This window comes from Musa acuminata, chromosome BXJ1-1 (assembly GCF_036884655.1).
Source record: "Musa acuminata AAA Group cultivar baxijiao chromosome BXJ1-1, Cavendish_Baxijiao_AAA, whole genome shotgun sequence".
NCBI classification, from domain to species: domain Eukaryota; kingdom Viridiplantae; phylum Streptophyta; class Magnoliopsida; order Zingiberales; family Musaceae; genus Musa; species Musa acuminata.
The window spans coordinates 22,822,594-22,894,682 of record NC_088327.1 but is presented as its reverse complement, the minus strand read 5'-3'; the positions used below and the strand labels follow the sequence as shown (position 1 = coordinate 22,894,682).

The window sequence follows — 72,089 nt, the reverse complement described above, 5'->3', positions numbered from 1 at the left end:
TCACAGTTCATAATGAATTTTAATATGAACAAGCTTGATGTGACTCTCCCAGAGCTCCTCAATATGTTGAGGGAGATAGAGAGTACTATTAAGAAAGAGAAGCCAGTTCTCTATACTGGTGAGACCAGAAAGAAAAGGAAAGCAGAAAGGTCCCTTAAGAAGGGAAAGGGCAAGGGCAAACTAGGTAAAGCAAAGGTTGCTAAGAAAGACCCAGCAAAGGACAAAGGTCAGTGCTTCCACTATGGAAAAGATGGGCACTGGAAGAGGAACTACAAAGAGTACCTTGCAGAAAGGGCGAAATAGAAGCTTGAAGAAGCTTCAGGTACATTCATGATCAATCTCCAATTGTCAGATTTTTGTGATAGTGCATTGGTATTGGATACCAGTATTGCTTATTACATCTATAATTTATTGTAAATTCTAGCAAAGCCGAGGGGTGATTGACGAGAGGAATATTGCATAAAAGTTTGTTTATGCAAGATACTACTCCACATATCATGAATGTAAGTGTCTAAGAGGAAACGAGATGAGGTGAACAGTACATACCTATGGCATTATAGGCTAGGTCATATCCATGAGGGAATGATTCAAAAGTTTCTAAATGATGGATATCTAGATTCATTCGACTATGTGTCATATGCAACTTGCGAGCCTTGCCTTCGTGGAAAACTAACCAACTCTCCATTTAGTGGAACTGAAGAGAGAGCCACTAAGCTGTTGGAACTCATACATAGTGATGTATGTGGACCTATATCAACTCATGCCATTGGTGGTTACTCCTATTTCATTACCTTTACTGATGATTTCTCAAGATATGGATTTGTGTACTTAATGAAGTACAAGTCCGAGGTCTTTGAGAAATTCAGAGAGTATAAGAATGAGATGGAGAACCAGACTGGAAAGAGTATCAAAACTCTTCGATCAGATCGAGGAGGTGAGTACTTAAGTACATAGTTTACTCAGTTCCTCAAGGACCATAGGATATTATCCCAATGGACACCTCCTTATACACCTCAGCTCAATGGTGTCTCTGGAAGGAGGAATCATACGCTATTAGACATGGTACGGTCCATGATGAGTTTTGCTGACCTACCCATTTTATTCTAGGGATATGCCCTAGAGACCGCAGCTTACCTTCTGAACAGAGTTCCAACTAAGTCGGTAGTGTCTACACCATATGAGATATGGAAAGGGAAGAAGCCTGATCTTAAGGTTGTTAAGATTTGGGGCTGCCCTGCCCACATTAAAAGACACAACCCCGATAAGTTAGAATCAAGGACAAAGCGATGCAAATTTGTGGGATACCCCAAGGAAACTTGTGGGTATTATTTCTATCATCTCGAGGACCAAAAGGTCTTTGTAGCTAAGAGAGCAGTGTTTCTTGAGAATGAACACATTCTTAGCGAAGATAGTGGGAGCATGATAGAGTTGAGCGAGGTTGGAGAACCAAGCTCAAGCACCACTCTACAGCCCGAGTCTGTTCAGGTACCTAATACACAAGTTTCAACTTTACGTAGGTCTAATAGAGTATCCCATCCTCTTGAGAGATATGTGGCACATATTAGAGGAGAGGATATTGAGGATATTGATCCTCAGACCTACGAGGAGGCTATTATGAGTATATACTCCGGGAAGTGGCAAGAAGCCATGAATTCTGAGATGGATTCTATGTACTCCAATAAGGTTTGGAACCTAGTTGATGCGCCCGAAGGTATTGTACCCATCGGTTGCAAGTGGATCTTTAAGAAAAAAATCGGAGTAGATGGAAAGGTAGAGACCTATAAAGCAAGACTAGTGGCTAAGGGGTATCGTCAAAGGCAAGGTGTTGACTATGACGAAACCTTCTCACCCGTAGCAATGCTAAAATCCATCAGAATTCTATTGGCTATTGCAGCACACTATGATTATGAGATCTGGCAGATGGATGTGAAAACCGCATTCCTCAATGGGAACCTCAAGGAGGAGGTGTATATGATGCAACCTAAGGGATTCGTGTCTAAGAACTGCCCAGATAAGGTGTGTAGGTTGCTTAGATCCATTTATGGACTAAAGCAAGCTTCCCGAAGTTGGAACATAAGATTTGATGAGGCAATCAGATCTTATAACTTCGTTAAGAACGAAGATGAGCCTTGTGTGTACAGGAAGGTAAGTGGGAGTGTTATCACATTTTTGGTGTTATATGTGGATGACATCCTGATCATTGGGAATGACGTAGGAATGCTATCCATAGTAAAGGCTTAGTTATCTAGACATTTCTCCATGAAGGACTTAGGGGAAGCATCCTATACCTTGGGGATTAGAATCTATAGAGATAGATCCAAGAGGATGCTTGGCTTATCCCAGTCCAGGTACATAGAAACTATTGTCAAATGGTTTGGCATGGAAAATTCCAAGAGAGGTCTCATACCGATGAGACATGGGATATCGCTTTCTATGAGTATGTCCCCAAAGACTCCAAAAGAAATGGCGAACATGGATATGATACCTTATGCCTCAGCAATAGGGTCTATCATGTGTGTCATGCTATGTACTAGGCCTGATATAGCGCATGCTCTGAGTGTCACGAGCTGGTATTAGGCGGATCTAGGCTTGGAGCACTGGAAAGCAGTCAAGTGTATCCTTAAGTAATTGAGAAGGATTAAGGATCTTTTACTAGTATATGGAGGTAGTAGCCTTAAGGTTAAAGGCTACACAGGCTCAAGTTTTTAGTCTGATGTCGATGATAGCAAGTTGAATTCAGGGTATGTGTACACCTTAAATGGAGGAGCAGTGTGCTGGAAGAGTTCCAAGCAAGATACTACTGCTGACTCGACCACAGAGGCGGAGTATATTGCTGCATCAGATGCAGCAAAGGAGGGAGTCTGGTTGAAGATGTTCATCACAGATTTGGGAGTCGTTTCGGATAGCGAGAAGTCGACTTCCTTATATTGCGACAACTATGGGGCGATTACTCAAATAAGGGAACCCGGGTCTCATCAGAAGTGTTCTGAGGAGGTTCCAGCTTATTAGAGAGATCGTAACCCGAGGAGATGTAGCAGTGGAAAGAGTTCCATCCGAAGATAATATTGTAGATCCACTGACAAAGTCGTTGTCTCATTTTGTTTTTGAGCGTCACAGGGGTCTGATAGAGATCAGACACATAGGTGATTGGCTTTAGGTCAAATGGGAGATTGCTAGTCATAGGTGCCCAACAAGCCAATCACGTGAGTGATGGCACGTGTGACTTGATACAAAATCTTTTTGCTTATTATATTTTGACGTATATCACTTTATAACTATTACATATATGCATATATTGCTAGTCATAGGTGCCCAGCAAGCCAATCACGTGAGTGATGGCACGTGTGACTTGATACATAATCTTTTTGCTTATTATATTTTGGCGTATATCACTTTATAACTATTGCATAAATGCATATATATATTGTGATGTCCTTGGATTTGTGCAATGGGAATCGGATCGTGATGAGATCACGATAATGAGATTGATTCACCTTTAAACACATATCCTAAATAATCCCGGTCATAGGTTACTCGAGAGGGACATCGTGATAACCGGATAGACTGGTGTGCTGTATACCCGTCCATATGATGGATGCAGCTGGTCTCATAGCTGCTCGTGTAGGGACACTAGGGATACAGTACAGGTGCTCATTGGAGAATGAGTTCACTGATTGATCCGCTTACGGAATGCTGGATGGCTGATGATGCCTTATTGTCAGACAACAATTCCGTAGTCCTAGTGGTGTATCTGGTCCTTAGACTTGAGACACCAAGGATGTCCTGTATGAGTGCTCCACTCTTTGATACCAGACTTATAGGTTTGGCTGTCCCCAGATCTAGTATAACTGGTCATTGGGAGTGGTAGTCGACCTTACGAGGGCTATTGAGTGTCAATAGAGGATCATCCACTCTCGGCGTCATGAGAGGAATATCCCATGTGTTCTTGCTCAGACAAATCCCTGGCCAGGGTCATTCGGGTTGAGAGAGAAAGAGTTCTCCGGGAGAATCCGATTAGAGCGAGACTCGAGTAGAAACCGTATGGGTTTGACAGCACCATGCTCGATATACGGTCTCTGGGATATTAGATGGATGAGGGACTATAGGTACATGGTAACTGAGGACAGACAGGTCCAATGGATTGGATTCCCCTGTATCGTCTGGGGACTACGGCGTAGTGGCCTAGTACATCCGTAGTCGATGAGTCGAGTGAATTATTACAGAGATAATAATTCACTGAGTTAGAAGGAGTTCTGATAGGTATGACTCACGGCCAGCTCGATATTGGGCCTAGAGGGTCACACACATATGGTAGGCATTGCGATGAGTAGAGGTTCGGATATGAGATATCCGACAGAGCCCTTGTCTTATTGGATGCAGATCCAATACCCACTAGGGAAGGACCCATTAGGGTTAGACACGGGATCTCTATAAATAGGAGGGATTCACAGCCTCATAGGCTAGAGTCTTTGCTTGCATTTCCTATTCTCCTCTCCCTCTCCACCTCAGAGCAGGCCTGGAGTTTTGAGGAGCGTCGTCGCAACCCTACTGTGTGGATCACCGCCAGAGAGGAGGACGCTTAACCTCCTTCACCCTCTCCTAAGGATCTGCAAGGAAACAAGGAAATACGATCTCCCTAGATAACACAATCTCTATACGCAGTTTTGTGTTTTGCGGATTTTTGCGCACCAATCTTCGCATGACGATGAACATCTTTTTGGGAATCGGGGATTTTGTTTTTCTTGTTCTTCCGCTGCGCATATGATGTCGCCCCCCAATGATTTCCCAACAGTGGTATCAGAGCCAGGTTGTTCGTGCGAATGATTGGTTTTGAACTGCGTGTGTTGTGTTTAGGAAGAATATTGACGTCAAAATCGTTGACGCAAAAGTGAGGAAGGGCAGCAATAGTTGCTGCCCTCGATCTGCATGCCTGCAGCCACCTGCAGCGGCAGCCGCAGCCGCAGCCAGGCAGCATAGCGCCGGCGCATGCGCAAGCGCTGTGCCTACAGTAGCCGGCCGGCGGTCTGCTTGTAGCAGGCTTGCTGCTGGCGGGGCTGGCAGCCCACGGGCAGAGGCGCCGCAGGGCAGCGACGCCTGCTGCTGCTGCTCCCGCGGGCGAAACCCCCCCCCCACAAGGGCGACCGCCCGGCAGTACAGCACCGCCTGCGGAGGCAGCGACGCCCGAAGGGGGAGCCCACCTGCAGCGGCAGCGCCCTCGCCCCGCCGCACAGGCCGCCGCCAACAGGGTGGCGGCGGCGGCAGCGGCAGTAGAAAGAGGGAATTAGGGTTTTGGGCAAAAAGACAGTTTTGCCCCTGTGAATTTGAGAAATTTCAGTTTCTGTCTTTTGTCAAAATTATGAAAATACCCTTAGGAATTGAGAAATTCCCTATATATCCCTGATTTCAGAAAATATTAATTAATTAAAAGGTTTAGTTGATTATTATTTTTATTATTATCTAGTAGTCCTACATGATGATGATTATTTATACATGTGATGTATGATGTGTGGACGGATGATCGTGCACCGTGTGATGTGTGTACTTGTGATTATTATTATTATTGAGGTCTGCGAACCTCCATTATATTTCTCGATTATTGTCGGGCCTGCGTGTCTATGATTAAGTTGTAATCACATGAGGAGGCGCAGCGGGAGCGTGGATGCGATAGCGGGACCCACGAGACGGACGATCGTGATGCATGGAGATGCATCAAGATGTCGACGGAACCGACGAGGACGAGATGGACGATCACAGGGCATGGAGATGCACCGTTGCACACATAGATCTTGATGTGAGTGATTAGGCCTACTGGCTCGGGCCTAATCATATTAGGTTGTGGTCCATGATCATCTGGTGTGATTGCTTATACACATACTAGATATGTATATATATTTGCATGCGATGTAGATATATATTAAATATGTATATGTGTGACATGTCATATTAGGAGACCAAATCATAGAAACATCTCTCGATAATATTAAGTCGGTAAACGTGAGGCAATTAGATTGACCCACGTGGCCTTCCATCGTTATGAGTAGGAACCGATTCCCGATATAGGTTGAGTTGGTCGAGTCCCTCGAGACTCACCTATATCGCGATTCGCTATCTTGCTTACGACATAGAGATGTCACCGGTGACCTGAGGGCATGGTATGCTTGGTCGAGTCCCTCGAGGGTATATCATCAAATCAGACTCATCTTGTAACGAAGGTGTTGACTTAACCGAGCATCATGGTTGGTCGAGTCTCTCGAGGCCATGGTGATTCGGAGGCCGAACAGGACGGGAATCACAAGGAGTTGTGATCGGCAAGAGTTGCCTACCTTTTAGGCTTAGTGTGATTGATCGAGTCCCTCGAGGTTACACTAAGACGCTGATTGGATCCTGATCCCCACTAGAAGTCTGCCGGAGACTTCCGTTTCTCGTGCTGAGGGTGTCGCGTGACTCGATAGTAAAATAGTGGGAGCATATTAAGATAGAAGTCCATATCTTGATAGTTTATTTCTTGCAAAATCTGCATGTTATTCATTTCTGCTACATCTTTATTTTCAGAAAATGTCGCTTTCAAATCCCTTACGTGGCATACTTGATGTCAACCGCCTCACTGGTCCAAATTATACGGATTGACTCCGTAACTTGAGAATTGTTCTCACAACGGAGAAAATCGTGTACGTCCTTGATACAGTGATGCCTACGCCCGAAGAAGGGGCAAGCGAGGATGAGATCGCTCGCTACGTGAAGTACATTGATGACTCCACTCTTGCTCAGTGCTATATGTTGGGCTCTATGACTCCAGAGTTACAGAGACAACATGAAAAGATGGATGCCAGATCCATTCTCCTACATGTCCGCAAATTGTTTGAGGAACAGGGAAGGACTCAACGATATAAGATATCGAAGAGCCTTTTCCGCACTAGGATAACTGAGGGGACACCGGTTCAGAACCATATCCTAAAGATGATTGAGTGGATAGAGAAACTCACAGGTCTAGGAATGGTCCTAGAGGATAACTTGTGTGTGGACATTGTGCTTCAATCCCTACCAGATTCCTTTTCACAGTTCATAATGAATTTTAATATGAACAAGCTTGAGGTGACTCTCCCAGAGCTCCTCAATATGTTGAGGGAGGCAGAGAGTACTATTAAGAAAGAGAAGCTAGTTCTCTACACTGGTGAGACCAGAAAGAAAAGGAAAGCAGAAAGGTCCCTTAAGAAGGGAAAGGGCAAGGGCAAACAAGGTAAAGCAAAGTTTGCTAAGAAAGACCCAACAAAGGACAAAGGCCAGTGCTTCCACTATGGTAAAGATGGGCACTGGAAGAGAAACTGCAAATAGTACCTTGCAGAAAGGGCGAAACAAAAGCTTGATGAAGCTTCAAGTACATTCATGATCAGTCTCCATTTGTCAGAATCTTATGATAACACATGGGTATTGGATACCGGTAGTGCTTATCATATATGCAATTCGTTGCAGGTTCTGACAAGGCCTAGGAGACTTGAAAGAGGCGAGATGAACCTCAAGATGGGTAATGGAGCAAAAGTTGCTGTAGTAGCTGTTGGCGAGGTCGCCTTACATCTGCCTAGTGGAGCTTTTATTGCATTAGATGCATGTTATTTTGTTCCTTCTATTATCAAAAACATTATCTCCATTTCATGTTTAACAGTTAGTGGATATAAATTTGTTTTTGAGAACAATGGTTGTTCGATATTATTAGATGATAAGATCATCACGAAAGGAACATTGCATAATGGTTTATTTATGTTAGACACCACTCCACATATCATGAATGTAAATGTGTCCAAAAGGAAACGAGATGAGTTGAACAGTGCATACCTGTGGCATTGTAGGCTAGGTCACATCCATGAAAGAAGGATTCAAAAGTTGCTAAATGATGGATATCTAGATCCATTCGACTATATGTCTTATGCAACTTGTGAGCCTTGCATTCGTGGAAAATTGACCAACTCTCCATTTAGTGGAACTGGAGAGAGAGCCATTGAGTTGTTAGAACTCATACATAGTGATGTATGTGGATCCATGTAAACTCATGCATTGGAGGTTACTCCTACTTCATTACATTTACTGATGATTTCTCAAGGTATGGATATGTGTACTTAATGAAGTAAAAGTCCGAGGCCTTTGAGAAATTCAGAGAGTATAAGAATGAGGTGGAGAACCAGACTGGAAAGAGTATCAAAACTCTTCGATCAGATCGAGGAGGTGAGTACTTAAGTACAGAGTTTACTCAGTTCCTCAAGGACCATGGGATATTATCCCAATGGACACCTCCTTACACACCTCAGCTCAATGGTGTCTCTGAAAGGAGAAATCATACGTTATTAGATATGGTACGGTCCATGATGAGTTTCGCTGACCTACTTCTAGGGATATGCCCTAGAGACCACAGCTTACCTACTGAACAGAGTTCCAACTAAGTCGGTAGTGTCTACACCATATGAGATATGGAAAGGGAAGAAGCCTGATCTTAAGGTTGTTAAGATTTGGGGCTGCCCAGCCCACGTTAAAAGACACAACCCCGATAAGTTAGAATCAAGGACAGAGCGATGCATATATGTGGGATACCCCAAGGAAACTTGTGGGTATTACTTCTATCATCTCGAGGACCAAAAGGTCTTTGTAGCTAAGAGAGCAGTGTTCCTTGAGAAAGAACACATTCTTGGCGGAGACAGTGGGAGAATGATAGAGTTGAGCGAAGTTAGAGAACCAAGCTCAAGCACCACTCTACAGCCTGAGTCTGTTCAGGTACCTAATACACAAGTTTCAAACTTTACGCAGGTCTGATAGAGTATCTCATCCTCCTGAGAGATATGTGGGACATATTAGAGGAGAGGATGCTGAGGATCTTGATCCTCAGACCTACGAAGAGGCTATTATGAGTATAGACTCCGGGAAGTGGCAAGAAGCCATGAATTCTGAGATGGATTCTATGTACTCCAATAAGGTTTGGAACCTAGTTGATGCGCCCGAAGGTATTGTACCCATCGGTTGCAAATGGATCTTTAAGAAAAAGATCGGAGTAGATGGAAAGGTAGAGAGACCTATAAAGCAAGACTAGTGGCTAAAGGGTATCGTCAAAGACAAGGTGTTGACTACGACGAAACCTTCTCACCCGTAGCAATGCTAAAATCCATCAGAATTCTATTGGCTATTGCAGCACACTATGATTATGAGATCTGGCAGATAGATGCGAAAACTGCATTCCTCAATGGGAACCTCGAGGAGGAGGTGTATATGATGCAACCTAAGGGATTCGTGTCCAAGAACTGCCCAGATAAAGTGTGTAGGTTGCTTAAATCCATTTATGGACTAAAGCAAGCTTCCCGAAGTTGGAACATAAGATTTGATGAGTCAATCAGATCTTATGACTTCGTTAAGAACGAAGATGAGCCTTGTGTGTACAGGAAGGTAAGTGGGAGCGCTATCACTTTTTTGGTGTTATATGTGGATGACATCCTCATCATTGGGAATGACGTAGGAATGCTATCCACTGTAAAGACTTGGTTATCTAAACACTTCTCCATAAAGGACTTAGGGGAAGCATCCTATATCTTGGGGATTAGAATCTATAGAGATAGATCTAAGAGGATGCTTGGCTTGTCCCAGTCCAGGTACATAGAAACCATTGTCAAAAGGTTTGACATGGAAAACTACCAGAAGAAAGGGCAAACATGAATATAATACCTTATGCCTCAACAATAGGGTCTATCATGTATGTCATGCTATGTACTAGGCCTGATATAGCGCATGCTATGAGTGTCACGAGCAGGTATCAGGCGGATCCAGGCTTGGAGCACTGGAAAGTAGTAAAGTGTATCCTTAAGTACTTGAGAAGGACTAAGGATCTATTACTAGTATATGGAGGTAATAGCCTTAAGGTTGAAGGCTTCACTGACTCAAGTTTTCAGTCTGATGTCGATGATAGCAAGTCGAATTCAGGGTATGTGTACACCTTGAATGGAGGAGCAGTGTGCTGGAAGAGTTCCAAGCAAGATACCACTACTGACTCGACCACAGAGGCGGAGAACATTGCTGCATCGGATGCAGCAAAGGAGGGAGTCTGGGTGAAGAAGTTCATCACAGATTTGGGAGTCGATACAGATAGCGAGAAGTCAACTTCCTTATATTGCGACAACTATGGGGTGATTACTCAAATAAGGGAACCCGGGTCTCATCAGAAGTGTTCTGAGGAGGTTCCAGCTTATAAGAGAGATCGTAACCCGAGGAGATGTAGCAGTGGAAAGAGTTCCATCCGAAGATAACATTGCAGATCCAATAACAAAGCCGTTGTCTCAGATTGTCTTTGAGCGTCACAGGGGTCTGATGGGGATCAGACACATAGGTGATTGGCTTTAGGTCAAGTGGGAGATTACTAGTCATAGGTGCCCAGCAAGCCAATCACGTGAGTGATGGCACGTGTGACTTGATACATAATCTTTTTGCTTATTATATTTTGGCATATATCACTTTATAACTATTGCATAAATGCATATATATATTGTGATGTCCTTGGATTTGTGCAATGGGAATCGGATCGTGATGAGATCACGATAATGAGATCGATTCACCTTTAAACACATATCCTAAATAATCCCGGTCATAGGTTACTCGAGAGGGACATCGTGATAACCGGATAGACTGGTGTGCTGTATACCCGTCCATATGATGGATGAAGCTGGTCTCACAGCTGCTCATGTAGGGACACTAGGGATACAGTACAGGTGCTCATTGGAGAATGAGTTCACTGATTGATCCGCTTACGGAATGCTGGATGGTTGATGATGCCTTATTGTCAAACAGCGATTCCGTAGTCCTAGTGGTGTATCTGGTCCTTAGACTTGAGACACCAAGGATGTCTTGTATGAGTGCTCCACTCTTTGATACCAGACTTATAGGTTTGGCTGTCCCCAGATCTAGTACAACTGGTCATTGAGAGTGGTAGTCGACCTTACGAGGGCTATTGAGTGTCAATAGAGGATCATCCACTCTCGGCGTCATGAGAGGAATATCCCATGTGTTCTTGCTCAGACAAATCCCTGGCCAGGGTCATTCGGGTTGAGAGAGAAAGAGTTCTCTGGGAGAATCCGATTAGAGCGAGACTCGAGTAGAAACCGTATGGGTCTGACAGCACCATGCTCGATATACGGTCTCTAGGATATTAGATGGATGAGGGACTATAGGTACATGGTAACTGAGGACAGACAGGTCCAATGAATTGGATTCCCCTGTATCGTCTGGGGACTACGGCGTAGTGGCCTAGTACGTCCGTAGTCGATGAGTCGAGTGAATTATTACAGAGATAATAATTCACTGAGTTAGAAGGAGTTCTGACAGGTATGACTCATGGCCAGCTTGATATTGTGCCTAGAGGGTCACACACATATGGTAGGCATTGCGATGAGTAGAGGTTCGGATATGAGATATCCGACGGAGCCCTTGTCTTATTGGATGCAGATCCAATACCCACTAGGGAAGGACCCATTAGGGTTAGACACGGGATCTCTATAAATAGGAGGGATTCACAGCCTCATAGGCTAGAGTCTTTGCTTGCCTTTCCTATTCTCCTCTCCCTCTCCACCTCGGAGCAGGCCTGGAGTTTTGAGGAGCGTCGTCGCAACCCTACTATGTGGATCACCGCTAGAGAGGAGGACGCTTGACCTCCTTCACCCTCTCCTAAGGATCTGCAAGGAAACAGGGATATACGATCTCCCTAGGTAACACAATCTCTATACGCAGTTTTGTGTTTTGCGGATTTTTACGCACCAATCTTCGCACGACGACGAACATCTTTTTGGGAATCGGGGATTTTGTTTTTCTTGTTCTTCCGCTGCGCATATGATGTCGCCCCCGAATGATTTCCCAACATATATATATTGTGATGTCCTTGGATTTGTGCAATGGGAATCGGATCATGATGAGATCATGATAATGAGATCGATTCACCTTTAAACACATATCCTAAATAATCCCAGTCATAGGTTACTCGAGAGGGACATCGTGATAACCGGATAGACTGGTGTGCTGTATACCCGTCCATATGATGGATGAAGCTGGTCTCATAGCTGCTCGTGTAGGGACACTAGGGATACAGTACAGGTGCTCATTGGAGAATGAGTTCACTGATTGATCCGCTTACGGAATGCTGGATGGTTGATGATGCCTTATTGTCAGACAGCGATTCCGTAGTCCTAGTGGTGTATCTGGTCCTTAGACTTGAGACACCAAGGATGTCTTGTATGAGTGCTCCACTCTTTGATACCAGACTTATAGGTTTGGCTGTCCCCAGATCTAGTACAACTGGTCATTGGGAGTGGTAGTCGACCTTACGAGGGCTATTGAGTGTCAATAGAGGATCATCCACTCTCGGCGTCATGAGAGGAATATCCCATGTGTTCTTGCTCAGACAAATCCCTGGCCAGGGTCATTCGGGTTGAGAGAGAAAGAGTTCTCCGGGAGAATCCGATTAGAGCGAGACTCGAGTAGAAACCGTATGGGTCTGACAGCACCATGCTCGATATACGGTCTCTAGGATATTAGATGGATGAGGGACTATAGGTACATGGTAACTGAGGACAGACAGGTCCAATGAATTGGATTCCCCTGTATCGTCTGGGGACTACGGCGTAGTGGCCTAGTACGTCCGTAGTCGATGAGTCGAGTGAATTATTACAGAGATAATAATTCACTGAGTTAGAAGGAGTTCTGACAGGTATGACTCATGGCCAGCTTGATATTGGGCCTAGAGGGTCACACACATATGGTAGGCATTGCGATGAGTAGAGGTTCGGATATGAGATATCCGACGGAGCCCTTGTCTTATTGGATGCAGATCCAATACCCACTAGGGAAGGACCCATTAGGGTTAGACACGGGATCTCTATAAATAGGAGGGATTCACAGCCTCATAGGCTAGAGTCTTTGCTTGCCTTTCCTATTCTCCTCTCCCTCTCCACCTCGGAGCAGGCCTGGAGTTTTGAGGAGCGTCGTCGCAACCCTACTATGTGGATCACCGCTAGAGAGGAGGACGCTTGACCTCCTTCACCCTCTCCTAAGGATCTGCAAGGAAACAGGGATATACGATCTCCCTAGGTAACACAATCTCTATACGCAGTTTTGTGTTTTGCGGATTTTTACGCACCAATCTTCGTACGACGACGAACATCTTTTTGGGAATCGGGGATTTTGTTTTTCTTGTTCTTCCGCTGCGCATATGATGTCGCCCCCCAATGATTTCCCAACATATATATATTGTGATGTCCTTGGATTTGTGCAATGGGAATCGGATCATGATGAGATCATGATAATGAGATCGATTCACCTTTAAACACATATCCTAAATAATCCCGGTCATAGGTTACTCGAGAGGGACATCGTGATAACCGAACAGACTGGTGTGCTGTATACTCGTCCATATGATGGATGCAACTGGTCTCATAGCTGCTCGTGTAGGGACACTAGGGATACAATACAGGTGCTCATTGGAGAATGAGTTCACTGATTGATCCGCTTACGGAATGCTGGATGGTTGATGATGCCTTATTGTCAGATAGCGATTCCGTAGTCCTAGTGGTGTATCTGGTCCTTAAACTTGAGACACCAAGGATGTCCAGTATGAGTGCTCCACTCTTTGATACCAGACTTATAGGTTTGGCTGTCCCAGATCTAATACAGCTGGTCATTGGGAGTGGTAGTCGACCTTACGAGGGCTATTAAGTGTCGATAGAGGATCGTCCACTCTCGGCGTCATGCGAGGAATATCCCATGTGTTCTTGCTCAGACAAATCCCTGGTCAGGGTCATTCGGGTTGAGAGAGAAAGGTTTCTCCGGGAGAATCCGATTAAAGCGAGACTCGAGTAGAAACCGTATGGGTCTGACAGCACCATGCTCGATATACGGTCTCTGGGATATTAGATGGATGAGGGACTATAGGTACATGGTAACTGAGGACAGACAGGTCCAATGAATTGGATTCCCCTGTATTGTTTGGGGACTACGGCATAGTGGCCTAGTACGTCCGTAGTCGATGAGTCAAGTGAATTATTACAGAGATAATAATTCACTGAGTTAGAAGGAGTTCTGACAGGTATGACTCACGACCAGCTCGATATTGGAACTAGAGGGTCACACACATATGGTAGGTATTGCGATGAGTAGAGGTTCTGATATAAGATATCCGACAGAGCCCTTGTCTTATTGGATGCAGATCCAATACCCACTAAGGGAGGACCCATTAGGGTTTGACAGGGGACCTCTATAAATACGAGGGATTCAGAGCCTCATAGGCTAGAGCCTTTGCTTGCTTTTCCTATTCTCCTCTCCCCCTCCACTTCAGAGCAGGCCTAGAGTTTTGAGGAGCGTCGTCGCAACCCTGCTGTGTGGATCACCGCTAGAGAGGAGGACGCTTGACCTCCTTCACCCTCCCCTAAGGATCTGCAAGGCAACAGGGATATACGGTCTCCCTAGGTAACACAATCTACTCTATACGCAATTTTAAGTTTCGTGGATTTTGTGCACCAATCTTCGCACGACGACGAACATCTCTTTGGGAATCGGGGATTTTGTTTTCTTATTCTTCCGCTACGCATATGATGTCGCCCCCAAGATTTCCCAACATGAAGGCCAACCACCCTTTTACATTTTCACTCATTTTGACGGGCTTAGGAGACAACCCTTACAAACTTTTCTCTCCTCTCTTGAAAGATCAAAACTTGGAAGAAATGAGGGAGGAGAACTTCTAGCCTTTACAACACTTTTGAGCTCTAAAAATCATAGAGTAAGATTGGATTTTCAGTGCATTTGGTTGCCCTTTCATGCAAGAAAGGGTGGGGTTTATATAGGCCCCAAACTGGTTTAAATTTGGACCTCAAAAGTGTCTTTTCCCGGATTTTCATGGTCCTGGCGGTACTACCTCTTGACTGGGGCAGTACAACCGCTTGGCGGCTCGGAGACTGAGCCTCTGGGTACTGCCACCGCTTGACAGGGGTGGTTGCACCGCCCAGTCTCGCTCGGAGACTGATCTCAGGCGGTGCCACCACTTGACTAGGGCGGTTGTACCGCCTAGTCTCGCTCGGAGATTGAGCCCAAGCGGTGCCACCGCCTAACCTTGGTGGTTGCACCACCCAGCTTTCCTAGGAGACCATCTCCTGGGCGGTGCCACCGCCGACCCTAGCCGTGCCACTGCCTAGTAGGAATTCTGGTCCGAATGGGTTGATCTATTCGGTCCAATTTGGGTCTATCAAGGGCCCAATTGCCCTTAGATTAAGTTAATGGGATCACCTCCCATTCCTAACTTAATCTACATGCTAACTATAATATTTCTTAAGACATTTACTGCAACTTGCTTCGGTGCATCAATCGCTTCTTCCGGCGAGCTTCCGGTGAGCTTCCGGCGAACATCCGACGAACCTTCAGCGATGCTCCGGTGGACTTCCGGCAAACTCCTGGGCTTGCGATGATTCACTTGGCGAGTTCCGATGAGCTTCTTTGGCAAGCTCCTGGACTTTTCAGATTTGTTCCCACATTACCTCCAACGACCATCCGGACTTCCGTCGAACTCTCGAACCCCCAACGTGATCATAGTCTTGACTCTAGCACAACTCCTACTGCATATCTTACTTCCATCGTAGTTAATCCTGCACATTTAAAACAAAACTTCGATCGAGACAATTAATCCTAAGCAATTAACCAAGTTGTCTGGCATGTCATTGGTCCCTCGACGCTTCGTTTGATTCTTCGGCGCATCGTCCTCTCCTGCGGCCTATTGCCCAATCGACCAGTTGACTCCGCAACTCCGATATACTTGGCACAATACCCGCTCTTCTTGGCTCGATGCCTGAGTCAATGGCCCGAAGCCTTCTATCGATACGTCGACCGATCCACTGGCCCGACGTCTAATCTTTTGACATGTTCCTCCGGCACTGCATGATTTTTCCTGCTTTAATTGTCTCATCCTGATCGAAGCATCCTGCGTCACTCAAAACGCAGATTAAATCATAAACATATATCAAGTGGTTTCATCATCAAAATACGAGATTCAACAATCTCCCCCTTTTTTATGATGATAACCACTTGATGACGGAGTTAACCTTAACTCCTAGAGTTTAGACAAACTCCCCCTATCAATATGTCATATTGATAGATACTCTTGGATTCAAAAATCCAAGCAACATGTCGTCATAAACTTATGCATAACATATCATGTCATCAACATACTTCTCCCCCTTTGTCATCAACAAAAAGGAGAAGTACAACTTTTCTTGTGTTTGGAATATAAGTTTAACTCATTGCATGAAAAATATAATATCAAGTTTTATCATTATGCAGTTTTGAAGCTAGAAAATTTAGCAAGTGTTACATCATACTTAGAACATTCAAGCTATTAAGTTTTAGATATGCAAGTTTTATAGCATACAAGATAGCACTTTTGGTAATGTTTAAGATAGCAAGTTCTACATCATGTAAGCTAGCAATGTTACAACATTTTAGAACTTGCAAGCTAGCAATTTAGAGATGTTCAAGAAAGCAACTCTTGCTTCTTGAAATATGCAAGTTTTACAATATACAAGCTAGCAAATTCAAAGATATTCAAGTTGGCATATTTGTTTTTCTTGAGATAGGCACGATAGCACATTTTTGCATTTTCTTGAGATTTCAAGCTAGCAATTCTCAGTGGTGTTCAAGATAGCAATTTCTTCTCTTTTGAGAAGTGCAATTTTTGCTTTCTTCTTGAATTGTGCAAGCTAGCTATCTCCCCCTTAGTCATCGTCAAAAAGAAGGGAAGACCCTTTCTAAAGAAGGGAAGACCCTTTATGTCAATTTCTAATTCATGACAAAGGTGAGTAATCATTCTTATTTCAAAATTCCATAATTGAGATAAACCTTGAATTCAAATTAAGGCAATTTTAATCATGATTCAATACATCACATACATCATAATAAAAAGCATAAGTATTGCATGCATCATTTTAGTAACAAATCGTAGCATTTCATCACATGGCAAGATATCAGCAAGTAAAATTACGATGCAAGTTCTTGATATCTTAACATGATACAAACATGGCATATGGCAATCATAGCATTTTGATTATCAATTTACCATATATTTCGATGCAAGCTTCTTTTGATATCTTAACATAATTCAAATTCAAATATGACACTTATAGCATCAATTCATATATTTCTCATTCAAATATGGCACTCGTAGTATCAATTCATATATTTCTCCCCCTTTTGTCATGCACAAACTTCTAAATAGGATGTTTGATGTAATGCTTATGTATGTCCGTGTCTTTTGGTATGTTCATGCTCTGCACAGCATGTAGAGGGACGACCGAAGGCTTAATAGTCCCATTTTAGTTAGGTTGGTGGCCGCTTTAGGCTTGTAAATAAAGGTTGTGTCATGTGGACACGTGCGAGAGATTTTCGGTCTGTAATGGATAATTTTACCCTTTGTTGTGCAACTGTTCAGAGCTTGTAAAGTCTGTTTGTAATTTGCATTATCTATGAAGTGTTTTCGGATATGTTTGCTTGTGGATCCCGAGTGAGGCGTTTTCTCTATCCCGTTCTCTCTTTTGTGGGTCTTAAGGGACCATGGGAGGCTTCGGGGAGGCTGACCTTTGCAGACGGACACGCAAGGGTGCCGCACGACTTAGGCAAAACCTGCTAAGTTTGTGACAGATGGTATCAGAGCGGGACAAGCACTCATAGAAACACTTAGCATGCAAACGTGGGGGACCTAGTAGGGCTGCGTTGAGGGCAGTCAGCACACGCGCGACCGTTTGGAGGAAAATGGTCATGGAGATGTAGGGAAAAGGAGTCGCTCAAAAGAGCGGGCATCTGAGATTGGCATTCAGAGGAATGGCCAACCCTTCGCGCAAGAGGCACCACGAGAATAGACAAGCTTGGAAGAATACAGAGCGCACAAAGGTTGGGATGGCTGAGTTTGAGCTACGGCTTAACGTTGACAACCATACTTGATGGTGCTCAAGGCAAGCGAGGCGCTTAGTAAAGGATGAGACCATCCAAGGTGGAATGAGTTGCTCAGCGACCGAAAGAGTTATGCAAAGCTCACAGAGGTGAGGGGAATTACTAACTTATAGAATTCGGTACTCATGCATGGGCTTGTATGCGGACGATGGAATGTTCGCGGTCATCCCAAGGCGACCAAAACTCGGCGCCATGGAGCATTGAAACTTTCTCTTCGGCATGTGAAGGATACGTCCGTAGGAGGCTGAAGTGTGCAACGAGTTTAGCATATTGCTAGGCCTTGAGTGGTGCAGCGGGGGCTGTATTGACGTGGAGTCACAATCTAGCAAGTGTGTTTGCAAGAGGCAGAACAATGCACAGTTTGTTCAGTAGATCGGAGTAGTCCAAGGGGATGGTGGTCTCCGAAACGAAGAGAGATGTTGCTCCAACGGGACAATTATCTAGGAGGGATAAGTCCCGGCTCTCCAGAGGGAGAATCATGTGGGACGGACCTCACAAGTTAAGGAGGAGTACCTCAACAAACAACAACTCCACGAAGCTCAATGGACTGAGCAAGTGGCGAGGAGTCGTCGCATGATCTCGCTTGAGAGAATGCATTAGTGGATGCATTGTGAGATCAAGTGGGGGAGCGACCCAAAGTAATACAAATGAAGGCACACTTGGAGTCGATATGGAGATCGGACTCAAGGGAGGGCTGACCCGTGGAATGGTGGGCGCGAGGGCCACCATCAACTCAATGCAAAAAAAAAAAAAAAACGAGGAGCGGAGCAACTTGGGTGTAACTTGGCGAAGTACCCAAGCCGCATGAAGGGAGCCAGTATAGAAGATGGAACATGGAGCGGAGGCATAGTGCTTTCTTTGGATAGAGGTCAAGGACATGAACTCTTGCAGAGGCAAGAGCAGGATCATGTTGTTCCATGGGTCATTCATTCTGACAGAGCGGACTCATCTTGCATGGTGCCAAAGACGAAGGGAGCTTCTGGGCACATGCACCTTATCTCGGAGGAGCATTTGATGGAGGAACTAAGGCGACTCAATTTGCGGAGGCGAAGTTGGGTTCAGAAGGCCTTAGCATGGGGCAAAGGGACGCAGAGTTGGGTACTCTTGAAGAATATGCCACAGTGTTGCCATTCAAGTTGCTATGAAGGAAGCGGTGCGCAGCGAAGGTTATGTTGGTAGGGGTAGAGGCCCAAGATCCAGACAATGGTGCATTAATTGCAGCAAAGTCGGGGGACTTTGAGAGCTACTAGGCGACGGACTGTCCTAGAGCGGTGCTTCATCTAGGTGTGACCCAAGAGTGGGTGGATGAAGGTCGATTGCCAAAGGAGCGAACAAAATCGAAGGTGGAAGAGACCTTGCGATATATTGGCAGAGGCCACACATGAAGGGTTCACAATTCGAGTTCATCCCACAAGGATTAGAATACAATAGAGATGTCACCAGGAGGCGACATGGTGCAGCGGATCGTGGTGGAACAGTTCGTGGCAATGTGATACACACGACATAGTCCCGTGAGGGACTAGATCATACAGAGGTATGATCGGGAGCTACTGGAAGCTCCACTTCGGTGAACAACACGATGGCAAGAATGACTATAGATTCAAGAAGTGAAGGCCATGGTACCGCAGAGGCGGGTCTTCCGTGTGTGCATCGAAGGTTGCATCGGATGAAAAGTTCGAAGGGAAAAGTTCTTGGTCATCAGCATATGGGGGCTGGGTTCCACCAAGGGAAAAGTTCGAATGTAAGTACCAGTGAGTCCCATGGGAGGGACTTATCATGCAGAGGTATGATCGAAGCAGCTAGAGAGTTAGACTGCTCTAGAGTTCATATTCGCTTAAGGGAGCCCGGCAAGTCAGAGGACAAGGTCGAGTAAGTGAACATTGCTACCAAGGAAACTAAGGAGAATAGAATCGGTGCAAACCCTATAATACGATAGCAGAGGCCATGTATGGGAGTTGTAGTCTGTCTATCCATCGACCAAAGGGAGCTGCTTGGAGAATATAGAGGTGTTGAAGTAGGGGGGTCGAAAGGGACGAGGAAGCGACGATGAGTCCAGAGGGACTTAGCTACCCAAAATCAAGCATCAGTTAGAATGGAGGTGGACTCGGAGGAGTGCCACAAAGACATATCTACTGATTATGACAAAAAGGGATACAGATGCGAGGCGACGGATAGTAGGGCCATAGGCATGGTAGCATCATGGTACCGCAGAGGCAGGTCTTCTGTGAAAGTCATTGATCCCTTGCTCTTATGGAGGGAGAGCACTTGGTCATGAAAGGGGCCGAGGAGGTGGAGCATGCAGAGGCAAATCTCCAAGTACTGAGACAAGGCTGAAGGGCAGAGGCCAAGGAACTTCGTAAGACCGGTGTCAACGAGCTTCTCATCAAGATAGCCAAAAGTGAAGGACTTCGGGTCAAGCAAGAGTGCATGACCAAGGAAGGAAGCAGGCAATACGCAGTGCTGTACCTTTGCTACTTAGTGGAGTAGGCGGTAGGGTTGATGGAGAAGACAGTACAATCCTAGAGGCGACCAAACCTATGAGAGAATTACTCCAAGTTGGGGTGAAAACTTCCTGCATTCCAGAAGTTCGATAGCATTGAGAAGGTGAATCATAGTAACTTATTCAACGCAAGGAGTGCAAACACTTCAAGTGCTTCAGAAGTGTGAGTAAAGAGCAGGCGGAGACCAGTAACCAGCTCGATGCATAGAGTACAACCTCAAGGAGGCGGGCAAAGTCAAGTAATCTTTGCCTTCTTAACTCTTAAGAGAATGGGCGAAACCGAGTACCTCAATTCTCTTATCTATCCAGCAGAGGAGCTCTACATATGTTCAAAGACCCTTCGAAGATAATGGAAGACAATAGTTGTTAAATCCTCACCAACGGTGATCAGTGTTACTGAGAGTAGATTGTCTGCTTCATTTCCCAACGAAATGCCAATCGAAAGCGGAAGTGATACGAATCTACTTGGATATGACAACTAAGTAAAAGAAGAGTCAATGAGCGAATTCTGTGGAGGAAGGACCCAAAACTTCAGAAGTTTGCGAGACGATGCTCGTTAAAGCTCCAACAAGCATCCACCCAGTTCAAGCAACATGAGGCATTTGAGAGACTGACGCAGTAAGGATGGTCTTTTCCTTCATCTAGAGGATCCGTAGGAACTAATAGGGATCAACACAACTCAGCTAACCCCACACTAGAGTCAGAGTCATTGGCGAGTTGAAGCAGCATGGCGGATCAAAGGTTCGACTACTCAATAACAATAGCGGAGAGCAGTTGGGAGCCAAGAGGCGCATTGTAGCTGGAGCAGAAGATTGAAGACTCAGCAAAGGCGAGGAGTTGCAGTGTCGGCAAAGGCTTCAATGAGGACGTCGAAGGAATAAGTGAGGGAGAATGTCACGGACAAACTTCTAAACAGGATGTTTGATGTAATGCTTATTTATGTCTGTGTCTTTTGGTATGTTCATGCTCTACACAGCATGTAGAGGGACAGTCGAAAGCTTAATAGTCTCATTTTAGTTAGGTTGGTGGCCGCTTTAGGCTTGTAAATAAAGGTTGTGTCATCTGGACACGTGCGAGAGATTTTCTGTCTGTAATGGACCATTTTACCCTTTGTTGTGCAACTGTTCAGAGCTTGTAAAGTCTGTTTGTAATTTGCATTGTCTATGAAGTGTTTTCGGAGATGTTTGTTTATGGATCCCGAGTGAGGCATTTTCTCTATCCCATTCTCTCTTTTGTGGGTCCTAAGGGACCATGGGAGGCTTCGGGGAGGTTGACCTTTGCGGACGGACACGCAAGGGTGCCGCACGACTTAGGCAAAACCTGCTAAGTTCGTGACACTTTGTCATCAACAAAAGGAGAAGCAGCTCTAGCTATTTTAAAAGATATGCAAGTTTTTGTAACATGAAGCTAGATTTTCATCACAACATATAAGCACAAAAGCATAGCAAGATTCTTAAGTTCAATCATGGCAATTCAACACTTGCTTTTTGTGTAAGATTGCACTTTGCTTTTCTTTACATGTTCTAACTAGCAAAAGCTTTCTACCCTTTGTTTTAGTCAAAAAGAAGGGAAGAGTACAAGCTAGCCAGCATTTGCCTTAAGCTAGCAATCTTTCTCCCCTTATGTCATTGCCGAAAAGAATGAGAGGAACCAATGATTTAGACTTTTACATAAACTATGAATTTGCATCAATCAATATTTCAATCATCATATGATACATACAAGACAACAATGCAAAGAAATCATGTCATGAAAGACATTAATTGTTAAACATGATATGATAATAGTCTCAAAATTTTCAATTTATGATACATGTGATACATTGCGATACAGTAAAAAATTTAATGCGATGCTTTTAAGGATATCAACCTATTTTTGATACAAAGCATGGCAAGAGCAATTATATTGCAAGTTTTCTAAGTTTTGTATTTTTTTTGCTTCTTTCGAGAGAGCAATTCTTTGCTTCTCTTTATATTGCAAGATTTGTAATTCATTGGTAGTGTTCATGATAGCAAGTTCTTTCAATGAAATGATCGAGCTAGCAAATTTTTCTTCCTTTGAAATATATAGGCTAGTAAACTAACTCTCCCTTTATCATTATCGAAAAGAAGGGAGAAATCAATGGCTAAAAAATTTAATCATTATACAAGCCATATTACAAAATTATGTCATGATATCAAGAAAATTCAAGGACATGATTCATTTGACAAATCTTTTTAATAGAGCAAAAGAATTATAGAACCACGGATCATGATTAAAATATATCAATATCATAGATCAAGTCATGATTCGTGATTCATCATAAAGCAAATTAATTTTCAATCATCACATAAGGCATTTAAAGAATTTTTGAAACATAAGAGAATGATTAATTTAAGCATGCAATGTTTCAATCAAATTCAAGTCATGAATACCAATACTTTCATATTATGAGTATCAATTCATGAATACCAAAAGATATTATTTGTGATTCCAATTTTGCAAGATCAAGATTATGATTTAGATAAAACTCATTCAAGTCAAATCGTTAACTCGAAACTCATAATCAAGTCATCAAAATCAATTTCGAGATTCACAAAATATCATGAAATCATTAATCTCGATCATATGAGAAAGGTATCTTTTTAAGTGATTCTTTTTCATCTAAGCATGCCTTAGTCTTTATATGCCAAATCAAGATAAGCATGAAGGTTCAAGACGTAAAGGCAAAATCTTATAAAACAACTCATCAAGCAAGATTTTAAACATCTATTTTCAAGCCATATAAAGAGTAAGTCAAGGATTCAATTATCTCACGTCATGAATTCTAACAGGCGTCTCAAATTATCAACATCACATTAAAAAGATATTTCAAAAAGATATATCGATAAGTGATTCATTTGTATCATTTCATTCATTCGGAAGATTCTCCTCTTTGGTAAATAAATCTAGGAGAACAAAATAAATTAAGGGAGAAATTACATGATTAAAGCATTGAACATGATTCATATTTAAAATGTGTCTCATGTCATAAGTATGAATCAAGCATTTGTGAAATCCGAAATCATCCTCAAAGTCACATTCAATAAATTCATACATGACAAGCATAGATTTATTGAAAAGTTGATAAGATAGAGGATCACATTTCGTTTTTATAAATTTCTATTCATGTGATTTGCTTCTTATAAGCATGCCTTTACCTTTAATAAAACAAGTGTTAACATTTAAGATGGAAAGGTAAATTTTATAAAACAAATCATCAAACATGATTCCATGATAACATCCTTTTAATATCTTGATATTCATCATCAAGTATGATTTCAAAATGTATGTTCAAGAGAAATCATTAAGACCAAATGCATGATACACTCATTTATTTTCAAAATATTCATCATGTTTATTTTCATGAGATTCACAAGATTGGTATAATAAATTCATTAATCTCAATAGAATAGAAAATTCATTTCCATTTCACACAATTGATTTCATGTGAGGGTATTCAAGTCTTTTGTGAAAACATGTATCATCATTTAAAATCGAAACATAAGTTTCGTCATGAAACCGTCAAGACCAAACACATCATGATATCACATCTATCATCAAAAGACTATCAAAAATTCATACATAGACGTACATACACTATGTTATCTTAATATGTCATGAGAATGTCATCTTAATTCGTCATAAAAATGATTAGACCAAAAACATGTTAATCTAAAATGAGAGTTTCAAATCAACATTTACTTCAAAAACTCATGCATGACATAAAATCATCAAGATACACATGCATGGATTAATCCTAAGCATTATCACATATCATATAATTATCATCCCTAATGTCGCATACATCAGTCAACATTTCAAAACATAACATGTATGAAACCTTAGCAATATAATTTTCATGATCAAATTTTTAATTTTTCAAGAATGCTAAAAAGAAAAATATGATATATATTTTTAAAAATAATTTTTTATTTCCTATTCCTACTATCTAAATTAAGCACTCATGAAAAACTTCAAGTAATTTCAAAATAATTCAAGAGAGTTGAGTTACTTACCTTGTAGTCGAAGCCCGTCAAAGCTCAATTTGCTGTTTCACCTTTGGAAGTTCTTGATTCATCCTTAGTTACCTTCCTCTTCTTTGGCCTCTTCCTCCGTTCAAGTTCATTGTTTATTTTAGATTTTTGTTTAATAAACTTATTAAGATTTAGTGTTCGAAGTTCAAGTTCATCATTGTCCTCATCACTTGAGTCATCACTCAAGTGGTATTCATTTGTCCAGAGTTCCAAATCCTTCCTATTCTTTGGAAGGTGGTTCAAGTGCTCATCGGGTTCAAAATGTTCCAAAAGTGCCATTTCATATGTCATTAATGACCCGATTAATTCTTCTAATGAAAAATCATTTAATTTTTTTATCTCTTGTATTGCAGTTATTTTAGGATCCCACCTTTTTGGAAGGGTTCTTAAGATCTTGCTTACGAGATCAAAATTCGAAAAAGATTTACCAAGAACTCTTAGATTATTGACAACATATGTGAAACGGGTGTACATGTCGCCTATAATCTCGCTTGGTTGCATTCGAAAAAGTTCAAAATCATGCAATAAAATGTTAACTTTTGAGTCTTTAATTCTACTAGTTCCCTCGTGCGTGATTTCAAGTGTTTGTCAAATACCAAAAGTCGTTTCACACGTAGAAATCCGATTGAACTCATTTTTGTCCAAAGTGCAAAATATGGCATTCATAGCATTTGCGTTTAAAGAAAAATACTTCTTCTCCAAATCCGACTATTCGTTCATCGGTTTAGAGGGAAGTTGAAAACCATTTTCAATAATATTCCATAAATCCAAATTTATAGAAATCAAGAAAACTCTCATTCGAGTTTTCCAATAAGTGTAGTCCAATCCGTTAAACAACGGTGGACGAACAACCGATAATCCCTCTTGAAAGCCATGAAGAGTCATTTCTCTCGGGTGTAAATCTGAAATGAGAAATATTGGGCTCTGATACCAATTGTTAGGATCAAGAGCACTAAGAGGGGGGGGGGGGCGCGTGAATTAATGCAGCGGAAAACTTTCGACGATTAAAACTGCGTTCGTACGTTGAAATCCGATTCCAACGTAAAAGTTGTTTCGTGTAGATAATAACTTTGAAAGCCTACAGAAACATATTTGAAGTAAGGAAGGCAGTTTGTAGTTAAGATAAATAGCACAAAGGAAATGCAGACCAGATTTTAGAGTAGTTCGGTCAAACGTGACCTACATCCACTTTCAGCTTCCTCCTTCGACGAGGTCACCAGCGTCTACTAGAGGCCTTCCTTCAATAGGCAAAGGCCAACCACCCTTTTACAGTTTCACTCCTTTTGACAGGCTTAGGAGACAACCCTCACAAACTTTTCTCTCCTCTCTTGAAAGATCAAAACTTGGAAGAAAAGAGGGGGGAGAACTTCTGGCCTTTACAACACTTTTGAGCTCTAAAAATCACAGAGTAAGATTGGATTTTCGGTGCATTTGGTTGCCCTTTCATGCAAGAAAGGGTGGGGTTTATATAGGCCCCAAACTGGTTTGAATTTGGAGCTCAAAAGTATCTTTTCCTGGATTTCCGGGGTCCTGGCGGTACTACCTCCTGACTGGGGCGGTACAACCGCCTGGCAGCTCGGTGACTAAGCCTCTGGGCGATACCATCGCCTGACAGAGGTGATTGCACCACCCAGTCTCGCTCGGAGACTGAGCTCAGGCGGTTCCACCGCTTGATTGGGGTGGTTGCACCGCCTAGTCTCGCTCGGAGACTAAGCCCAAGCGGTGCCACCGCCTAACTTGGGCGGTTGCACCGCCTAGCTTTCCTGGGAGACCATCTCCTAGGCGGTGCCACTGCCGACCCTGGCGGTGCCATCGCCTAGCAGAAATTCTGGTCCGAATGGGTTGATCCATTCGGCCCAATTTGGGTCTATCAAGGGACCAATTGCCCCCAGATTAAGTTAATGGGATCACCTCCCATTCCTAACTTAATCTGCATGCTAACTATGATATTTCTTAAAACATTTACTACAACTTGCTCCGGTGTGTCAATCGCTTCTTCCGGTGAGCTTCCGGCGAACATCCGACGAACCTTCGGCGATGCTCCGGTGGACTTCCGGCAAACTCCTGGACTTGTGACGATTCACTTGGCGATTTCCGATGAGCTTCTTTGGCAAGCTCCTAGACTTTTCAGATTTGTTCCCGCAGAACCTCCAACGACCATCTGGACTTCCGTCGAACTCTCGAACCCCCAACGTGATCATAGTCTTGACTCTGGCGCAACTCTTGCTGCATGTCTTACTTCCATCGTAGTTAATCCTGCACATTTAAAACAAAACTTCGATCGAGACAATTAATCCTAAGCAATTAACCAAGTTGTCTGGTATGTCATTGGTCCCTCGACGCTTCATCTGATTCTTCGGCGCATCGTCCTCTCCTGCGGCCTATTGCCCAATCGGCCAATTGACTCTGCAACTCTGATATACTTGGCATAATACCCGATCTTCTTGGCCCGATGCCCAAGTCCACGACCCGAAGCCTTCTGTCGATACATCGACTGATCCACCAGCCCGACGTCCAATTTTCTAACATGTTCCTCTGGCACAACATGATTTTTCCTGTTTTAATTGTCTCATCCTGATTAAAGTATCCCGCGTCACTCAAAACGCAGATTAAATCATAAACATATATCAAGTGGTTTCATCATCAAAATACGAGATTCAACAAAAACATCTGAAATTGCTAAACAAGAAAAGCCTAAAGCAAACAATTAGGTTTTTTTGTGGTGCATCTGACTTTAAAGCCCAAGCCCTTATTTATAGTTTAAACAGGAGATACCAAACTTGATTTTCCTGATGTGGGACTATGTGGGACTTGCCAAACTAACATGATGCACTTCTAGTAAACTCTCAACACGCTTTTGGTGAACTCCCGATGAACTCTTGGCGAACTCTCGACAAACTCTCAGCGAGCTCCTGACGAACTCTCGGCGAGCTCCCAACGAACTCTCGATGAACTCCCAATGAGCTCTTGGTAAATTCCCGATGAACTCTCGGTGAGCTCCCAACGAACTCTCGGCGAGCTCGCCGATAAGCTCTTTGGTTCCTTAATGAGGTATCTTCAAGGAACCAAATAGTACATGCTTATTTATAGACATACAGATAATCTGGATGTGATTGGTTACTCAAATTCAGACTTCGCCGGTTGTGTTGATTCTCATAAATCTATATCATGATATATTTTTATGATGGTTGGTGAAACTATTTCTTGGAGAAGCATCAAGCAGACCTTGACTGCTACTTCTGCCATGAAAGTTGAGTTTGTCTCCTATTTTGAGGCTGCTTCACATGGTGTATGGCATAAGAGTTTCATTTTTAGACTTAAAATCATGGATTCTATTTCTAGGCTATTAAAAATTTTCTATGATAATTCAACTGTTGTCTTTATGGCTAAAAATAATAAAACTCAAAGTCAAAGTAAATATATTGACATTAAGTATTTAGTCATAAGAGAATATGTAAAAGAAAAGAAAGTGATCATTGAGCATATTAGCACTGAATTGATGATTGCTGATCTTTTGACTAAAGGCATGCCACCTCTGAAATTCAAGGATCATGTAAAGAAAATAAACTTGGTTCCACTTTGTAATTATATTGAAACTCTTATATATATATATATATATATATATATATATATATATATATATATATATATAGTGATATTTTCTCATTCATGTATATATTAATTTGAGAAAATATATTTATACTTGACTAAGAATAAACATAAGGTTTATTCATTAAGCAAAATTACCATACTAAGATTAATTCTCAAGAAACTAAATACATCATGATATAATAGTCGCTGGACTTATCACTATGATTCATTTATTTATTTCTTAAAAAAATATTCGATAAAGATTAATTTAAATTATTAAGAACCAAGTGGGAGAATGTAACCATTCTCATTAAGTTCATCATTCATTATCATCAATTTCTTCATTTATTATGATTTAAATATTTTAATTTTTCATTCATTATAAATATAACTATTATTATTAAATATTTTATTTATTATTATTAAAATTCTTCATTATTGTCCAAATGTTACAAATTTGAATTAATTCTTGAACGTTATGAAGTTGGTGATAATAAATATTCTTGAACGTTATGGGAGAACGTCTATATAAATGATAGTTTTGGTTCCTAGGCTCTATCTCTCTCTTAAGTCTAAAGGATTTCCTACACCATCTAAAATGAGAGTTTTGAGCCGAGAAGTGCCAAAATACAAAAAGAAACCATTGCTGAAATTCTTGACAATAATGGTTCGAGGTACGTAATTTTCGTTTCTACATTAGTTTTCTTGTGTTTCTATTATGGTGGTTTAGAAACACATTTTGGTATTAAATATTCTAACATTGCTATTATCCTTCCGGCCTTGTCCTCTCCTTTGACTTTGTTATCCTCCCAAACAATCTACCTAATGATAACGTCACAAGCGATCCTCATCTCTTGCACCATCCCATTTCTCATGCTTTATTATTATCTCCTTTGGCTTTCACTATTCTCTCAGATGGCCTACCCAACCATGTTGTCACTGGTGATCTTCATTTCATGTACTGTCTCATTTCTCTTGCTTCACTATTTTGTCCAATGCCTTTAGCTTCGTGTAAGGTCGGTGGTTCTTTGTTGGTAGTGAGGATCGAAATTATCATTTTATCATTTTTAGTGTCATTTTTGTATGTAACAACATATACGATATCTTCTTCGGTAGAGTTGATGGTATGAGGAGAAGCATTGTTAAAATCTTTACTTTCATAAATATAAAGATATAAATATAATTTTTAAAGTGTAAAGATCAAAATTTTAAACATAACTAATTACATGCGATAATATTTTCCATACGTAATTACCCCTACCTTTAGTCATGCCTACCTCTCACTCTCCTCAACTGTAATTGCATTCCTTATCTTTCATCATATTCACCATTCCTCTCCTTGACGACTACTATCGGTTCATTTACAACCTCCTTTTTTTCTTTTTTCTTTCTCAATTAATCTCAGAATATCACCTCTCCCTCTCCTCAGTCATCGCCTCCTTTGTTAGGAACGAGTCAGCACTAAGAGTGGGGGGGTGAATTAGTGTAGTGGTAAAAATTACGTCGGTTCAAAATCTCATTGCGATTAAACCCATTTCAGAAAATGTTAACTTGAAAGCATACAAAGCATACAAAATAGTGTAGCGGATGTAAAGCAAGTAAAGAAAGGCAGTTTGCAGTAAATGTAAATTGCAAAAAGTAAATACAAATTGAGTTATAGTGGTTCGGTTGTCATGACCTACATCCACTCCACCGATTCCTCTTCCGTCGAGGCCATCGACATCCACTAACTATCTCCCTTTAATAGGTGAAGATCAACCTCCTTCTTACAACTTTATTCTCCTTTTGCAAGCTTAGGAGAGAACCTTTATACCCCCTTTTTACAAAGCTTCTCTCACACTCTCCCTTAGAACGGTCTCTAAACTTTAGGAGGAGGGACTCTATACTTTACAAGGGTTTTCAACTCTAGAAACATAGAGCTTTTTGTTCACTTTTCTTACTACTCCATGCAGGGGCATTTATAGACCCCAAATGACTTCAAATCTTGGAGCCAAAATTTAAATCTCCAAAATTTTGGGGTACTGGTGATACCATCGCCTACACTGGGTGATACCACCACCTGCAGCCTGACACTGGGTGGTACCACTGCCTAGTCTGACGGTACCACCGCCCAGACTAGTGGTACCACCACTTGACATAGTCTCCGCCTGACATAGTCTTGGAGACTGTGCCATGACGGTGCCACTGTTGGGTCACTATTTGGGTCTTTCACTTAGCCCAACAGAGCCCAAACTTGGGCCCAACTATCCCCTAATTGGGTTGGCCCAATTCCTTCCTAATTATGTATTAACTATGAAATTTAAGGCATATAATAAGCTAAATAAGTCCGGTAAGTCTAGGTTTCTTCCGGTGAACTTCCAACTATCTCTTGGCAATATTCCAACGGACTCCCAGCAAGCTCTTGGACTTTACGACGATCTTCTTAGCAAGTTCCAATGAGCTTTTTTGGCAAGCTCTTGGACTTCTCGGTCAATTCCAACAGAGCTTCCGACGAACGTCCGGACTTCCGACGAACTCTCGAACTCCTAACAAAATCTCGTTCTTGACTCCGAGACTTCATTTTACTTTATGTCTTGATCACTATCATAGTTAATCCTACACAATTAAAACCTACTTTGATCTTAGATAATTATTACAAAGCTTGAATCATGTTGTCCGGCATGTCATTGGTTCATCGATGCTTCGTCCGATTCTTCGGCGAATCATCCTCTCTTGCAGCCTATTACCCAATCGGCTAGTTGACCTTCGCAGCTCCGATTTCCTTAATATAATTTTCACTCTTCTTGGCCCAATGCTTGAACTCATGGCCTAAAGCCTTCTACCGATACGTTGACCGATCCTTTGGCTCGACATCCAATCTTCTGACATGTTTCTCTCCGGCCTAACATGATTCTTCCTGCTTTAATTGTCTCTTCCTGATCGATGCTTCCTACGTCACTCAAAACGTACATCAAATTATAAACACTATCAATTGGTTTCATCAATAAAATTCGAGATTCAATATCCTTCACATTCTGTTGCCTTCCATATTTTGCATTGATAAATGAGTGTGATTATTCTTATTTATAGAATTAACTAAAGCTTCCCAAATATAATTTTAAAAGTCCATAAAGTACCAAAAAAATAGAAACGTTGTTACACTTGTGCTGAAAGTTTGTGATGCAATAGACACCTATTCCAACGTTATAAATAAACGTTGTTACACTTATTTCACAAGTCAACTTGAAAAATGTAAAAACATGAAAAAATATTCAGAATAGGTGTCCATTGCACCTCAAACTTTCCTCATAGATGGGTAACAAAATTTCAATAGTAAATACATAGGTATTTTTTATTTTCATTAATTTTATGGATTTCCTAAGTTTTCTAACATATTTTCAAGTTCAGTCTATAAACAAGTATAACCACACTGATTTTAATGTAATTCTAGAATACTTGTCTATTGCATCTCAAATTTTCATCACAGATTGAAAACAATATCTTAATAGTGTATCTATCTCTTTTTTTTTTCTATCTTTTCTAATTTTAGGGACCTTTTAAGGCTAGAATGACATGCTTTAATGTTGATTCTCTGAACAAGTGTTCTTCTATCATTTTTAACGTTGGAATAGTTATCCATTGGACCTCAAGCTTTCACCAAAAATGGACAACTCAATAATGAATTCATCGAATTTAATAGTTCTAATGATTTTATAATTTTTAAAGCCAATTTGACATGTTTATAAGTTGATTTTACAAACCAGTTTAGCCAAGTAAATTCATTAGTGTAACTGCTAGAATAATATTCATTTCATCTCAGACTTTCACCAAATATGGGCACTAGTATCTGCATAATGAATCAATATATATTTCTTTTTTTTTGTTAATTTTAGGGATTTTCTAAGTCTAATTTTAGATCGTTTCATATTGATTCTAAAAATAAATGTAACCATGTTCATTTATTAGTTCGTTTATTTGTGTAATAACAAAAATAGTGTACATTATATATTAGACTTTTACCAAATATGAGAAATAATATTTCAATGATGAATAAATATTTTTTCTAATTTTAATTTTTATAAAAAAATTTAATCTAGCATATTTTTTAAGGTAAAGTGTCTAAGGGCGAGCATGACAGAGGGCATAGACGGTAAGAAGTAATAGTGAAACAAAGGAAGAGATTAACAATGAAGGAGAGGGAGAACGAGTGTAACATGAAATGAGCTCACATGGAAAGAGCGACAATAGTAAAGGAGAGATGAGAGTGACGAAAAATTGAGAGGGAAACTAGTAACGAGGAGAAGAAAGAATGAAAGGATTACGGTGTTAGTAAACCAGTTAGATGAACGGGTTTGATTAGTTTCTAAATTAAATCCTCTAAACTAAATAATAAACCTGGCTTATCATCATATTTGCCCACACAGTATTTGATGATATTTACTTTTTCTTATCCTCACTCGATATAAATAAACTAGGGGACAAATATTCAACAGGCAAAGTGGATTGGGTCAACATGTAGTGATAGAAACTAACTGACACATTTTGTACACGATATTATCTTACCGTGACATTGGGTTTTGATCACGTATATTGATGTAACAAAAAATTGATGACACAAGCTCATGTTTGATACAAAATCAATTAGATTTGTAATTCATTGGAATTAAGATTGTTCCTGCATGGATAAGAATTACTATGTTTAACACTAACAATAAAATATCTGTCGAATATAAATGATCATATTGTGAGTTGATGATCATAACATGGCGTACTAATAAGAATATTATCAGTTTATAAATATTACTTAAAATAATAATATCAACACAGCTACAAAATTAAGATTTTTTTTCCATAGATAAAAAAATCATGTCCCGTTATATTAGTAAGAATGTTATCAGTTTAAAATACTTCTTTAAAATGATAAAATTTTTTAGAGGCAGATAAGAAATCCAAAGGAAATTATAACATAACAGAAATTTGACGGTGATTAGGTGTATATAACGAAGTGATTTCAATGCCATTATATATTGGTCAGTTGAATATAACGATATAATTTCAATGTCATTAGAGATAAGATATGTTAAAATATTATTTGTTTTAGGGTTTAGGCTGCCATTGGAGACGAAAAACCCCAAGCAAAAATCTAAAAACTCAAACTAAAACACTACAGGTGGAGCCACTCCAAATAGGAGAAATGCTTGTCGGGTTTTCTCAACCGAGAGTAAACGAGACTGGAGCGGTTCCATAGAAGTGTTGAATCTCGAATTTTGATGATGAAACCAATTGATAATGTTTATGATTTGATCTACGTTCTGAGTGACGTAGGATGCTTCGATCAGGGAGAGACAATTAAAGTAGGAAGAATCATGTTGGGCTGGAGAAAAACATGTTAGAAGATTGGACATCGAGCAGAAGGATCAATCGACGTATCGGCAGAAGGCTTCGGACCATGAGTTTGGGCATCGGGCCAAGAAGAGCGGAAATTACGCCAAGTAAATCAGAGTTGCGGAGGTCAACTGACCGATTGGGCAATATGCCGCAAGAGAGGATGATGCGCCGAAGATTTGAACGAAGTGCCGATAAACCAATGACATACCGAACAACATTTGATTTGCTTTGTAATAATTTTCTAGATCGAAGTAGGTTTTATGTATACAGGATTAACTACGATAGCAAGGCATAAAGCCAAATAAAGTCCTAGAGTCAAGAATGTGATTTCGTTGGGAGTTCAAGAGTTCGTCGAAAGTTTTGCCGGAATTGACCGAGAAGTCTAGGAGCTTGCCAAAGAAGCTCATTGGAACTCGCCAAGAAGATCATCGTGAAGTCCAGGAGCTTGCCGGGAGTCCGTTGGAACATTGCCGAGAGATCGTCGGAAGAAACCTTCACTTACAGACTTGTTTAGCTTAGTTAATGTCTTAAATTTCGTAATTAGCACATAATTAGGATTGAAATTGGGCCAACCTAATTAGGGGCTAGTTAGGCCCATGTATGGATTGTGTTGGGCCCAATAAAAGGCCCAAACAGTGACCCGATAGGTGGCACTATTGTAGCACAATCTTCGAGATTATGTCAGGTGGTGGTATCATTAGTTTGGGCGGTGGTACCGCCCAATGGTAGTGTCAGGCAGTGATACCACCTATACATAGTCTCCCAGGTGGTGGTACCGCCCAATGTCAGTGCTGTAGGCGGTGGTACCACCAGGACCCGGAAAACTATGGATGAGACATTTTTAGGCTTCAAGTTTGAATCAAATTGAGGCCTATAAACACCCCTCTCATCCCTGGTTAACCTACACAAGAATTGAGAGTTAAAAAAAAAAAGATATGCTATTGTAATCTTGTGTGAACTCCTCTAAAAAATCTAAGTGTTCGAATAGTTTGAGAGAGGAGTAAGTGGGAGTGTAAGGGTTATCTCCTAAATCCGGTAAAAGGAGAAAGAGCTGTAAAAGGTGGTTGGTCTTCGCCTATTGAAGGAAGACCGATAGTGGATGCCGATGGCCTCGATGGAAGAGGAATCGGTGGAGTGGATGTAGGTCACGACGACCGAACCGCTATAAACTCGGTTTGCATTTCTATTTGTACTACTTACCTTTACTACAAACTTACTTGCTTTACATCCATTACGTTCTTCCGTATGCTTTCAATTTTAAGTATCTTTCTGAAATCGACTTTAATCGAATGAGAGATTTTGAACCGACGTAATTTTTATCGCTGCAGTAATTCACCCCCCCTCTTAGTACCGACTCCTTTCTAACAAGAAGTTGTAGCATTGGAATAAGGGTTACGACAACACTTGTCCTAGAGGATGTTGGAGAGCAAATAGTGGAGTTTTAATACAAAGCAAGATAGCCAAGGTTTGAGAGGAAATAGAAAAGTTGACAAAGGGGTTTAATTTATGACTGAGGTGAGTATCGGAGAACTAAGAGACCGAAAGAGCATGAGAGAAGAAGAGTCAATTGGATTCAATTTCAACGAAGAGAAGTCTATTTGATAGCCATTCTAATAGTAATCAATGGGGCCAGACTAATCAATGGGGTGTCTTCGACCGATTCAACATAATAGCGAGAAAGAAGGGTGACAATATTTTAAGAATTATTTTGTATACCACCTTGACTAATCAGGAAAAACCTACAACGTAGGTATTTTCCCAAGTAATCACCCTTCTTAATATACTATCCAATTGTTATAAATAATTTTGTTAATATCAGTTATTACCATTCTTATTTTTTTAGCATAATGTATTTTCAATATTATCATCACCTTTTAGTACTAATTTTAATTATATTTAAAAATAAAAATATGAGGAATTTTCATAAATGCCATCTAGTCTATCAAAAAGGAAAATATAGTGTATTTTCACATCTCATTAAGTTGTAGCACTCCTTGTATTGCATTACATATTAATAGATCAGATATTTTGCATTGGTTGGCAGTAAAATCACTTTCAAATTAAATATAAAAATATATATTTTAACTGCTTATGCCAAAATTTTAAAGTCTATCATTTTAACTTCGGAATACTTAGAATACTTATTGACTGGACCTCAAACTTTCACCAAAAATGGACAAACAACTCAATAATAAATACATAGGATTTAATATTGTTTAAGATTTATCAATTTTTAAATCTAATTTGACATGTTTTTGGATTAATTTTATGAACAAATTTAACCACATACATTTATCAATTTAACCATCCGAATAATATTCAGACTTTAACCAAATATGGGTGATAATATCTTAATAATGAATCAATATTTTTTTTTTCTAATTTTTGGTAATATTAGAAATTTTTGCAGTATAATTCGAGATATTTTGATATTGTTAACGAAAATAAATACAACCATCTTCATTTATTAATATATCAACAAAAATGAAGTCCATTATACTCTAGACTTTTACCATATGAGATACAACATTTCAAAGGTGAGTCAATATTTTTTCGAAGTTTGCTAATTTTAAGATTTTTTAAGTTTAATCTAGCATATTTTTTAGGTGAAGTGACATGGATGAGAATGGAAGGCATATAGGGCGATCTGGGGTAGTACCGAAAGAAAGGGAGAGACCGAGTATGGCTAAAGGCAGAGAGAATAATAAAATAGTATAAAAGAAGAAGCGAATATATCCAAAAATTAAGAAGATATTAACGATGAGGAGAAAGAGATAAGAGCGTGATGGGAAAAGACTAGTGACATCAATATAGGAGAGAAAGGAGGAGATACCATGTGAGGCATATTTGGTTCGGATAAACTAGTTTGGTTCATTTCACAATTAAATCATCTAAACTATGTAATAAAAGTCAAGGACAAGAGCATACTTATTCTATTACCATATTGATCACACAATATTTGATGGTATTTACCTTTTTTTACAATAATTATTTTTGAAAGATATCAACGGAAGTTATTTTTATCGGAGCAAGGTAAATGATATTGTCTTACCATGATATTGAGTTTTGATCTCGTCTATTGATGATAACAAAAATTTGTATAGTATCTTAAGATGACACAAGCTCATGATACCATTAGATGTATAATTTGTTGGAATCAAAATTATTCTTATGTCGAAAAAAATTACTAAGTTTAATATTATTGTTAGAATCTTATTTGTCATATATGAATCATCGTATTGTGAGTTGATGATCATAACATATAATACTAATGATAATTTTATTGGTTTATAAGTATTACTTAAAAAAGATAATATCAACAACTACAAAATTAGGATTTTCTTTACATTGACATGTAAAAAAAATAACATGTCTCATTGTATTAGTAGGAATTTTATCAGTTTAAAATATTTCTTAAAAATGAAAATCTCATGATTTTTTAGAGATAAATAAGAAAAAATCACGTCTTAGGCCTTTATCTGACTCTTGAAGACAGTAGAATCAAACTCTAGAATCCACTAGTTCTTTGATTAGATCAACATATGATCTGTTTTCATTTCTACTTCCGTCTGAGTCTGTTCTCTAACGTATTTTATCGTTGAAGTGAAACGGTCAATTACAAGCAATTGTTGCTACCTCTTCGACGGCAGAATTCCAGAGGAAATTATAACGCAATAGAAATTTGACGGTGATTAGGTGTATATAACGGTACGATTTCAATGCCGTTACCTTATTAGTTAAACATAGCGGGACGTTTCAACGTCAGTACACATTGGTCGGTTGAATATAACGGCACGATTTCACGATATGACACAAGGCTGGGTCGGTGGCGTCTATATAAGCCGAGACGACCCTGTTTCGCACCTCATAACCTCTGTCTTCTCTCTCGCGCGCTCTCCTCTCGGCTCTCCTTTTGCTCTCTTGGCGATCTCGTCTTTCTGCGAAGGTCGGAGCTGCTCTCCGACGAAAGGACAAAGCTTCGAACGATCGTCGGCTGGGAGTGAGCGTCCTCTCCTCCGATTTAGGGGAGAATTTAGATTCTTGTCGTGGTGATCTCATTCCTTTACCTTTGCTTGAGGTTTCGTTTCGCTTCGCTCTCGAAATTTTTTAGGGTTCAAGATATTGTTGAATTTTGATGATTTGGCGTCGTTTTGATTGATATACTTGACAATTTCGGTGACCAAAAATCAGAAAATTTGTTGTTCTCGGGGTTCTCTTTGATCAATTCTTCGTTATCGATCGTCTGGGTTTTCAAGTTTCTTTTGGGAAGTTCGATCTTTCTGGTTTTCTTGATCGTCTCTCGTCACCTCGGCGTTTCTCGTTCTGGTTTCGATTCGCAAGATGGCTTCTTCTCGTTCCAGGCGTGTGGAGTACGACCGCTTCATCCCGTTCCGATCGGCGATGGACATGGACTTCGCGCGCTGTGCTCTAACCATGCCTTCCAGACCGCAGCGTGATGGTTCGATAGAATCCCCATCGAGTGTGGCGTACCAAAAACTTCTTGTTCAATGTATTTTGAAGAACAGATCTCGCATCTTCGCATTCAAGAGTGCACCCGAATCACCGGCCGACAAGGTGTCCCAATTTGACGAGGACAATCGACCGCACAAGAAGCAACAGAGGCGAATCCCAAAAGATGCAGATAGGGTTTTGGCTGCTTATGATATCTTAGATGATGATAGGTTGAATCTACTCGACTGGGGAAGCAATAACGTGTTGGCGATTGGCCTCAATGACAAAGTGTGCCTATGGAATGCTGCGAATAAGTCTAGTACGGAGTTTTCACGAGCCCTAGAAGACAACAGCCCTGTCACTAGCATCAGCTGGTCCCCAGACGGCAAAGTTCTAGCTTTGGCATTAGGCAATTCAGATTTACATCTGGTTGATGCAGCAACAAGACGTGTGTTGGTTGGGATCCAAGGTGACGGCCACTCCTTTGTTTGTTCACTTGCGTGGAGAAGTAATGCAATCTTGACGACCGGGAGATCCGATGGTAGTATTGTTGATTATGACATTAGAAAAGATGACCGGGCCATCTGTGACTATAGAGGGCATCGACTAGAAGTTTGTAGTCTTAAATGATTCGAGTTGTTTGGGCAGTATCTGGCAAGCGGAGGGAAGGACAAACTTGTGCACATATGGGACACCCGCATGGCTGTTGCAAATCACCATCCGCGCCAACATTAATTGCTTCACAAGATCAGCAACCACACTTCCACTGTGAGGGCCCTTGATTGGTGCCCTACCAGGAGCAATCTGCTGGCTTCTGGTGGAGGTCGCAATGATCATTGCATTAAGTTTTGGAATGCTGTTAATGGTGTTTGCTTGAACTCGATTGATACCGGCTCTGAAGTTTGTGCGTTGTTGTGGGACAAGAACAAATCTGAATTGCTGACCTCCCATGGGTTTCCAAACAATCAACTCACCCTGTGGAATTACATATCCATGACGAGAAAAGCTGAGCTTTTTGGTCATTCATCTCGTGTTCTTTACTTGGCTGGGAACCCATTGGGAGGTGTAGTAGCTTCTGCAGCAGAAGATAAGACACTCAAGTTCTGGAATGTCTTTGAGACTCCCAAACCACCAAAACCTGAAGCAAACACTGTGCCCTTTGCCCAATTTAATGTCATAAGATGAAAATGCTGATGGTTGGAAAAGACTACGAGAGTAATACGGAAAACTTTTTTAGTGCTTGACAAGAAGATCCATTGTTGATAGCGTTGCATAGAGCAGTTTGTGGCATCAAAGAGGCAACATATTTTCATACAAGTATCATACATTTAAGATCTTCAGATACGAGTGCAAGCGCCTGAGTTAAGTAAGAAATTTACAACCATGCTTTAATTTTTACAGCATTTTAATAGGTTTATTATACAACAAACCAATGTGGTTGCAGCTGCAAGTTTGATTTTTGTATCCAATTTTTCTTTCAGCTTTGTATATATCTTGGGTATAACCTTTACCATATTGATGACACATGCAATCTATAAGCACTACATTATTGTTGCTATATTTTATGTATTATAGTTTTAATATTTTTATCCATGTTGCATTCTTGTTGTATGTTTTTAGGTGATTTGTTAATTTTTCCTTCTTTAAATTTGAGAATCTTCATGTTGACTTCTCAAGTACTAGATGAAAATGCTGATGGTTGGAAAAGATTATGAGAATAATACAGAAGACTTCTCTAGTGCTTGAGAAGAAAATCCATTGCTGGTAGCATTGCATAGAGAAGTTTGTGGCATCAAAGAGGCAACATATGTTCATACAAGCATTATATATTTGTGATCTTTAGATATGACTGCAAGTGCCTAAGATGAAAAATTTAGAACCATGCTTTAATTTTTACAGCATTTTAGGTCTATTTACAATGAGTCTATGTGGATGCAACTACAAGTCTGATTTTTGTATCCAATTTTTCTTTCAGCTTTGCACATATATTTGCTATAACCTTTGCCATATCGACATGCAATCTATAACCACTACATCATTGTTGCTATATTTTATGTGTCATAGTTTTAATATTTTTAACCATGTTACATTCTACTATTATAGTTCTGTATTTTTATATAAATTATTTTTTTTCCTTCTTTAAATTTGAGAATCTTCATGTTGATCTTATTCTTTGTTTGTTTATGCTAATTATGCATAATTAGATCAACGAGGTAGCTATTTATATATTTTTTTTGTTTCTGCTGAGTTGATGTTTTTTATGATTTTAATGTAGCCTCCAGAATTTCAGACTTTTCTTGCTGTTGAAAAAACTGGTTATAAAGTGTATAATTTTGAATCTTTAATTGTTTCAATATGTTACTATATAGTGAATAACTTCCAAGTAAGATATAAGTTCAAGAATGAAATTCAAGCTTAAAATATTTTAATTTTAATAGGATGTGTCATAATTTCTGTAGAATGCAGTCATCAGACCTATAAGAACTGCAAACCAAATTGAATATTTAATAGTAAAGAGATATCAAACAAATAATTTTATGAGTTTGTTAAAGATGAGGCATTATGGTTCTGTTTATTACGTTTTTTTTCTGTGATATAAACAGAGGCTCATGGCTTCCATTAATAGACTGTCTTCTGCTGGTCTCAAGATAGAGCCTGACAAATGGAGTCAAATAGGATATTATGCAAGTTCTAAAATGTGAAAATTAGCTTACTATACCAACAGTTAACAAATGCTTGATTATAGTGATAGTGTCGTTCTGGTACTTCTAGATTATAGTAATAAAAAGATCTTCATTGAGTCTGAAGGTTCTAATTTGTGATTATTTCGGTCTGCAGGATTTTTCTTGCTGATTAGCTGTTGCATTGTAGCAGACTAGTAGCAGTATTTTGAATTAGCTCACCAACTAATGACATGGCTACTGTTTCAGTATTTTGAATTATGCTGTTGCAGTCATCTATCATGAGTTTCAGCATCCACGTGCTGTAGTTTGAATCTGCTACTTGTGAGTATAAAACTGACCTCTGAATTGGTATTTCTTCATGCCACCTTCCCTGTTTATTTAAGGAGAATAAGCTATCAGCAGCTGTTGTGATTATTGATTTTAATTCCTAATATCATATATGTAAAAGGTTTAAATTGACATGATAATTCCAGTTGAAACATTTAAGTGATTGTTTTTTTGAGTCATTTAATTGACATGCTTATTTTGGCCCAGTTGTGTGGCTTTGACCATTCTAGTTAGTTTGGCTTGAAGATTTTCAACTTAACAAAGCTAATCTCAGATCTAAAATCAAAAGTGGCATCAGGTCCAGTATTTCCTGTTTGATTGAGCTCAAATTGGAGCATTAGTAAACTCCACAGTTCTTCCTATCTGTCATGTCCATCCTTGTCTAGCTTTATTGATTAGGAATTTTGCTACATAGTTACTTAATGCTAACCAGATTCAGTTTTTCTTTCATATCAAATTTTGTGTTGTTCATGAGTTGATATGCAACATGATGTGTACTTCTTTTTGTCAACTTGGTAATCATATCAGTGCAGGCCCCATTTGTTTTCAGTTTTGTACAATAGATTTGCCTAACATCTTTTGATTACAATCACCGTGATGATTAAGTTTCACAAATCAAGCATTTGTTAACTGTTTTAGATTTGTGATGCTTTAGATTTTCCTAACATCGCAGATAATTTCACTTGCAACAACTTTCTTATAGACCGCCATTTGTGATACTTTAGTCATATGTTGAGGCTTATCTTTCTTTTATTTTATGATCAAGGCACATTCTTTTTTTTGTACATTCAGGGAGAAAGAGACCCGGAGCATTGATGCTTCACTTATTAGAATTTGATAATCCGGTTTGAGTATCTTTTTTTGTTGAAGCTATTATATTAGCCCTTTACTAGAGAATATCTCTAGTGGTTTCTCAAATTTGATTATTGAAAAGTCTAGTTTTTTACTTGCTCTTCTGGCTTGCCTCTTAACATTCTGAAATCTTGCTTGTGAATTATTGACAATTACCAAGGTCTGCCGTACCGAAGTGTACCGCCCCGTACCGGGCGGTACGTATCGGTTCGATAGGTTATCGGTACGTGGACTGTCCGGTACCGCTACAGTGCTACAGTACTATAGTGTAGCACTACTACAGTGCTACAGTAATACACTGTAGCACTGCTATAGTATGAGAAAAATAAAAAAATATTCGGTGCACCAGGGCGTACCGCTCAGTACACCCTGATGTACCACCCGGTACACCGGTACCGTACCATACCGAGCCCGGGTCGAAACGCCGGTATAGTACGGTACAGCGAACCTTGACAATTACTATATAGGAATTGTGACTTCTGTCAGTCTTTCTGTTAAGAAAGTAAAAAGAGACATTATCTCACTCTTGAATTGCATCCTAGATATTCTTTTATCACAGATCATTCATGAATAATATTTTTAGACACATTTCAATTTCTTTAGCCTTTGGTTTTTCTCTTTTATTTGTGTGTTTTTCACTTTGCACTTTTCTGACAAAATATATTTCAAACTGATATTTAGATCATTTTGTCATCATTTTAAAACTAAAGAATTTTCATATTAAGAATATAGGTTTGTCTAGAGGAAGCCTACCTTGTTGGAGTTGAATGTAAAGGCACTGAATATATAATTCATTTGCTGTTGATGAATCACTTGAAGAATTTGCAGAATTAGCTCATGCTGTTACACTTATCGAAAGTATGTTTCTATTTCCCCCATTGAACATGATGCAGCTAATAGTTCTATGGTTGCTCTAAGTATGCATTTCTAGAGGTCTAGAATCTAGTGGTATATTATTGCTTTGGCTGTCATTGAATGATGAAATTCAGAAAATATATCTTTCTATCATTAGTAAACTCTACAGTTCTTCCTATGTATCATGTCCATCCTTGTCTAGCTTTATTGAATAGGAATTTTGCTACATAGTTTTATTTGATGCTAACCAGATTCAGTTTTTCTTTCATATCAAATTTGTGTTGTTCATGAGTTGATATGCAATGTGATGTACATCTTTATGTCAACTTAGTAATCATATCAGTGCAGGCCTCACTTGTTTTCAGTTTTGTACAATAGATTTTCCTAACATCTTTTGATTATAATCACCATGATGATTAAGTTAGCAAATTGCATCATGGTTCGTGCTACGCAGATAATTTCACCTGCAGCAACTTTCTTATAGACTGCCATTTGTGATGCTTTACTCATATTTTTGAGGTTTATCTTTCTTTTATTTTATGATCAAGGCACATTCTTTATTTGTTCATTCAGGGACAAAGATACCCAGAGCAAAGATGCTTCATTTATAGAATTTGAGAATCAGGTTTGAGTATCTTTTTTTGTTGAAGCTATTATATTACCTTGACTAGAGAATATCTCTAGTGGTTTCTCAAATTTGATTATTGAAAAGTCATTAGTATTTTACTTGCTCTTCTGGCTTGCCTCTTAACATTCTATAACCTTGCTTGCGAATTATTGACAATTACTATACAGGAATTGTGACTTCTATTAGTCTTTCTGTTAAGAAAGAAAAAAGAGACATTATCTCACTCTTGAATTGCATCCTAGATATTCTTTTATCATAGATCATTCATGAATAATATTTTTAGACACATTTCAATTCCTTTAGCCTTTGTTTTTTTCTTTTATTTGTGTCTTTTTCAATTTGCACTTTTCTGGCAAAATATATTACAAACTGATATGTAGCTCATTTTTTCATCATTTTAAAAATAAAGAATTATCATATTAAGAATATAGGTTTGTCAAGAGGAAGCCTACCTTGTTGGAGTTGAATGTAAATGCACTGAATTATCAACATCATCATTTGCTGTTGATGAATCACTTGAAGAATTTGCACAATTAGCTCATGCTGTTACACTTGCCAAAAGTATGTTTCTATTTCCCCCATTGATCATGTTGCAGCAAATAGTTCTATGGTTGCTCTAAGTGTGCATTTTTAGAGGTCTAGAATCTAGGAGTATATTATTGCTTTGACTGTGTCATTGAATGATGAAATTCAGAAAATATATCTTTCTGAGGCATCTTTCTGACTTGAACTCTATTCTTTAATCTTACATAGGAAATATTTGATTGATGTCGCTTATCTAGTCCTACATGACATGTCATATTTAGTAATTTGTGTATCTCTTTGTATATGTCTCCTTCAAGATTCATAAAAATCATCTAGTGTTGTCAACAACATTAACAGGTGAAGACATCATGGATAGCTATTGCCATCCATTGAGATGTTGTATGATTGGTTATATTTATTGGGGTTGTATAATGTTGAGTTTTTCAATGGTTGTGATTTAAATTCAAATAGTCACAATCGTAGTTGCTTTCTATCTAGCTGAATAAGCTTTGGTGATGGCGGGTTCTTTGGTTACGTTAATGTCTTTTGAAGCTAGGGAATTGGGTTAGAGAAATTAAAAAAAAAAAATCAGAGAATCCCAAAAAGTCAGAAATTATGAAAGCAAATGTAATTTTCAAATTTTTTTGTGGCCTTAAATAGAAATATTAAATGCAAAGCTACCTTTTTTGTGATCTTGGAGTTCTCTCTTGGTGGTTGTTATTCGTCGTATTCTTGAGAAGGATTAGTGACCATATGACACTCCTATAATATGGGCTATTTGCTTTCTCCTTTTCAAAATTTTTATGGAATAGTACAATCAAAATTTAATTATCTATAAATTCTTCTCAATCTTAGATTTTTTCTAATTGAGTGTGTTTGTTCTGGTGAAATTAGGGAGTAACTTATTGACCAGATGACACTCCTATAATATGGGTCGTTCCATGCTCCTTTCCAAAATTGCTGTGGAATAGTGTAACCAAAATTTAATGATCTATAAACTCTCCTTGACCTTGGGTTTTTCCCAATTGAGTGTGTTTGTTCTGATGAAATTAGGGAGTAACTTATTAATGGTTTTATTCTCTTCGTTTCTTGGGTAACCACAATTGCGATATGTAGAATGAATTTTCTTCGTTGTCATGTCTTATGTTGTCTAGTTTGAACTTATAGTAGCTTTCTAGAGTGCTTGTAATCAAGATTCTAGTTATGCTAACTGATCCAAAGTTTTGTTTAGGCTTGCTTATTGAAATCAAAGGCTTTATATTGGCTCTAGAAAGGGTGATGAAGCCAAGTGTGCAATCCAAGCCCTTGATGTTGAATGTGTAATTTTATCAGGAAGAAGTTCTTATGCATTTATGATATAATTATTATGTAGTCATTATAGCTCTCTAATGTTGTATTTTATATTTCTTACTATGCTTTAACTAAAATGACTTTACTCGCAACAATATGAACTAAAATGACATTACTAGGGGTGAGGAAGGGAGGAGGAAAGAGGAAGAAAAATAGAGGTAGAAGGAGGCTATGGTGGAAGAGGAGGAAAAGAAGATGAGAACACCTAGCGGTGGTTGCACAAAGAGCAAAACAGGCTTGTGAGGAGACACGAACCTCAGAAGGAGAACCAGTTCAAGTAATTTTAAAAGAAAAAATGGTTTGATTCGGGTCTTCGAAAAGGGAAAACGGGCCTAGCATTTTTTTTACAAAAAAGGTAAAAAAACCATACCATACAGCCTGAAATGAGGCAGTCCACATCTTAAATTATACCATACAGCCCGAACAGTCATTATCAATCAAACTGATTAAAATTTAAATCAATGAAAATTGTGTTGTGTCTCAGTTTCTGATGTAATTCATTACTTTCTGAGTTACTTTCTGCCATTTGGTAAAAAGTGGGAAAGATAAGTTAATTTCTGCCATTTAAATGCATTTTATAAATGTAATGAAATCTTCTAGCTCACCATTTTAGAGAAAGAGTAATGCATAGTTGGTAGAAAATTTCTGCCAAGATTTCTTTCAAGTCGAGTATTTCTCAATTAAAACATATTTTTATGATGTTTGATGATATCTATCATTTGTTGTCTATATCTAATTATCTTACACTTTCATTTAGATTTGTCGATGATATTTCCTTAATGTCGAAAATGATAGAAAACTTCACAAGCATGGATAGTTTTAGTATCCGAATAGTGTAAGTTACAAAAACTCCAATGCAGTATATTCAAATAGTGTCCTTGTCTTTTAATTGTCTTTTGCATGGATTTAAACAGTGTGCTTCCGCTTCAGTACCTTCGACTATGGATTGGTTTCAGACCATACTGTCACGGACTTAGCTGGTTTTGCCTAAGTCGTGCGGCACCCTTGCGTGTCCGTCCGCAAAGGTCAGCCTCCTCGAAGTCTCCCATTGTCCCTTAGGACCAACAAAAGAGAGAACAGGCTAGAGAGAACGCCTCAATCGGGATCCACAATCAAACATCTCCGAAAAACACTTCATAGACAATGCAAATTACAAACAGACTTTACAAGCTCTAAACAGTGGCACAACAAAGGGTAAAATGGTCCATTACAGACCGAAAATCTCTCACACGTGTCCACATGACACAACCTTTATTTACAAGCCTAAAGAGGCCACCAACCCAACTAAAATGGGACTATTAAGCCTTCGGCTGCCCCTCTACATGCTGTATAAGGCATGAACATGCCAAAAGACACGGACATACATAAGCATTACATCAAACATCCTGTTTCGAAGTTTGTCCGTGACATTCTCCCCCACTTATTCCTTCGACGTCCTCGTTGAAGCCTTTGTCGGCACTGCAACTCCTCGCCTTTGCTGAGTCTTCAATCTTCTGCTCCAGCTACAATGCGCCTCTTGGCTCCTTGCTGCTCTCCGCTGCTGTTTTTGAGTAGTCGAACCTTTGATCCGCCATGCTGCTTCAACTCACCAATGACTCTGGTGTGGGGTTGGCTGAGTTGTGTTGATCCTTGTTGATTCCTGCGGATCCCCCACATGAAGGAAAAGATCATCCTTACTGCGCCAGTCTCTCAAATTCCTCATGCTGCTTGAACTGGGTGGATGCTTGTTGGAGCTTTAACGAGCATCGTCTCGCAAACTTCTGAAGTTTTGGGTCATTCCTCCACAAAATTTGCTCATTGACTCTTCTTTCACTTAGTTGTCACATTCAAGTAGGTTCGCATCACTTCTGCTTTCGATTGGCATTTCGTTGGGAAATGAAGCGGACAATCTACTCTCAGTAGCACTGATCACCATTGGTGAGGATTTGACAACTATTGTCTTCCATTATCTTCAAAGGGTCTTTGAACTTGTACAGAGCTCCTCTGCTGAATAGATAAGAGAATTGGGGTATTCGGTTTCGCCCATTCTCTTAAGAGTTGAGAAGGCAAAGGTTACTTGACTTCGCCCGCCTCCTCGAGGTTGTACTCCATGCATCGAGCTGGTTAATAGCCTTCGCCTGCTCTTTGCTCACACTTCTGAAGTACTTGAAGTGTTTGCACTCCTTGCGTTGAGTTAGTTACTGTGATTCACCTTCTCAATGCCATTGAACTTCTGGAATGCAGGAAGTTTTCACCCCAACTTGGAGTAATTCTCTCATAGGTTTGGTCGCCTCTAGGATTGTACCGTCTTCTCCATCAACCCTGCCGCCTACTCCACTGAGTAGCAAAGGTACAACACCGCGTACTGCCTGCTTTGTTCCTTGGTTATGCACTCTTGCATGACCCGAAGTCCTTCACTTTCGGCTATCTTGATGAGAAGCACATTGACACCGGTCTTACGAAGTTCTTCGGCCTCTGCACTTCAGCCTTGTCTCGGTACTTGGAGATTGCCTTTGTATTCTCCACCTCCTCGCCCCCTTTCACGACCAAGCTCTCTCCCTCCATGAGAGCAAGGGATCAATGACTTTCACGGAAGTCCCACCTCTGCGGTACCATGGCGCTGCCATGCCCATGGCCCTACTATCCGTCGCCTCGCATCTGCATCCCTTTTCTTCACAATCAGTAGATATGCCTCTGTGGCACTCCTCCGAGTCCACCTCCATTCTAACTTATGCTTGGTTTTGGGTAGCTAAGTCCCTCTGGACTCGTCGTTGCTTCCTCGCCCCTTTCGACCCCCTGCTTCAACACCTCTGTGTTCTCCAAGCAGTCCGTTTGGTCGATGGAAAGACAGACTGCAACTCCCATGTATGGCCTCTGCCATCACGTTGTAGGGTTTGCACCGATTCTGTTCTCCTTAGCTTCCTTGGTAACAACGTTCGCTTACTCGGCCTTGTCCTCTAACTTGCCGGGCTCCCTTAAGCGAATATGAGCTCTGGAGCAGTCCAACTCTCCAGCTGCTTCGATCATACCTCTGCATGATCAAGTCCCTCCCATGGAACTCACTGGTACTTGCATTCGAACTTTTCCCTTGGTGGAACCCAGCCCCCATATGCTGATGACCAAGGTTTTTATCCGATGCAAAATTTGATGCACGCCCGGAAGACCCGCCTCTGCGGTACCATGGCCTTCACTCCTTGAATCCATAGCCCTTCTTGCCGTCGTGTTGTTCACCGAAGTGGAGCTTCCAGTAGCTCCCGATCATACCTCCATATGATCTAGTCCCTCCCGGGACAATGTCGTGTGTATCGTATTGCCACGAACTGTTCCACCACGATCCTGTTAGGACTCTAGCTTGGAGAGTCCTAATTGAGAGGGACATTTATGTAAAACTGTTAGGACTCTAGCTATGAGAGTCCTAATTGAGGGGGACATTCTGTTAGGACTCTAGCTATGAGAGTCCTAATTGAGAGGGGCATTCATATAGGAGGTGTTTTCTTAGAGAAGAATTAGGAGTTGTAAGGGAATAGGAGTCTTGACTAGGAGTCCTATTAGGAGTTGGTTAGAAGTAAGAGTCTTAAGTAGGAGTCCTATTACGAGTTAGGGTTTAGAAGCCCTATAAATAGCCATGTATTCCTTCTCTTTTCTTAAGCAATAGATGAATCTTTTCTGCAGCCTTTGAGCAGCAACTTGGAGGGAGGAACCCCTATAGAGTTCCAAGGAGGCCGATCCTCTAAAGAGATCAACCCCAAGTTTAGAATCTGCAAGGGTTCTAACACCTGGTATCAGAGCAGCGTTCTTGGCATCTCGTTGCCCTTCCACTGCCATCCATCAGCCCTCCACTACCGCCCAAAGCAATTCCCACAATTGCTTAAAAGATCGTCGCCGAATTCCGCCATCATCTCCACCACCGCGGATCATCCTTTGATCTCCCCGTGAATTGCAACAGGTTCTGGTTTCCTACCTTACTACTGCTGCAATTTAGTTATCCTTATTCGAAAATCCAAAAAAAAAAACTGTTCCTATATTGCTGCATAAACCTTTCGTCACAAAGTTTTCATCTCTACGACGAAAGATACATTGCAGAATTCCAACCGCATAGAACCATCTGTTTGATCTTGTTACTATGCTTTTTCTATCCAAATTTCTATGAAATTTTTATGACATCTTTGACACTTCCTAACAGCAGATTACCCTTTGGTTTTTTCAAAAAATTTTCAATATAAACCATTGATCTTTTATGTCAAATCTGCTATACTTGAAAATCTGCACTATAAAATTTCAGCCGCATAGCACTGTTTGTTTGATCTTGATACTATATTGTTTCTATCCAAATCTCTACGAAATTTTTATGATAGCTTTGACACTTCGTAACAGTGGATTTCCCTTTGGTTTCATTAAAAAATTCTCAATATAAACCACTGATCTTTTACGTCCAATCTGCTATGCCTAAAAATCTGTGCTGCAGATAATTTCAGCCGCATATTGTTGCCTTAACCCATCTATTTGCAATCTTTTTTGAATGAAATTTCTTATACACTTCATAGATCATCTTGGCTTCCATCTAAGATTGATCTATTAAGAAATTCATCTCTAAAATCGATTTTATGTTGCTGCAAATTTTCGTAGTATCCTGCTGAAATTTTTCGACGAGAATTCTGCAATCGCAACTTGCACCAATTTCCTTGCTGTTATACTGCCGAAATTTTCTTGATTAAATTAGATATCCTTGCTGTCATATAAATTGTGATTTTGCTATCAATTCCCTCCTCAATTCTCTCAAGTTTTTGGTGGAAATTACGTCAAGAAACCGTTGTTTCTTCGACGACAATTCTACTCTTACAAGACAGCACATACTTGCTGCAACTTCCACTGATTTCTATCAAACCTTTGCTACCAGTACCACAAAACCGCGGATGCATCTATGGTGAAAATTGCAGCTATACATCTTGAAGGGGATGCTATACAGTGGTTTGACTGGTTTGAACATACTTATGGAGTCCTTTCATGACAACAATTCAAAGAAGGACTGTTGATCTGCTTCAGACCAACCGATTACGAGAATATTGATGGACAACTAGCAAAGATCCGACAAACTTCCACCATTCAGGAGTACCAAACCAGGTTTGAAAGGTTATCTAATCAAACTCATGATTGGTCTCAAAAACAGCTATTGAGGACCTTCATTGAGGGCTTGAAGCCGGAGATCCGAGGAGAAGTTAAAGCGCGACAACCATATACGCTTATGGCAGCCATCTCTTTCGCACGACATCAAGAGGAGCAATTGAACCATGAAGCTCGGAGGACTAGGGTCGCTCCTCAACCAGTAATATTGAAGCCCTCAGCCCCCCCTACTATTGACCAAGTCCCTACACCAAAAAGGTTAACAAGAGAAGAGCTTCGGGAGCGATATGCGAAGGGGTTATGTTGGCATTGTGACGAACCGTGGAGCCGTGAGCATCGCTGTAGTAAAGGAGGACTTCTTATGATTGAACCGATAAAAGAAGAGGTCATTGAACATTCAGAAGAGAGCCTTGAACATGAAGAAAAAGATGCAGAAGAAGAGCCACAACCGACCGAAGTTACGGTACATACACTAGCTGGTTACTCAAACCCGCAAACGATGAAAGTTGGAGGCCTTCTCAAACAACAACCGATCATTGTTCTCATCGACACGGGCAGCACTAATAACTTCCTAAACAGTAAGGTTGCTGTCCATATGAACTTACCTATTGAGAATTGCAGCAGGTTTGTCGTTAAGGTCGCCAACGGACGGATTTTGAAGTGTGATCATAGGTGCCCACAGGTGAAACTGTTGCTGCAGGACCAAGAGATAATTGCAGATTTCTTTCTCCTCCCTCTTGATGATTATGAGGCCATACTCAAAATTAAATGGTTGATGACATTAGGTGATATTTCTTGGAATTTTATGCAACTATTTATAAAATTTTACAATAAGGAGAAACAGGTGATACTGCATGGGAAACGTGAGGGCGACGTAACGATGATTTGCACACAACAAATGGAGAAGGTTTTGCATAAAGCATGCAGGGGCTTTTTGGTACAACTTGAGCAGCAAATTAAAGGAGAGCCAATAGAATTTGAAGTTTCAAACCTATTTCCTTTGCTTGCTGAATTTTCAGATATATTTGACGAGCCGCACAACCTACCTCTTACTCGTCGGCATGATCATTGTATAATAATTTTTCTAGTCAAATCTCCAGCAAATACTCAGCCATATCGGTATCCATATCTCCAGAATGATGAAATAGAAAGGATTTTAAAAGAGATGCTTGAAACAGGAGTTATTCGGCCAAGTTGCAACCTCTACTTTTCACCGGTGCTACTTGTACACAAGAAGGACGGAACATGGCGAATATGCATTGATTACCGAGCTCTCAATGACATAACCATCAAGAACAAATACTTTAGTCCAATAGCAGATGAATTGCTAGATGAAAGGGAGCATAAATCTTCACAAAACTGGACCTTCGATCCGGGTATTATCAAATACGAGTGTATGAAGAAGTCATACCGAAAACCGCCTTTCGAACACACAACGGCCACTACGAATTTTTACTTTCTTCAACAAAAGGTGAAATATCTTGGGCATATCATATCAGAGGAAGGTGTGACGGTGGACCCCTTCAAAATTGAAGCAATGCAAAACTGGCATACTCCGAGGAACATAAAATTGTTACATGGCTTTTTGGGTTTAATAGGCTACTACCGTAAGTTCGTGAAAAACTATGGAAAGATCAGTGCACCACTTACTTCCTTACTAGAAAAAGATGTCTTCCAATGGTCGGACAGAGCCTCCACTGCCTTCGACAAACTTAAGGCAGCCATAATGACGACGCCGGTGCTAGCGCTACCATATTTCAACCGACCCTTCATCATTAAGGCCGATGCATCTAGAGACAGAATGGGAGATGTTCTCATGCAAGATGGTCGACCACTCACATACATTAGCAAGACATTATCTCCCCCCTATCAAAACATGTTAACATATGATAAGGAGATGCTCGTCATTATGCACGCAGCAACGAGGTGGAGATCGTACTTGATCAGGCAATACTTTCAAATCAAGACCAACGATAAAAGCCTAAAATATCTCTTGGAGCAGAAGATAACTTCCCCCGAGCAGCAAAAATGGGTAACAAAACTTCTTGGATTTGATTATGAAATAACTTACAAAAGGTGGAAAGAGAATGTTGTTGCAGATGCGCTTTCGCAGCTACTTGAGAAAGCTGAATTTTCGGTCGTTTTACTTCCAACCAGCGACTTCCTTGAGGATATTAAGATGGAATGGCAGGAAGATTCGGAGACCAGTAAGATATAAAAAAAAATTAGAGGAAGCACCAAGCTCCGTGGCTCATTACAATCGGGACTCAAAAGAATTATGCTATAAGGGACGCATTGTGCTTGTGACAAATTCTATTTGCATCTTCAAGAGCAGATTTTGGACAAAGTTATTCCATATGCAGGGTACTAAATTGAAAAGGAGTACGACATATCACCCACAAACCAACAGCCAGACGGAAGTTTTAAATAGGTGCTTGGAGACAGCCCAAAGCCACCCACCAAATATGACTACCCAAAGAGAACTCCAGACCCAGCCAAGTGCCATTATTGATCGACGGATTGTGACTCGACGACGACGACCCACTAATGAAGTGCTAATACAGTGGGCGAACCTACCAATAGAAGATGCCACTTGGGAGAACTATGATGACTTGAAGATCAAATTCTCAGAATTCACGAATCATCAGCCTCGAGGACAAGGCTGATTTGAAGAGGGTGGGTCTGTTAGGACTCTAGCTTGGAGAGTCCTAATTGAGAGGGACATTCATGTAAAACTGTTAGGACTCTAGCTAGGAGAGTCCTAATTGAGAGGGACATTCTGTTAGGACTCTAGCTATGAGAGTCCTAATTGAGAGGGGCATTCATATAGGAGGTGTTTTCTTAGAGAAGAATTAGGAGTTGTAAGGGAATAGGAGTCTTGACTAGGAGTCCTATTAGGAGTTGGTTAGAAGTAAGAGTCTTAAGTAGGAGTCCTATTAGGAGTTAGGGTTTAGAAGCCCTATATATAGCCATGTATTCCTTCTCTTTTCTTAAGCAATAGATGAATCTTTTCTGCAGCCTTTGAGCAGCAACTTGGAGGGAGGAACCCCTATAGAGTTCCAAGGAGGCCGATCCCCTAAAGAGATCAACCCCAAGTTTAGAATCTGCAAGGGTTCTAACAGATCCGCTGCACCATGTCGCCTCTTGGTGACATCTCCATTACATTCTGATCCTTGTGGAATAAACTCGAATTGTGAACCCTCCATGTGTGGCCTCTGCCAATACATCTCAGAGTCTCTTCCACCTTCGATTTTGTTCGCTCCTTTGGCAATCGACCTTCATCCACCCACTCTTGGGTCACACCTAGATGAAGCACCGCTCTAGGACAGTCCGTCGCCTAGTAGCTCCCGAAGTCCACCGACTTCACTGTAATTTGTGCACTATTGTCTGGATCCTGGGCCTCTACCCCTACTAGCACAATCTCTACTGCGCACCGCTTCCTTCATGGCAACTTGAATGGCAACACTGTGGCATATTCTTCAAGAGTACCCGCCTCTGCGTCCTCTTGCCCCGTGCTAAGGCCTTCTGAACCCAACTTCGCCTCCGCAAATTGAGTCGCCTTAGTTCCTCCATCAAATGCTTCTCCGAGATAAGGTGCATGGGCCCAGAAGCTCCCTTCGTCTTTGGCACCATACAAGATGAGTCCGCTCGTCAGAATGAAGGACCCATGAAACAACATGATCCTACTCTTGCCTCTGCAAGAGTTCATGTCCTTGACCTCTGTCTAAGGAAAGCACTGTGCCTCTGCTCCATGTTCCAACTTCTATGCTGGCTCCCTTCATGCGGCTTGGGTACTTCGCCAAGTTACACCCAAGTTGCTCCGCTCCTCGTTTTTGCATTGAGTCAATGGTGGCCCTCGCGCCCACCATTCCACGGGTCAGCCCTCCCTTGAGTCCGATCTTCACATCGACTCCAAGTGTGCATTCATTTGTGTTGCTTTGGGTCGCTCCCCCACTTGATCTCGCAATGCATCCACCAATGCATTCTCTCAAGCGAGATCATGCGACGACTCCTCGCCGCTTGCTCAGTCCATCGAGCTTCGTGGAGTTGTTGTTTGTTGAGGTACTCCTCCTCAACATGTGAGGTCCGTCCCACATGATTCTCCCTCTGGAGAGCCGGGACTTATCCCTCCTGGATAACTATCCCGTTGGAGCAACATCTCTCTTCGTTTCGGAGACCACCATCCCCTTGGACTACTCCGATCTGCTGAACATACTGTGCATTGTTCTGCCTCCTACAAACGCACTTGCTAGATTGCGACTCCCCGTCAATACAGTCCCCGCTGCACCCCTCAAGGCCTAGCAACATGCTGAACTTGTTGCACACTTCAGCCTCCTACGGACGTATCCTTCACATGCCGAAGAGAAAGTTTCAATGCTCCATGGCACCGAGTTTTGGTCGCCTTGGGATGGCCCGGAACATTCCATCGTCCGCATACAAGCCCATGCATGAGTACCAAATTCTTCGAGTTAGCAATTCCCCTCACCTCTGTGAGCTTTGCAGAACTCTTTTGGTCGTTGAGCAACTCATTCCACCTTGGATGGTCTCATCCTTTACCAAGCGCCTCGCTTGTCTTGAGCACCATCAAGTATAGTTGTCAACGTTGAGCCGTAGCTCAAACTCAGCCATCCCAACCTTTGTGCGCTTCACATTCTTCCAAGATTGCCTGTTCTCGTGGTGCCTCTTGCGCGAAGGGTTGGCCATTCCTCTGAATGCCAATGTCAGATGCCCGCTTCTCTGAGCGACTCCTTTTCCCTACATCTCCATGCCCGTTTTTCCCAAACGGTCGCATGTGTGCTGACTGCCCTCAACGCAGCCCCGCTAGGTCCCCCATGTTTGCATGCTAAATGTTTCTATGAGTGCTTGTCCCGCTCTGATACCATCTGTCACGGACTTAGCTGGTTTTGCCTAAGTCGTGCGGCACCCTTGCGTGTCCGTCCGCAGAGGTCAGCCTCCCCGAAGTCTCCCATTGTCCCTTAGGACCAACAAAAGAGAGAACAGGCTAGAGAGAACGCCTCAATCGGGATCCACAAGCAAACATCTCCGAAAAACACTTCATAGACAATGCAAATTACAAACAGACTTTACAAGCTCTGAACAGTGGCACAACAAAGGGTAAAATGGTCCATTACAGACCGAAAATCTCTCACACGTGTCCACATGACACAACCTTTATTTACAAGCCTAAAGAGGCCACCAACCCAACTAAAAATGGGATTATTAAGCCTTCGGCTGCCCCTCTACATGCTGTACAAGGCATGAACATGCCAAAAGACACGGACATACATAAGCATTACATCAAACATCCTGTTTCGAAGTTTGTCCGTGACAATACGGTCCGACGCTAGTTTGGTTTGTTTTTTCTATTATCTTTTCAGGTGATATCAGGTATGACCCAATATATTAGTACCATGCTGGTCTCATAGAATATTGAAACTGATATTAGAGAGAGATTGTAGACCTTGTTGTGTATATTTATTTTATTTCAGGAGTAATTCTGATGCATCTTTGATTTGAATTAACCTTATTTATGGTAATGTATGGAGTCTTACTTCTAGATGATTGTGTAACTTAGAGAAGGCACTTGGTGGGGATGTTAGGATGTATGATGAAACTACTCTCATTGTCAGTATCTTCAACCAAAAGGGTGCAAAATTCATGAAGCAGCCTTACAAGCAAGTGCCCACTAGGCTTTTTCAATTTTAGCTATTTTAGATTTCATGGGAGCCAATGTCATGTCACTAAACATGCATTTGTTATTCATTTTTAGTTTTTGACTTCCCTGCATTAGATGTTATTGTTGCTTGTTTCATTATACCTTAGCAACCTAAAAGTTAGGGATGCAATCCTAGAGACACATTATATGTAATCCAAGTTACAAATATTGTATATATTATTGCAGAACTCTTAGGGTCTGCTGAAATAGAAGTTGCATTTGACCACAACAGCAAACATGATAACAGATAACTCAATTCCTAATAGTTTGAGAAATTTTGAACATTTGTTTTTTGATATTACGGTATGGCTCTTTAAGTCAAGTCGTTGATGGTTTGAGCAATTTAATTATTTCCTTTCATATAAATTTTTATCTAAAAGATTCTCTTCCAATCTCTTGGTAATTTCTTACTTTCCATTTATTTTCTTTTAATACGCTTGTTGATGAAGCTATCTCTTGATCTTCGAAGGCCTTCCCTTATGAAGAATGCCATCAAATCATTTTCTATTATGATCATCTGTGCTAACTAGTTCATATATGGATTAGAAAATTGAACAAAAGGTGCACAAAAAATGGTATTGTCATACAAGGTCTGATTTGTGTGATTTAACAGGAAGTAAAGCCATGTACTTGGACATACTTATTTCCATTTCTACAATTGTCATTTTCAAATTCCTACTAGGTTTTTCAGGTTTTATCTTATTTAAAAGAAAGATTTAGTTTTTTTTCTCTCTTGTAAGGTGAATATCCGTACAAATATTTTTAACACCGCCGATGTTGGTCCCAAGCCCGAATGAAAAAGGTGGAGGGTTGTGGAAGGCCACTAAGAGCCAGCTTGAAAAACATTTGAGAACTCATATGCATGATCTTAACTGTTTCGTAATAAACCTAGGTCATCATTGAGATTAGATGTGAGACAAGATTGTCTGGAAGAAAACTATGATATTATCAGCAGGGACTAATCATTTGCTCACGAGACATGAGACATCTGGTCTAAGGGTAAACCCTATGTATCTGAGAGGAAAATTAGAAATCTTGTCGTTCAGTATATTGGCAGATTTGCGATAATTTGAATTTTCAAGACCCAACATCACTATCTATTTTTCGACCAGATACTCTAAAATCATAAATCATACCGTACTTTCAGATTTACCAATTATTGTTCTTTGATCTCACAAAACACATAGAATCATCCTCTTATTTCAGGTTGATCATGTTACTAGAGGATCTGCACGGCCCAAACTTATCTGACCTTGCCTGATCTTAGTATTGTGCAAAACATGTCAAGCTCAAGAAGAAACAGCAGAAAGATCAGGTCTTCATGGCAAACCATTAATCCTTATTTTGTTAGATGAGTAGCTTCTCTTTTGAATGTAGATAACTTTCTTGAACTCCTTGAATTACTGGTCAAATTCCTGCTACAGGCATTAATTAGATATTTGGACTTCTTCTGACACTATAGATCATTATAGTGTCTGTAACTGTAAATAAATTTTCTCTCAATATGTCACTCAAACTTCATAGCTATTTTGTTTCTTTTTTTGGCTGTAATCTTTACATGTTTCCATAGTATCTTTTTATGTATTTCAATGTCATTTGTGCAAATATGTTTTTTGTTTACAAATTAATTAATGTGACAAAAAATTGTAGCGTAAGGAGATGGGTGGAAATGGTAGCCAAACCAGAGGCGAAGAAGCTGCTGATGCTAGCAAGGTATCTGATCAATCAGCTGAAAGGAAAAAAAGTTTGGTGGACTGGATGAACTTGATTAAACCTGCTAATGAGGAGAAAGATCACTGGGTAAGTTTAGATGCTTTTTCTTTGGTTATTAAAGAATTTTTTCAACTTGATATTTGTTGGTGTGAAAAAATGATTATTCTAGAGATACTTTCATTTGTTTTTGTGACTTAAAACCTTATTTGTTTCTGGAGCAGGTGCTGGCTCTATTGCCCTTTGTTGATTTTATATTATTTGCTGCATATGAGAGGCTGAAGTGTCCCTTTTTTTTGTGATGTATTTTGTTTATGTATTCATATATGCTGGTTGTTTTGGTCAAAGAAGCTATTAGTAAATCTGGCTTGCAATGTATACTGAATGAGACTATCCATATTATTGACTGGCCAGCTGGGCATCTTAATTTTTGAGTTATTGTTGTATTTCCCTTGATTCAGAATTGCTATTACGATTCTTATGATCTGCAGTAGTTGAAGCATACCTGTATTGCCATACATTTAGGTTCCGGATGAAGTTGTTAGCAAATGCACATCATGTGGATCAGATTTTGGAGCTTTCAATCGCAGGGTGATGATTTTCATCTAATCAGTTTTCTTTTCAACCTTGTTTGATGTCACAATTTTCCTTGTGAGATAGCATGACAATTCCATTCTTTACTTTCAGCATCATTGCAGGAATTGTGGCGATATTTTCTGCGACAAGTGCACAAAGGGTAGAATTGCTCTCACTGCAGAAGAAAATGCTCAGCAAGTCCGAGTTTGTGATAGATGCATGGTATATTGACTGGTTTATCCTTGACTTTTAACATCATTGTACAAATTGGTTTTTGTGCTTTTGATGATGTCATTTCTTACTCCTGAAAATTGATGCTTGTAGAGATATGCAGTTTTAAGTTTGAACTATGTCAGGTTGGTCTTCACTGATATTGTATATTAAATAGTGGTTCAAATTATGTGTCTGCATAACCTTTTGGGTTTAGGAGAAAGTTTCGGCTATTGATATTCTGGAAATCGAGATGATGTTGGTAAACGTTATTTAAGTCTTTTAAGATATTATATTTATAATGGGTCTTCTTCTAGCAGTAGGCATTTGTTGTTCCAACCTCATATAAAATCTGATGTATTGTTGCTAAAAGGAGATCTTTTTCTTTTCTGGAAGCTAGGTTTGCTAAAAACATTTTACCCCTCCACTGACCATTGACTGTCTTTTAAAGAGATTTTTGTTTTTATAAGGATCCTCCTTGAAACAATCTACAGTGATAGACTCATATATTTAGTATTATCATTAATTACAGGGGTGAAGAAAGTGTTTTTTAAAGAAAATATGATTTGTTTAGCCAATTGAGTGAATTACTTTTCATTTTACATCTTTATTGAATTTCCATCCAGAGGATTTGCTGCAAGTCCATTAGCTAGATTTTGCACCTTAGGTTGATAAAACACTGTTATCAGCCAGTGGTAGTCCGCTTACATTATGGCGTAAATTGTCTTAGTTGATCAATATTCTATTCTTTGTTCATGGATGTTCTACAAAAGATCTGAACTAGTTCTTACATTATGGCTATTATTAGCCAGTGGTGGTACACTTACATTATAGCTTGAATTGTCTTACTTGAACATTCTTTTCTTTGTTCATGGATGTTCTACAAAAAATTTGAACTAGTTTGTCCTCGAGAAATTCACTGTCTTGTCTTGTGTTCGGGCCCTCTGAGTTCATATTACATGTAAGCATTAGAGTTGGCAAGTTGCTTTGCATGTGTGAACTTAGTGTTGACTTGTCACCAAATGCTGACATGTGATCACCAATTTTGATTAACTTTCACTAGAGAAAGGTGTTGTCAATGGGGCCAGATTATGTACTTTGTTGTTGTTGAACTAATTTCCTGGGATAGTGAAAATTACTGAATTAACTTTTGTGAACTATGTAAATCTCACTGTCATGTGAAATTTAATTTTGTATAAAGCTAGAAAATTTCGTTTTTCTTCACATGTAGTATGGAAACTGTGTGGAAATGAAACAGCCCTAACATGCTTGATCTGCTAATTTAAGTACTGAAACTTAAAATTGCATGGTTGTTAGTATGAATGTTATATATTCTGAGCATTAACTGAAAAACACGACTTGAGAAGTGATTTGCTTGATGTTACATGGGAGTCTCTCACGTTGAATAGGCAGAAGTTTCTCAAAGGTTAAGCAATGCAAAAGAAGCTGTCAGCAAACCTGCCGGTCTGCAAAGTCATGAAGATCTTGCACGAAGGCTTCAGGTGCAGTCTTTTTTATTGCTATAGACCATCATGTTTAGACAGATGTCTCGCTGTGGTACTTTATATGGAGGGCATATTTTTCTCATTGTTGGGAAATGATCCATCTAACTTCTTTAACCCGGATATTATGATGAATAATTAAGGTTTTGGTCTTGATTTTTGCAACTGGAGGAATTGAACAAGAATCATAAGTCGGGTACTTTACTGCTATATTGTAGAACATTATACTATGTTTTCTGATATAACATGTACTACTATTGACTAATTTATGATAGTACCTATTTCATAAGTTCAAATTCTGATGAGTCTTGGAAGCCAATGAGGGAAGTAGCATGTCCCATCTGCACAGTCCACCTTCAGGTCTATAATATCAGAAATTTTTTTTTTCTACAACATGATAAGCTTTCTTCTTATCTCTTCATCTATTTTCCAAACTGGAATTTTGCTGATGTGTTGTTAGGACTGAATTCTACGATATTTACCTTGAGTTTCAGGTGCAAGTTCCTGCCTCAGGCTCCCAAACAATCGAATGTGGTGTCTGTCAACACCCTTTCTTAGTCAGTGCTGATTGATATCTGATTTCGCCTTGCCATGCTATTGCAATTTCTATCCTCCTATAATTCTCTTTGACAAGCAGTAGCATCGCACATGCTCTCTGCGGTCACCTTGGTTGTATACCCAAGTTGCATGCATTTTTGTAAGTGAACTTTCGTAAGCATTCACCTCATAAAAGGTCAAGTGTGGAAGCTATGTTTTCTGAGAGTAGTGTGAAGATGAAAACCAGGAACTGGATGAGCGAATAAATAGTAATGCTTGTAATGACTGTTGGTGTGCAAAACTTGTTCGGTGACCACATAGATTTGTTGGTAGGAATTGCTTTTGGGCACAGTTCGTGGCTACTATGGCAGTGAAGTAAACATAGTGACGAGTGCTTTTGTATGCTTTCATATAGAAATGATAACTGTCATCGACTTTTACTACCAACTTTATTTTTTTTTTCCTATCAGAAAAGTGATTCTATGATATTGTATTTCTTTCTTTCTTGACTTAAGAGAATATTTCATAGATGAGATTATTTGACAGGTTGATGCAGGTCGAGTCAACCACAGCCCCACATCGAGTCAATAAACTGTGGCCGGTTTCAGGTTTCATTTACTGCATTCTTCTTTTTCCCTTGTTTGAGTTCTGCAGCCTTCCATCTATTAAAATGGTTTGTAGTTAAACTAAGCAATTTGATAGATGCAGACAACTTCATGTTTTGGTTGTCTCATTATATTTGTTCCTATCTACTGCTAATAATATCCTATGCCAATTTAATGTATTCATGCAAAGCTAAAAAAAAAAACTTATAGATATGCCGACATTGTTAGTCTTCATCAATTGATTGTTATAATGAACTCAAATTAATATTAATATTAGAAACATAACTTGTCAAACAATCATCATTAGTAAAATGCGACAGTATAAAAATATGAATCAATGTCTTCATTACGATTGTTGTTGTTGCTAATTAAAACAACTAGGACATAATAAATGATAGGATCCTTGTAATATCATATATGTAAATCAGGCACATAATATACAAATGATATATCATGGGTATATAAAAATATAAATAGTAAAATATATATAATTTTATACCTCGAAATCACCAAAACATGTGTGTTTGTGAAAATTCTCTAGTCAAACTACTCTAAAAAAAATTTCAATGAACAATAACTTGGCCAAATTATTGAAAACATTTGATTATCAATATAAAAATAATAGTAGACAAATGAATCAAAATATGCAGATTGACAAATATATAGTGTTTCAGAAAATCAACATAAGATTAACTTGGTTTGATAAATTTCTACCTATATTTATAGAAAAAAATTAAATTCTTCATTATATAAGATTAACTATGAGGTTTTTTGAGTTATTCTCCCTCGCATGATTTTTTTTTAACATCTTCTTATATAAATCTAAAGTACTTTTCACTTTAACTCTAGATCTCCGAGAGCACTTAAATGTCTTACTTTTTTCTCTCATCAAAATCTTGAGATTTATTAGAATAAATCCTAATTCACCTAGAAATTTTAATTTAACTAGAAATCTTTTTTCAACTAAATTGAATATAATTAGAACTCCTAAAAAACTTACCAAATCTAAGGAGAATCTTTTATTCAAAATCTATAATTGGAGGACATTTGATTGATTATATAGGGAGAGAAGCATGACAATTATGCAACTATAATTGTGTTTGACAATCAAAAGATCTGTCCTCATCAACCACTCAAATGCTGTTGAAAAAATTGATTATAAATTGTATAATTTATAATCTGAAATGGTTTCAATAAGTTAGTATATAGTAAATAATCTCTGTAAAAGATAAGTTCAAGAGTGAAATCCAAGCTTAAAATATTTTAATTTTAGTATGATGTGTCATAATTTCTATTTTAAAAAGCAGTCATTAGACCTATAAGAATAGTAAACCAAATTGAATAATATAATAGTAAAGAGATATCAAACAAATAATTCTATGAGTTTGATGAAAATGAGGCATTATGATTGTCTATTATGGTTTTTTTCTGTTATATGAACAGAGGTACATGACTTTCTATAAATAGACTATGTCTTCTGCTGGTCTCAAGATAGGGCCTGACAAGTTCTAAATTGTGGAAGTTAGCTTACTTTATCAACAGGTAACAAATGCTTGATTATAGTGATAGTGTAGTTCTAGTCCATCTGGATAAAAGGATCTTAGTCGAGTCTAAAGGTTCTAATTTGTGATTATTTTAGTCTCTGGGATTTATCTTTTGCTGAATCAACTGTTGACTTGTAGAAGACTAGTAGCAATCTTCATGAGATTGTTAGAGAAGCTTGCTAAGTTTCATACAAATGCTCACCAACTAATGACATGGCTACTGTTTCAATATTTTCAATTATGGTGTTGCTATCATTTATCACAAGTTTCAGCATCCACACCTTGTGGTTTGAATTATGCGCCTTGCAAGCATAAAACTGACCTCTGAATCAGTATTTCTTCATGCCAATTCCCAGTTTATTTAATGAGATTAAGTTAGCAGCAGCTGTTGTGATTATTGTTTGCAATTCCTAATATCACATATGGTAAAAAGTTTAAATTTTCATGATAATTCCAATAGAAACATTTAAGTCATGAAATGCTTATTATAACATCACGACAATCATCATGATGATTAGCTTGTTAGCAAATTGCTTCATGGTTCATGCTACATGGATATTTCACCTGTAAAAACTTTCTTATAAATTGTCATTTGTGATGCTTTAGTCATATGTTGAGGCTTATCTTTCTTTTATTTTATGATCAAGGCACATTTTTTCTTTTGTTCATTAGGGACAAAGAGGCACAGAGCATTGAAGCTTCACTTATTGGAATTTGAGAATCATGTTCATTTATCTTTTTTTTTAAACTATTATATTAGTCCTTTACTAGAAAATATATTTAGGGGTTTCTCAAATTTTATTATTGAATAGTCTATTTGTTTACTTGCTTCTCATTCTTGTTTAACTTCTGGCTTGCCCCTCAACATTCTATAATATTTCTTGCGAACTATTAGCAATTACTCTATAGGAATTATGACTTTTGTTAGTCTCTGCTATATTTATGTAAGAAGGAAAAAAGAGACATTAGCTAATTCTTGAATTGCATTCTAGATATTCATTTGTCACCAGAGCATTCATCAATAATATTTTTACACATATCAATTCCTTTAGCTTTTTCTTTTTCTTGTTGATTTGTGTGCTTTCACTTTGCACTTTTCTGCAAAAATATATTGCAAACTGATATTTAGCTCATTTTTTCATCATTTTAAAATTAAAGAATTATCATATTAAGAATGTAGGTTTGTTCAAAGAAAACCTACCTTGTTGGAGTTGAATATAAAGGCATTAAAGATAATACTTTTTCTGTTGACTAATCACTTGAATAATTTGCACAATTAGCTTATACTGCTCCACTTATCAAAAACATGGTTTTTAATTTCGATGTGTACTGCCCGATATAGGCAGTACGTACTAGTCCAAGAGCCTCTCGTTGCGCGGACTGCCTGCTATCAGCCGGTGCCAAATTTTTGGCCCCGTATCGCCCGATAGAGGGTTGTATTGGGAAGTAACAGTCGAAATTTCAACCATTACCTACTTGTATCCTATTTTAGATGTACTGCTCAATATGGTATGCCTCGATACGTGCCGTATCGAGCCAGTACAAATCAAAATTGTGAATCTTGATCAAAAGTATGTTTCTTATTCTCCCGATTGAACATGATGTAGTGAATAGTCCTATGGTTTCTCTAAGTGTGCATTTCTAGAGGTCCAGAATTTAGGAGTATATTATTGCTTTGGGTCATTGAATGATGAAATTTAGAAATATATCTTTCTAAGGTTTTTTTTGGCATGAACTCCATCCTCTAATGTTACATAGAAAATATTTCATTGATGTCACTTACCTAGTCTTACATGACATGTCATATTTAGTAACTTATACATCCTGTTGTATTTGTCTCCTTCAAAATTCATAAAGTGTTGCCAACAACAAAACAACAGGTGAAGATTAGAAATGTTATATGATTGGTTATATTTATTAGGTTCATATAATGTTGAATTTTTCAATGTTTGTGACTTAAATTCAAACACTCACAATCGTGGTTGCTTGCTATCTGGCTGAATAAGTTTAGGTGTTGTTGGGTTCATTGGTTATGTTAATGTTGTTTTAAGCTCGAGATCTTGGTTAGACGGATTTAAAAAAATCAAAGAGAATATGAAGAAGTCAGAAATTCAGAAGAAAAATATATTTTTCATATATTTTTATGGTTTTAAATAGAATATTAAATGCAAAGCTACCTTTCTTATGATCCTAGAGTTCTTTCGTGGTGATTGTTATTTATCATTTTTTACAAGAATTAGTGACCAAATGACATTCCCATAACATGGGTCTTTCCCTCTGTTTTTTAAAATTGTCATGGAATAGTACAGTCAAAATTTAATAATCTATAAACTCCTCGACCTCCAGTCTTTGCTTATTAAGGTGTCTTTGTTTTGATGAAATTAGTGAGCAATTTATTAATGGTTTTGGACCGTTCATTTCTCAGGTAACTAGAATTGCATTATGTAGATACGGAATGATTGGATAGTGTCACTTGGTAGAACCAATTTTCTTGGCTTATGCTATCTAGTTTCAATATTCACTACTCTTTTTAGAGTGCTTGTGATCAGGATTTCAGTTATGCTCACTGATCCAGAGTTTTGTTTAGGCTTGCTTATCAAAATCAAAGGATTTATATTGGCTCTGTAAAGGGTGCTGAAGTCAAGTACCTAATCCGAGCCCTTCATGTTGAAATTATGATTTCATTAGCAACAAGTTCGTATGCATTTATGATGTAATTATTATATAGTCATTAAAACTTTCTAATGTGGTATTTTATATTGCTTGCTTTGTTTTAACTAAAATGATTACTCACAACATTCAAACTAAAATGACACTACCGACGGTTGAGGAAGGGAGAAGGAAGCAGGAAGAAAACTGGAGGTAGAAGGAGGCCTTCGAGAAAAAGGAAGAAAAGAAGAGGAGAATATGCAGGGTTTGTGGGCAGCAGCTACACAATAGCCTAGAGAGGGTGAACACTCGGCAGTAGTTATACATAAAGCCCACCATCGCCCTATGGTTGGTCGCCTCCCTCTACCTGCAAACCTTGCGTGAGAGCCCACCATTGCCGCTTGCAGCCCTCGCGCAAGGGCCTGCTGCTGCCGCCTACAACTGTGGTCGCCCCACTTGGCCCACAGCCCTCACGGGAGGGCTTGCCGCTATCGCTTGTAGCCCTCGAGCGAGGTTTGTTGCCGCACCTTGGTCGTTAGTTGCAAAGGGACTGCACAGCCTCCTCGCACCCCTTCCTCGTCAGCATGGTCTCTTGGGCATCCTTGCCATTGGCTGCAGCCTCTATTGTTGGCCGCAGAGGTTGCACCTTCATCGCGGGTCCTGCGAGGGGGGGCGGTTGGTGCGGTGGAGGGGTCAATTGGTACAGCAAAGGCATGACTAAGGGCTAAGTGGAGGGTGGTGGCTGATGAGAGTGGAATGTTCATTTTGACAAAAAGAGGTACTCTCTAGGAAAATTTCATACTTTGGGTGTTATCTAGAAAATTCTCAAACTTAGGAGTTTTTTCTGAAAATTTACCCCATATATGTGTGTGAGAACCAGTTTTGCATTCTATATTTGATGAGACTAATTACATTATTCTCCTGGTTTGATTTAATTCTATGATTCATTTTGGATGTCGTAGTTGTTTGTGAGCTAAAACTTTATGGGTATAGTGCACCTTTGTTTTTTTTTTGCTTCTGCTGCAATAACCTATAATTCTTCAACTGAACCATGAGAGATACACCGAGAATGCAGGTCCATCTGCTGAAGGGATTTGGACTGCCATGTACCAGGATTATTACCGGGATTATTTTCCACAAATCTTGTTATATGTTTTTTCTTTTGTTTCTTATTTCTTGTCCAGACATTTTGTTCAGTTATTTTTGCATTAAATGCTGAAATAATTGGAGATGATATGTTTGATATTAGTTACTGGTAATTCTTTTGTGTTATTGTTTTCCACATGCTCAACATTGCTAGTTGCTTAGATTAGGTGATTCAACAATGAGTTTACGTAGAAGCTTACATTAATTAAATTTTTCTTTGGACATACCATGTGAATTTATACAGTTTCTCAATTTAAGACTTGATTTAGTGATTTTGTATAACAATCTATGTTTTCGTTGTGTAACATTGTTGGTCAAGATGCTGTTTGTAAATTCTAGGTGATAAATTTTATTTTGCATTTGCTTTCTTATCTCTAGCTCTCATAATCTTAATTCCTTCTGAAGAACCGTGTTACGAGAAGACTGGTATAAGATTGATCTCTGGGATTTCAGTCCGCATTGCTTCTGCATATCTCCTTGAAGCATATACAGATTTGGTATCTTCCGACACACTCTATTTGGGATTCCAGTCCACATTAGCTACTGGAAAATGACTTTTAAATTTTTTTCAGTCATTAATCCCTAATATTCTTCTAAATGAGATAAGTGGCAGGGGGAATGTTTTGATTTGTTTTGTGAGCGAGCATAATTTATCCTAATTCTAGAGTGATATTCCCATCAAATACTTCCATCTGCACGAAGATAATTCTTATTTGATGATGTTTGCATGTTTCTATCCTTTAGCTTTTGTATCAAGTTATGGTCATACAATTCCAGGTTACAGCAAGAAATCCATGCCCGGTGCTTTTCAGACATGTATTATGGTTCATCATCATAAGTCTGAATGTACTGGATCAATCAGCAGAGTTAATGGACAACCATTAGAGGTTTCACGGAAACAAGGACTTCATTGGGGAAGTTCTTTCTTTCCTTTCTCGGCCTTACCCTCGTCCCTCGGTCAAATGCAATCAGATTATGCAAGGTAGAAATGGCTGCCACGGTAAGAGGCTTTGGTTACTACAAAATTTTGGGAATTCAAATGTATGCAGCTGTCTCTCCCTGTGCAGTAAGATTTTTTTCCTATTATTGAAGTCCTTGGTGCTTATTTGCTACCTCCACCTTTCTGCACAACAAAAATGGTCTACAGATTGGAGGAACGCCATTGTGGACCTTCTATATTGGTTTGGTATGAAGCCCCCATTCAGCACATAGGCTGGTCTTTCCATGCTAGTTGGTAGATATCATGTGTCAAGGTTGGCAACCTTCTTTCCAAAATCTTTGCATCAAAATGCAAGTGCAGCCAAAAGAAAGAGTAGGGATGTCTCCTCTAATGCTGTGTTACCTTTGCTTGGAATTGGTGTTCCAAAATCATTGCCAATAGGTTTTGTGTCCTTTTCTTATATTTGTGGCATTTCTCTACTATATTATCAGTTTTGTGTATTTTTTGCATGAGATAAAGATACTTATGTAGGTCATTAGAATCCAAAAACAAAGCAAAAAAATCCTGGATCCTTTTCTTATATACATGTGTTCTGTTGCATCTTTTTGGTGTGTCCTTGCATGTGATAACATATGGTTCTATAGTTTATTATACTCTAAAACAATTAAGTGCTACTTATGATTATGGATATATATGATTATATTTTAGGATTATTTAGATACTGCAGAATTCAGATCATATCTACAACCTCCTAAAGTACAAATGGAAGTTATCTTAACGAATTACATTTTCATATTCTGGAATGTACATTTCTGCATGCATAGACCTTAAGATATCGACTTAATCCAGTTTGGTACAGTATAATATTTTTTCATGATTGTATTATGCTTCAATCTGTTGATCACAATAACTTAAATAACATTCTTTTGATCGATGTACTTCAGGATGCAGAGATTGTTTGGAACATGCCAAATACAACACTAGCAATGATGTGGAGTATCTGAAAACATAAAAATATTTGTGAGGCAGTTGCTCTACAATCCTAGACTTCTATCTGCATATCCCGCAGCTTTCGTTGAAGCAAAGCTCTGTCAAGTTGAACAACAGCGTGAGCTGAATTAGCAGATTCAAAAACAGCCCTGAAACTTTATGTTCACATTGTGAACTTGATTGTTTTTTTAATTGTGTGGATGTGCCTGTTAAATTTATGAAATTTGTTTCCATGTTGTAGTGTAGTGATGGCCTATGTAGGATGTGAGAAATGTCAGACTGTTGGAAAATCTTCAAACTCAAGGTTTAGTTCTCGTCTCTATTTATAGTCTAAAATCATTTATACTAGCCTTTGTCAAGATTTCATATATTCATTTGCTAGGTTTCTCCCACAAAGTCATGAATCAGAAAACGATTTGTGGTTCTGATTGACATTTCCTATCTTGTTGAATACTTGTCGCGAATTTTTTGGTAGATTTTTGTTTTTCTTTAAACCTTTTTAATTAATATATCTTATATACAAAATGTAGATCTTATTGTTGCCAGTGTTCGGCAGGTTAGTCTTATAGTTGCACTCTCTAGAAAGTTATTTTCACAATGGAAACTTAATATTGCTCTGAAGGTAAATTTGGTAAAAAATATATATTTTTTTCACGAAAAGCTTTCTTTTGTTCATTTTAACGAAATGTCCCTTCATAATTTTTTTTTTTATGTTTGTATCTCTGTATAAACCTATGGAGTGTGTAGTTTGGTTTAGTAAATGTTTTTTTACTACACTTCAAAATAGGTTCAAAGTCAATTTAGGATATATATATATATATATATTTATATTTATATATATATATATATAAATATATATATATATATATATATATATATATATATATATATATATATATATACTAAGTTTGTGCTACAAATAAAAGGTCATGGGCTTCGAAGCACATCCAAGTGCATAGGAGCATAAAGACCTATAAAGATTGATATAATTATGAGCTAAACAATTAGAGTTTATATTAAAATGATTGAAGCGAATGACATATAATCATGAAGTTAAGGTCTTGATATCTAAAATAACATTCTTTAGAGTCCAAGGAGGATCTTAGTCGAAATTAATAATATTAATGAGTTGAAGTGAATCAATAAAGGCTTTAAAGTGATGTAGATGGAGGAGCAAGGCTTGCTTTAATCCCTCCAAAATTATCATTTCCTCGGCGAGTGGATTGGAAACACAAGGAAAGTCACTAGCCATCAATAGGTTGCCTTCAGGATCTTTGAGGGCAAATCCACCACTTGTACCCATAGAAATAGGGCTATGAGAATGGTCATATTCCAAACTAAAAGGCGATATAATAAGTGTTTTTCATTATTGTTGATCCCCTCATATCTTCTATAGCTAATAAAATTTTTAGAATCAACCATAGCCTTATAGAATAGGGATAGAAGAGTAGATTGATGATTGTAATTATTATGATATAACCAAGAAAGCTAAAGATAACTAGTAATAAAACTCCTAATCTAAAGTTCACCCTGAACCTCTAAGTTTGTTCCTTACTAAGGACCAAATAGAGGTAGCAAATTATACTAAAAAAGAAAATGTTTGGAGAAGTCAGTAAAGAGGTGACAAATCAAGTATCGTTACGATTGGAAGTGCAAGATTTGGGCAAATTGATCGGTTGTGAGTAGGCCCTTCTAAAAGTTTCCCAATGAAAGGTTTGATGGCAACTACAAGTTACCATAATGTCTTTCAACTCGTTTAATAATTTTTCTTATTCTAGTCGTCCTCTTTGATAAATCTATATGTATCATTGGCGTTGATTCTACCTTTAGGGGTAATGGTCTAGATCCATGCATTAGCATAGGGGACTTGGGAATATGAATATGAAAGATACTTCAAATCAGAAGAGGGTGGAAAAGATCTTACAAAATAACTAAATTTCAGTTTCCTTTAATAATAAGATCGGATACGGTATCGATGTTCATAGCAACATTAGTATTAAAGTAAGTGGGCCATCTACTTCAAGAAATATTACAAAGCCAAGGGTCATCCCAAACCTTTATGGTGCTACCAATATTGATGATTCTCTTAAGCTCGCTCTTAACAAGGGAAATCAAATGACAAAGACCACACCTAGTCTTAAAGATTCTATTTTGTTTATAATCAATTTTTGAATATCTCCACTTTTAGTTTGTTGTATAGTGGCCTAAAGTTTATCTTCATGGTTTAACATAGGAAGGATCCATTAGGCACCAATAGATTTCTTGACTACTAGAAGGTCTTTAATTTTTAGGCCCCAATTATACTTGAATTTCATGATTGTATCATTATATATGCACTTATATTTGGAATAATTTTCAAGATAATTTCAAAGAAATTCCTATTAAATTTACTCATGTTCCTAATAATCTGGTTAGAATTTCAAAAATTAAGAAGTGTGCGAATGGGTTAGAATTAATAACAAAGTTTATCGAAACAATCTTATTAACTTGAGAAAGAAATCCTTTTCATCGACCTTTAATCCTATCAAGATCTTTGTCAATTATTTATTTTACTCTAAAATCTCTCTACCATGAGGAAGAAAGGTACAAAGGTAGGCCATAAGCCAAGAACCCTCCTTAATACCAAGGACTCTATAAACTCTATTTTTGATAGTTGAAGCATAGTGCTTAAGAAAATAAATGTGAAACTAATCATAATTGATCTTGAGGTTGGTTAAGGTGGTAAAAAGATTTAAGGGATGAGAGGATGCTCCTACAGGTCTTGTCATTTGTGCAAAAGGAGATGACAATATTATTAATAAATATGAGGTGAGATATTTTAATACCTTTAATATTAAAATATGTAAATTTATTCGAATCAATGAGTTAAAATACTTCAGTACATGAAATGATTGTTAAAAGGACCTATTGAACAAAAATATATAGGTATGGGATACAGATCCCTAGATCCCTAGGGAGGAGAGGATAAGCAAGTGAAGGTCCAAGAAATAAATTTAAATGGAAAGTTCATGAGATCCCAAATTTTTGTGATGGCATCCCAAGAAATGCAATCAAAAGGCTTTGTAAGAAGATATTCCTTTAGAATAGGATATAGAGTTGGCTAATTCATTCTAAATCAAGATATTGTAATAGATAGGTATAAAAGCATATTGCTCTTGTTGAATCGATCAACAAATGTAAGGTTTCAATCGAGAAACTTACTTTGAAAATGAGTTTGCAAATGACATTACATATAGCAATTGGTCTAAACTCTTCAATTTAGTTAAAATTATCTTTTCTTGGGGATGAAGGCAAGAAAGTTTTTACCCTAATTAGGGAATAATATTTTTATTTATCAAAGATATTAAAAGCTTAAAGGATGCTTATCTTAAGGGCGTTTCATTAGTGAGAGTTAGAAATGTGTTCCCTATTAGAGTCTTGGATTTGAGGAATGAAAGAGATAGAGGTCCAGTTGCTTGGTATCTCAGAAGTAGAAAAGTGGAGAAGCATTTCACTCCTAAGTCGAGTGGTCATTGTCAAGGTTAAGAAGGCTAATGTATTTTTTTTACTTTTTAAAAGTAACAATCTAACGATAGAAAGTAGTGTCTTTATTACCATTGGTATCCCAATTGATCTTAGTTCTAGCGAACCATTTGATGCGGATTGTCTATTTAAGATAACAAGTTTATTATGAAAGGA

The 72,089-nt window shown here is 39.1% G+C and overlaps 1 protein-coding gene across 3 annotated transcripts; it reads left to right on the top strand.

Annotated features, from left to right (window-relative positions):
* Positions 1 to 37,399: 37,399 nt before the first annotated feature.
* Positions 37,400 to 68,656, top strand: LOC135677293 (protein FREE1-like). 3 transcript variants are annotated; one of them, XM_065189468.1, is made up of 8 exons: positions 37,400 to 39,331; positions 40,804 to 40,970; positions 43,257 to 43,308; positions 57,653 to 57,802; positions 58,238 to 58,303; positions 58,400 to 58,510; positions 59,908 to 60,000; positions 61,084 to 68,656. In XM_065189468.1, exons 4-8 carry the CDS (start codon positions 57,662 to 57,664, stop codon positions 61,126 to 61,128), a joined length of 456 nt encoding a protein of 151 aa, XP_065045540.1. In that variant the 5' UTR covers positions 37,400 to 39,331; positions 40,804 to 40,970; positions 43,257 to 43,308; positions 57,653 to 57,661; the 3' UTR covers positions 61,129 to 68,656. The 3 variants fall into 3 exon arrangements, 2 of the variants coding, with proteins under 2 accessions (XP_065045540.1, XP_065045547.1); XM_065189475.1 differs by lacking the exons at positions 37,400 to 39,331; positions 40,804 to 40,970; positions 43,257 to 43,308 and adding an exon at positions 56,367 to 57,317; XR_010514642.1 differs by lacking the exons at positions 58,400 to 58,510; positions 59,908 to 60,000; positions 61,084 to 68,656 and having other exon boundaries at positions 58,204 to 58,303.
* Positions 68,657 to 72,089: the final 3,433 nt, after the last annotated feature.

Excerpts from the sequence above, each read along its gene's own strand:
- LOC135677293 (XM_065189468.1), top strand. The coding sequence starts at position 57,662 with ATGGGTGGAAATGGTAGCCAAACCAGAGGCGAAGAAGCTGCTGATGCT. Across the intron at positions 57,803-58,237 it reads ATGAGGAGAAAGATCACTGG|GTTCCGGATGAAGTTGTTAG; the intron begins GTAAGTTTAGAT and ends CCATACATTTAG. Across the intron at positions 58,304-58,399 it reads TTGGAGCTTTCAATCGCAGG|CATCATTGCAGGAATTGTGG; the intron begins GTGATGATTTTC and ends CTTTACTTTCAG.